General features: G+C 37.5%; 1 protein-coding gene across 5 annotated transcripts; it reads left to right on the forward strand.

Annotated features, from left to right (window-relative positions):
* Positions 1-18064: 18064 nt before the first annotated feature.
* On the forward strand, positions 18065-54307 carry SH3GLB1 (SH3 domain containing GRB2 like, endophilin B1; the record flags this gene model as incomplete). 5 transcript variants are annotated; one of them, XM_080691090.1, is made up of 11 exons in its annotated part: positions 18065-18136; positions 29837-29978; positions 33318-33446; positions 34363-34496; positions 36281-36373; positions 42031-42117; positions 43541-43564; positions 47848-47937; positions 48302-48402; positions 53010-53238; positions 54200-54307. In XM_080691090.1, 11 exons carry the CDS (start codon positions 18065-18067, stop codon positions 54305-54307), a joined length of 1209 nt encoding a protein of 402 aa, XP_080547216.1. The 5 variants fall into 5 exon arrangements, with proteins under 5 accessions (XP_080547216.1, XP_080547218.1, XP_080547217.1 ...); XM_080691092.1 differs by having other exon boundaries at positions 42031-42069; XM_080691091.1 differs by lacking the exon at positions 43541-43564.
* Positions 54308-72089: the final 17782 nt, after the last annotated feature.

Consider the following 72089-nt stretch of genomic DNA (forward strand, 5'->3'; position numbering starts at 1 on the left):
AGGTCGAGACAAGAAGATTGTAGGTTTCTAGGCCAGGGCATGGTAATTTAGTGAGACTCTGTTTCAAAATAAGAACGGTTGAGGATGTAACTTAGTGGTAAAATTCCCCTGACTTAAATCCCCAGCACCACATACAAAAAAAATTTAATAAAAATAAAAGTTTCCGCCGGGCGTGGTGGCACACGCTTGTAATTCCCGCTCTTGGAAGGTGGAGACAGGATTGTGCAGGTTCAAAGTCAGACACGCTGGCTTAAGAGACCCTGTTTCCAAATAAAAAAATATAAAATAGCTCTGGGAGTGTAGCCCGGAGGTAGAAGTGCTTCCAGGAACCCCAGTACCACAAAATAAAAATAAAAATAAATAAACATTTCCACATGACTTGTTTCATTCATTTATGTGTTCAGATTACGTATTTAGTATCTGCTGTGTGCTAAGCATGTATTATATAAAATTTCTTTAAAAGCAAATACAATGTATGACCTGTTGAAGTTTATAGATTAGCAGGAATTGATTTACTAAATTATATGTAAATGAATACAATTGTAAATTGTGTTTAGAGCAATGAAGGTCTTACAAGAGAACCCTTAACTTAGGTCGTTTAGCAGGGAGTTTAGGAAGGGCATCTCTGAGGAAGTGATGAGCCACATCTAAAGAATGAACCGGAAGGGCTTTAAGTCAGAAGGAAGAGCCTTCTTGAAGGTCCTGAGGTGGGAAAGGCTTGTTGCCTGGAGGAAGTGAGCGAAAAACAGTGTGGCTACAGTTATGAGCAAGGAAAAATGTAGCGCGTGATGACTTTAAGCAGGTAGATGGAAACCGATAAAGCAGGGCCTTGTGCAATACTTAGCCATGTTGTGTTCAGATTGTGTTACTTTATCATAGGTAGAGCGGAAATCACTTCAAGTGTTTAAACAGGAAGAGAGAGAGATGATGAGATATAGTGTCTGAAAAGAACACTCCGGCTCCTAAAATAAAATCAAATGGAAAATGAAAGTGAATATAGGAAGATCAGGAGCAAACAATAGATGGTTCAGGGTCATACTATTGTGATTGCTATCAAGATATATTTTTAAAATGAACTCAGATCTTGCGGATAAACTGGATGTTGGAAGAGAGCTTGAAATAAAGGACAAAAAGGCATTGAAAATATTCCCAGGTTTTCTATCTAGGAATCTGAGTAGATGGAAGTATGGAGATGAGAAAGCGTAGAGAAATAATAGATTTGAGGGGAAGATCAAACTTTTAATATCAAAGAGTGACTCGGAGAACTATGGTTATTTACCTGCAAACAAATGTTTTCACATATAGGAAGACAAGGAACAATGGAAAACTACAGAAAATCTGGGAAGACTATCTTGTTTGCACATTTTCCAAGATAAATTGCTTAGCTGGCAACCCTGAGGTAAGTCTAAGAAGTCTGTTCTTGTAAAGGTTGTCCAGCCATAACAAAAAAGACAAACTCAACTGTACTAGATTTTCCCCAACCACAGTTTTCTGTGGCCTATACTGGGGCAGGCTGTCTAAGGGTAATGTCTGCCCAAACCCTTTGATTAGCATCTCCATTTAGGTGGGCCAGGCCCACATCATCTTCCACATCAGTATTTCTCAATCCTCTCCTTTCGGTCAAAACAAATTCCAAGAGATGCAAAGTTCACCATGAGGATTTCAGAGGCTCTTTGACATAGTACTTACCAATTATATATCAACTCAGGATAATGGATGTAAAGTAACATTTAGCTATTCTAATTCCATCATCTTCATCGGGATGACTCGATAAGCCATTACAAATCATGCAGGGCTTATAGGCCAAGTACCATTTCTTGTTCTCCATACGAAGGCTAATAAACTACTAGAAAGGTACGATTAAGAGAGTAACTTAATAAAACTTTAATTTTAAAAATTTGGGAAAACTTTATGATATTAATTGGAAAATTGCCTTCTGACTATGTGGAGATTTTTCTCTGGGACTTGGGAGGGAGAGACCTGAGAGGGGAAATCGAACAGCTACCTGATTGGCAGCTGCCCTGAACACCGGACAGTTGACTGATACCAACTGTCCTGAAACAAAAGCAACAGCTACCTGATGAGTAGCCGTACTGAAATGTAATTGCCTGATGAGCAACTACCCTGAAATGAACGCACAATTGCCTGATGAGCAACTGACAAAGTTTATTCTCTAAAACTAAGATCGTATACCCTTCTCCAGTGAAATTCCTAGTAGAAAAGTGTAAACACCAAAGAACAATAGTGAAGCATTAAGTGAAAGACAAGTAAATCACCAATCATAAAGAAGACAAAAAGAAGGCCTGTGACATCACAGGTCTTGTGATTAGCCCCAAGATTACAGGGTTGTTTTTTTTTTTTTTTTTAAGATCAGCCCCCTGGCTTTGTAGGTGGGCCTTAGAGGGCAAATGCCGGAAAGACAGTGGTCACACCCAGCATTTTGGAGAATTCAACCTTTCGTGGAATCTGCTTTAACTCTTTCAGAATCTCTTGTTCCTCAGGCTTTGTCCATGTCCTCCGTCATGACTATTTGGAAATATCAATACTATTATTTTTATTTTAGGTATAATAATAGTATTGTGGTTATAGTTAATAAAAAGAGTTTATTTTATTTTATTTTATTGGTGGTACTGGAGTTTCTGGAAACCCTTCTACCACTCCCAGACCTATTTTTATATATTTTTTTTTAATTTGGAAACAGGGTCTCCTTAGCCAGCGAGGCTGGCTTCAAGCCTGCGAGATCGTCCTGTCTCTACCTCCCAAGCATGGGGATTACAGCATGTACTACCATGCCCGGCCAAAAAACGAGTTTATCTTTTAAAGATTTATGTGCTAAAATAGTAATGGGTGAAATAAAATAAAATTAGATGTCCTCTGTATATAAATAGATATTGATAAGTTGGGTCCTGCACTCGTGTGACTGTGTCACATGACCTCTGCAGGGCAAGGGAGGGGCCGAAACCCCCGCGAAAATTGGGCGTTCCTGCGAGTAAACCCCCATCTCACGAGATGCATACCTTGAAAAGGAGAGCCTGCATCCTCTAGCTTCGGACAGGCGCGCCACAGTGCCTCGCCCTGACCCGTGGGAGAGCCGTGCAATTAAAACTTTACATGCCACGCGTACCGGACCTCTCTCGTGTTTTTTACACTCCACTGTACTCACGTTATTTTTTATTTTACTCGCAAATTTTTTTATTTTACTTAACAGATATATGATAGATATATGAGTGGAGGTAACTATGTTACAGAATAAGAAGAGTAGAGAAACACAGATCATACCTTTAGAACTTTCCATCAAAGGCCACAAAGATAGCAAAAAAAAAAAAAAAAAAAAACAGTATCTACTTGAGAGGTAGAAAGCAAATCAGAAAAGTGTTATGTGAGCCAAGCATGGTGGCACACAGTAATCCCAGCCTTTGGGAGACTAAGACAGGAGGATCACAGTTCAAGGACAGCCTCAGCTAATACTTAGTAATGCCCTTTGCAACTCAGTGAAACCCTGTTTCAAAATAAAGAATAAAAAATGTGTAGCTCAGAGGTGGAATGCCCCTGGGTTCCATCCCCAGTACCGGAAAAAAAAAAAAAAGTGTTAATGTGACCAATGCCAAAAAAGAGAGGATTCAAAAATAAGATAAAGCGAACACATTGACATAGTGCCTGGAATATGGTAAATTCTCATCAAATACTACCTTTATTAGGATAATGACTGAGAAGAAAATAGTGCAGAATATCAATTAATAGTAACAGGTCAAGACAGAAATTACTGGTGACCTTAAGAAGAAAGTTCTTTGAGGTATCAAAAAAAAGAAGCTACATTAGAGTATTTTGGGAGTAAATGTTTCCAATATTACCTCAATTGTAGACACTGAGGTAGTGATGAAGATCATTCTTTCAAGATTTTTGACCAAAATGGGAAGGAGATAAGGTAGTGAAATTATGTTGTGATGGTCACAAAAGGTATTTAAAATAGAAGAAACTTAAGCATGTCTAAATGCTGGTACAGGTTCTGTAGAAAGGGAGAAAATAAAAATGTAGAAAAGAAAGGGAAAATCATATAGGTTCTAAGAAAGTGGGAGAAATCAGCACACAAAGGAAAAAGACTGATCTTCAACAGGCAGAAGAAATCTCTTTTAACAGAAGAGAAGAAAAATTATATGAGCAAATGTAGGCCAGCTGGAAAAAATCTGTTTCTACTATTCCTTCTCTGGGAAAACAGTTCTCTAGTACATTTTCGGTGGCATTTCCGTATCCAAATCAGTGAAATTTCTTGTTTTTGTTTTCTTGTGCAATATCTGACATTGTGATTATACTTTTCCAAAAAAAAAAGCTGCTCCTTTTTAAAATATATTTAAAAAATAACAAAATAAAATTACTAGCTGAAAAATATAGCTGAATCTTCACTACATTCTTCATTTCCCCCAGAATAATCACTATTTTGAACTAGGTGTTAATCACTTCCATGACAGAAAAATTTGATGATATAATGGCCAATTATTTCCCAGAACCCATGAGGCTAAGCCAAGAATCAGAGGTATCAAGCAAAATAAGAGAAGTATACCTTAGGCACATTGTAGTGAAACTATACTAAAAAGATGAATATAAAATCTAGAAAGAAATTAGACATAAAAAATGGATCAACTACAAGGAAATAACTATAAAATCAGAAACAGAATAACCTACAAGGAAATAAACTATTAGTTCAGCAACATAGCAGTAACAGATCTCTGAAAACAAAGTAGAAGCCAGAAATTAATGAAAGAGTACCTTCATGGAGCTGAGAGAAAAACAATTTACTTGTATCTTAGTTTGTTTTCTATTGCTATAACTGAATGCCTAAGACTAGCTAATTTATAAAGAAGAGAAATTGATTTCTTACAGTTCTAAAATCCAAGAGGATGACTCCAGCTTATGGTGACAGCTTTCACACTATGTTATAACATTGCAGAGGGTGTCACACGGCAGGACAGAGCAAGAGCATGCTCTCAGGTCTCTCCTCATCTCCCTATGAAGCCTTCTTTCTTATCTTGCTTTCTGGAAATTTTATTAGATAACATATTTTTCATTATCATTTTATTCTCATTTTTCTTAATCCATATTTTTCAAATTTTTTATTGGTGCTTATATTCATAAATCATATTGGGGTAAAAAAAACTTGTGTGCACAAACATGTACTCATCACTGATTTAACCCCTACCCAATTCCCACCCCATTCCCTCCCCGTCCCTCCTTCTCTTGCTTGGCTTAGTGGTTGACTTCGATATGTTTAAGTACATTGTGTGTTTTAGAGATTTTCCTCTTCCCCCCTCCTTTCTCCTCCTTTAGGTTGCCTTGTTTGCTCCTCTATAGGATTTCCTTTTTCATCTAGTGTTCCTCCTAGGACCCATTCTTAATCCATATTTTTCATTTCTTGTTTCTTCATGTTACCTTCTGTATCATTGCCTCAGAATCATCTTGCATTTTACTAATCTCTATTCATCTGTACCAAATGTTCTACTCCATTAATACTTGAATACATTAATGCAAATCTTATGCTTTAGGTTCTCTTTTCATGTGAAAAAATTATATGTCCTCTGAGCACAGGACTCCTGTTTTGTGCTTCTTAGCAAGCAAGATGTCTAGGTATCCTTAAGTTCTCTACAACCATTTAATGTCTTTCAAGACAGATTTTCTGAGATTCGGCTTTTCATAATATTTAATTTGTGCCTGTCCTTGACATAAGGGATCACATCTTTTTATTTTTGTGGTACTAAGGGTTAAATTCAGGGCCCCACATATGCTAGGAAAGAAGTACTCTACCACTGAGCCAGATCCCCAGCCTTTTTTAAGACGTGTGTCACTAAGTTGCCCACACTGGCCTCAAACGTGTAATCCTCCTGCCTCAGCCTCCGTAATAGCTAGGATTATAAATATGCACCACTGAGCTCTACAGTGACTCTACAGTGACTGTACGTTATACTGATGGGTATACTTCATGTAATTTAGCATCAGAATTGCTCATAATAGGTGTTAGCGCATCTGACAGATAAGCAACTGATAAGTAGATCCTTTTGAAATTTTCCCTGAGAATTTGGGTTTAAACTTATATCTCTTTAGTTGATATATTTTCTCCTTACTCCCATTCCCCAAAGGATCCACAAATGATATGTAGCTTTCAGTACAAGAAGCTTATTGCTAGAGTGAGTCATATTAACCTAAATTACAAGAGTGTGGGCCAATCTGTTATTTTACTGTTCCTTCTAGTCTTCATCACAAGTCACAAGATATTACTACCTATAGTTTAAAATGAAGTTATAGAGAAGCTTTATTTTATAGTGGAATGAGTATTCAACTATCCCAGTGAAAATATGGGCATAAAGAGAGAGCTATTTCTAGAAATGATTTAAAAAAGAAAAGCACTGCCAGCAGACGAACACTTTTATTGAGGATCAAGGGTGTGGCAAATTAAATTATTCCAGGATCCTTGCATAACCAGAAAAAAAAATTATGTAATTTTGAGGTAAGAAAAACTTTGGCCTGTTGGCTAATATCTACAGCAAATCATGTGAATTTTGTTAAAGGGTAGGTTGTTCTGTTTTGTTTTACATTTTAAACGTAAGACAGATTTAAGCATTATTTAAATCATTAACATGAAATACAAAATGAAATTAATTTAGCATCTTACTTTCACACAGTGAACTTTGGGGGGAAGAGACTACAGAGGCCTCATTCTCCTCTTTTTCCTCCTCCCTTTCCTCCTCCTTTTTTTCTTTCTCCTATACAGTATATGTACTCCTAAAAATACTAAAGCAAATTTATAAATATACAGAATTAAATGTAAATGTTTCTTTTTATTTACCCAGTAATTTTCCTCTTACCAGTTTCTCTCTGTGCATCATTCTGTATCAATGTGAATATATGAAAAAATATTTGTATATTTATGCGTGTACTTTTATAATATATGGAATTATACTTTAAGTATGTTAGATGACTTTTTTCTCTTAACAATATACTTTTAAATTTCAGCACATATGTGTGTCCATAGTTCTTTTAACAATTGCATAGTATTTCACATTAGGATGTACCATACCTCATAAAATCATTTTTATTAATATTTGTTTCTAACTTTTTAAAATTAAAAGCAATGTTGCAAAAATGTATATTTATTTTGTACAAACTTGTCTCTGTACAGATTCCTACAACTAGAACTGCTGGATCAAGGAGCTTAAGTTTTTGGAGTTTTCTTTTTGGGGGGTTGTGGTACCAGGGATAGAACCCAGGAGCATTCTACCTCCAATCTACATCCCTAGCCCTAATTTTTATTCTTTATTTTGAAACAGAGTCTCACTAAGTTGCAGAGGGCCTAAGGAGCTGAGGTTGGCTTTGAACATTCCCAATTCTCCTGTTTCAGCCTCCCAAGTACTGGGATTACAAGCGTGTGCACGACGCCCAGCAGAGCTTAAGTTTTAATTTTTGATAAGTATGCCAAATCACCCTTCCAAATGTCTTTATCAGTGTATACTTCCTCCAGCTATGTTTGAGAGTGCTTGTTTTCCTATATACTCAATAGCCCTGGACATTACTGCCAAATCCCTGGTTTACTCTCTATCAAAAGTAAAACGAGAAAATATGGGTTGTTGGAAGATGGCGACCGAGAAAAGCGGGGCTTAAGAGTCCCGCTAACAACCAATCTCCATTACCACAAAAAGAGCGCCTTTCATAGCCAGAAAACACCAACACCAGAAAAACAAAAAAACCACCAGTCTCCAGAGAGAAAGCGGACTGAGAACAGAGCTCAGGGCCACAGAGGAGACACACGCGCCCGAGGACGCAGCAGCAGCGCCATACTGCCGGCGGCAGCGGTGAACTCAGCGGAAGGCTACAGCAAGCCGAGGTGAGCCGACGCGGAACAGCCAGGCGGGATCTTTCGGCGCAGACAGCATTTAAAGCTCCCAGTGGCTGAGCTCAGCACACGCTGCAGGGATTCAGAGTGGAAATCAAAACCAGAGAAGAAAAAATACGCCAGCCTCATGGCCGAGGGCGTGGCAGAGGCGCCATATTGCCACCGGCGGCGGCAGCAGCAGTGAATTCACCGAGTCCAGTACAGCTACATCTACGTACTCAAGAACACTGAGTCAAATTGCGGGCCACAGAGGAGAAATCCCAGTATTGTGCCTCCTGGGACTTGACCCAGTGAGGGAGTAGTGGTGGCAGAGATATCACACCATAGGAGAGCGTGCAACCTGGCACCCCCCATAGTTTAAAGCAGCCTCTATCGAATCCCTGGGTCGGAGACTCTGTGATACAACCCAGTAAAGGAGTAGTAGGTTCTGAGATAATACAGACTCGAGATCCAGAGCACCTTAAGTGAAGCCATAGTGACCCAAGGGAAGAACCCAGAGAAGGCACAAACCTCCGAAATCATGGGAAAGAGGAATAACACTGGAGCAATGAATGTGCACAACCCCACAACATCAGAACCTGATAAAACAGAAAATCAGAGATTTATAGAAGATCAAATCAGGAAAATAACTGTAGAAATAATAGAGGTGCTTCGAAAAGAACTCAGAGAGAGCCAAAAAGAGATAAAGGATGCAATTAATGAAGTAAAGGCCTCAATTCAAAGCACAAACAACCGATTAGACCACATGGAGAAAAGAATCTCGCTCTTAGAAGATGAGCAATCCAAAAATGAATGCATAGTTTCTAATCTAGAAAAAGATATCCAACAGCAGGAATCTGACATTGAAGAAATATGGGCCCATTTTAAGAGAGCTAACCTAAGAATAATTGGAATAGAGGAGGGAAAAGAAAGTGATACCAAAGGGATCAACAATCTCTTCAAGGAAGTAATAGCAGAAAATTTTCCAAATATAGAGCAAGAGGTTGATACACAGATCCAGGAAACTTATAGAACTCCCTTTAGACAGGATCGGAGAAGAGGATCCCCACGCCATATAATTGTCAAAATGACCAATGTGGAAGCCAAGGAGAGAATCTTAAAGGCAACAAAAACAAAGGGCCAAGTGACATTCAGAGGCAAACCAATTAGAATCACTCCAGACTTCCCAAACCAAGTTATGAGAGCCAGAAGGGCTTGGAGTAACATATTCCAAACTCTGAAAGAAAACAACTTCCAGCCAAAAATTTCCTATCCAGCAAAACTTTCTATCAAACTAGATGGAGAAATAAGAAGCTTCCATGACAAACAGAAACTGAAGGAATTTATGTCTTCAAAACCAGCGCTAGAGAAAATACTCAAAGAGATTAACTACAAAGAAGAAATAGGTAACACTCACCAGAACCAGAGAAACAAGAGTTTCCATCCAACAGACAACTAAGATTGGTTATCTGTGGAGATCCATTATTTATGTTAGTCTTTTACCTATCTCTAAATTGTATTGTTTGCCTTTATTGTTGTTAATTTTTAGGATTTCTAGTTGGAATATTAATATACCTTCAGATATAGCATTTGGAAATATTTTATCCCATTCTATTAGTAACTTTTAACTCTGTTTACATTGTCTTTGGATATACAATATTTTCTTTTATTTTTTAGGGAGCTTGTATATTCTTCTGTTGCCTGTGCCATTGAAATCATATCCAAGAAATCACTGCCAATTTCAATGTTGTGAGGTTTTATGACCCAGATTTTCTCCTAAAAGCTTATAGTCTTAAGATTTATATTTAGGTCTTTTATCTAGTTTGAGTTAATACTTGTATGTGGGATTAGGTAAGGGTCCAATTTTATTCTTTTCCATGTAATTATTATTTTTCAACAATATTTAGTTAAAAGATTATTATTTCCACCACCAAATGTTCATGGAAACCTTGTCAAAAATAACTTGACAATATAGGGAAGAATTTAGCTCTAGGCTTGTATTTAACTCCAATGGTTTATATATCTGCCTTTAGAACAGTACTACACTGTTTCAATTATTGTAGCTTTATATGGTTTGAAATCAGAAAATATACATCTTCTAGCTTTGTTTTTGCTTCAAGATTGTTTTGGGTATCTAGAGTCCATATTCCATATCAGGATAGATTTTTTTCTGAAAAATAAATATATAAATATATGATAGTTTCACCTAAAAAAATAGAAAAAATATTCTCTGGTAAGAAAGGAAGCAAAAAGAAATATTGAAATGTTATCTTTAAGTCATCAAAAGCTTGGTATCAGACAAATGAAACTGTTATGTGAGATTATCATTTTTAATTTTAGATAAATTGCCATAATACTAGATGTCAACCACTAAGCCAAGCATGGGAGGGAGGGATGGGGAGGGAACGGGGTGGGGATCGGGTGGGGGCTGACTGGGCGATGTGTGCATGTATGTCTACAAAAGTATGTATCCCACTATGATGTATGAATACAGTGCGCCAATAAAAATAAAATTAAAAAAAAAAAAGTAAAACGAAAAAAAGCAAAGTGAGTAGTTATAGAGATGACAAAGAAAAGATGAAGAAATATATGAGTTCCCATTATCTTTCCTTTACCTAGACATCCAGAATCCTGGGTATCATCTATTAATTTACTATGGAAAAGGACTGACCTTTGACAGACAGAGGACATCTCTTTTATTATAACCAAAAGAAGAAGAAATTATATGAACAAATGTAGGCCAGCTGGAAAGAACCTGTTTCCATTATCCCTTCCCCAGAAAAACAGTTCTCTAGTGGCCTTTCAGTATCCAATCAGTGAAATTCCTTGTTGACTCAGGATCCTGGGTGTCCAGGATTGAAACAGGTAGTTTATAAAAGAACGGAGAAAAGAATAAAAAGAAGACATTATACAAAATGACTCTAAGAAGGGTCTTTTAAAATCTTTAAATACCTCTTATGAGGAAGAATAATATAAAGTTTAGCTATTCATTTTCCACTCTAGTTTTTTGTTTGTTTCTGCTGCATTCAAGTAAACTTAATATCTTTTATAACCTTCTGTTTTTGTTTTCTGTGTGTGTGGGTGTCTCTTTCACTTATTCTTTATTTGTATTTGTGTATAGAAGTATAGTCACCACATGTTAACCCTGGATATTTCCCTGTGGTGGTATTTGGTATGCTGATAGCTTTCTTTATTGTTCACTTTTTGTGCTATTTTAGTATTTTTTTAATGACAATGCAGCATGTTTATTAAATCAGCAACATTCTCATTCTTAAAGTATAAAACAAATGTTATTTTGTGTTAAATACATACATAGGTTGAAAATCCAAACAGCATAAAAAATACAAAATGGAAAGTGAAACTTCCCACTCCTTAACCACCCCTCCATATCTTCTCACCAAAGGCAACCACTGTAAATAGTTTTTTTTTTTAATTCTTTTTATTTAAAAATTTATGCTTAGGCCGGGCATGGTGGTGCATGCTTGTAATCCCCGTGCTTGGGAGGCAGAGACAGGAGGATCTTGCAGGTTCGAAGCCAGCCGCGCTGGCTTAAGAGACCCTGTTTCCAAATAAAAAGATATAAAATGGGTCTGGGAGTGTAGCCCAGGAGGTAGAAGGGCTTCCAGAAACCCCAGTACCACCAATAAATAAATAAATAAGTAAATAAAAAATAAAAATTTATGCTTATATTGTATACATATATATTTGTGTTCATGCATACACACACATATATATGAGTTCCCATTATCTTATCTGTAACATAGTAAGTTAATAGATGATATCTAAGATTGAAACAGGTATTAGGAAAGGGAGGGGAAAAAAAGAAAACCTCAAACAAAACGATTCCAATAGGATTCTATATATACATCACATATTTTTAAAAATTTATACAAAAGGACACACACTGTTCTGCACCTTGTTTTTTTTATAAATATGACATCTTGAATATCTTCCTACATCATTGCCTTTACTTGAGGCCCCATTGACAATATTTTCAGTATACCCATGAGTAAAGGATTCCAGCAGACCAATAATAATGTAAGGTAAGTAAGTGTTACATTGAAGCTATCAGTCACTTGCACTGAAATGATGATAGAAGGTAACCCATAGTTCTTCCTTCAATCCTTCCTTATTCATCAGTAAATCAAAGATAGGGAGTATTAGTAGAATATGCACATATCAGAAAATAACAATTTTTAAAACTGAGTTAATTTTGTGCATTTCCACTATCTTGCAAAGAAAAAATACACATGCATATATGCACTATGAAATATAAATTGTATACTTTCAGTGATTATACTTATATAATACATGTATGTATAATCATTTTATAAATATGCATATATACATAATTATTCTATTTTTTTCATTTTGTAAGTACTGTTGGATAACATAAAGATGTATGGAAAATTCATGTTAATAATTTAAATTTTCAGCTTTTCTTTGTTTAGAATGGCACTAATTAGGAAACTTTAAAATATTACAAGTGATGAGAGAGACCACAAAAGAAATGTAAACCTTTTTTAAAATAGCATCTTCTAAACTGTACTTTTCTCCTGTTGCTTGAACAAAAGACTTCATACTTTCATTTTGCACTGATCATTGCAAATTACGTAGCTGGCCCTGGTTATCAGTCTAAATACCAAAAGGAAGTTTGAATAAGCATAGTACACCTTTAATGCTTTCTCCACAGTAGCATGGCAGATGCTGATAATTGCTTACCCTATAACTATTCTCTCCTTCTTCCTTGCTAACAGAAGCATTGTTCAGAATGACAATATGCACTGTTTAAAAAATAGGAGTTATTATACTCTTACAAATACTCATATCTTCTAACAGGGAACAATGCACTTACCAGACTCTATTGCATTTATGGGAAACTAAATGGCCTGGTTCTAGCTAGGGAGTTGTAAGTAAAAGTTTACTAGGCAGAGCTTATGAAAGAGCTATTTTCTTGATTTAAAAGAGAAAGCATGTGCCTTTGCCTTTACTGTTCATCTTCTCTCTGCCTTGAAAATACAAGTGATGCCTACAAGGCATCTTGTGACATTATGATGAAAGTTACATGATGAGAAGAGCAAAGCAAAAGCAGAAAATTGCCTATTTCTGAACTTCTTAGTAGGCAAAATATTAAATCTCTCTTTGGGCAAGTCACTATAGCCAGGTTTCTACTGCTTTATCTGAAAACAATTCATCCTTAACTAATATAGGCAGATAAGATAGATGAAAACCCTTCCACTATAAACAGGATAAACAGGAGTGCTGGGTAAAATGTAGGGGGGAGGGCACTGCGTACTTGAGCTTACAAAAAAGACAGGAAATAGAGGGCCGAAATAAAGGAGAACATCAGAGCCTTGAACACACATTATGACTGTCTTGAGTAGGGAAAAGGTTGGAGGAAGATGCTTGAATGTTTAAACCCATGTGGTAAAAAAAATGAATAAATAAAATGTGCTGTGTGTATTCTCAAAAGAACACCACTCAGCCTTAAAAAAAATTATCATTTGTAATAACATGGATGACCCTAGAGAACATTATGTTAACTGAAACAAGACAGGAGTAACCCAGGCATGATGGTGGAGTACTTGGGAGGCTAAAACAGGAGGATTGCTTTAGTGAGAACCTCTGCAATTTAGTGAGACCCTGTTTCAAACTAAAAAATTAAAAATAGGGCTGGGGGTGTAGCTCAGAGATAGAATGGCCTGGGGTCAATTTCCAGTTACACACACACACACACACACACACACACACACACACACGAAAGATAAAAACCAAATGATCTCACTTATTTATGAAATGTAAATAAGTTGAACTCATAGAAACAGAGTAGAATGGTGGTTACCAGGGATTAGAGAGGGGTATAAGGATTAGGTAATGTTTGTCAAGGGATAAAAATTTCAAACCAGATGTGGCGGTGCACACTTGTAATCCCAGCATGCAGGAGGCTGAGACTGGAGGATCATGGTTCACAGACAGCCTCAGCTACTTAGTGAGACCCTCTGCAACTCAGTGAGACCCTGTTCCAAAATAAAGAATAAAAAACTGGGCAAGGGGTGTAGCTCAGAGGTCAAATGCTCCTGGGTTCCATCCCCAGACCCGGGGAAAAAAAAAAACATCCGATAGGAAGAAATAAGTCCAAGATTGTACAACATGTAACAATAGTTAATAACAATGTATTTTATTCTTAAAAATCACTAAGAAAGTAGATTATAAATGGGCTTTTGTGTGTGTGTGTGTGTGTGTGTGTGTGTGTGTGTGTGTGTGTGGCACTGGGGTTCCTGGAAGCCCTTCTACCTCTGGGCTACACTCCCAGACCTATTTTATACTTTTTTATTTTTGGAAAGAGGGTCTCTTAAACCAGCGTGGCTGGCTTTGAACCAGTGCCATCCTCCTGTCTCCGCCTCCCAAGCGCAGGGATTACAAGCGTGCGCCACCACGCCCAGCTTATAAGTGGGCTTTTTTTGTGGCACTGGGAATGGAACCAAGGGGCATTGTACCTCTGAGCTACACTCCCAGCCCTATTATTTTTTAGTCTTTATTTTTTGAAACAGGGTCTCACAAAGTTGTAAAGGGACTCGCTAAGTAGAGAGGCTGTCCATGAACCTTGATCCTCTGGTCTTGGCCTTCCCAATGCTGGGATTACAAGTGTGCACACCATGCCCGGCTGATTATAAGTGTTTTGACACAAAAATTATACATAAGGTAATGCATATGTTAATTAGTCCAATGTAGCCATTCATTTTATGTACATACATATTTCAAAATATCATATTTCATATTCTAACTATATATAACTTTTACTTGTCAATTTTAAAAAGTTTTTCTTAAAAAAAACCCCATACAGTAACTGGATATACGTCCCTGGGCCTTTGGTACTATTATAAATCAGTAACTATGAGTGTCCCCATCTCCACGTGGTGGCTTCAGACACACAACAATTTTAAATCCTTTAAATTCTGTAACCTCAATGAAAGGTTAGACTAAATAAAACCCATCCCATATCCCAGAGAGATGCCAAGGAAACTTTTTTGTCACAGAAGAAGCTCTGAAAGAGGAGACACTTTCCTTTGAGAATTTATAATCATGAAAACTACTGATTTGGGGTTTCAAATTTATATCTGAATGATCCTGGAATTTCCAAGCCAAGAAAATTTCCTATCAGAATCGCTCACTGGACAGTGATATTCTTAGGGGTCTCTGACAGAAGAAACATTTTTTAAACAAATCAGTAAAAATGAACCCATTAAAATAAAAGCTATGAAACACAAGTCAATCCATAAAAAATAAATTTAGCAGACACAACAAATTAGAGCCCTAACTGTAAATTATACATCTGTATACTATTTATATAGTTTAAAAATATAAAATAGTAATATCAGTTATAAATAAATAAAATTTTAGTGAAAGCAGAAACATAATAGAAATTGATTACACCAACTTAAGTGGCTAACTTTGGAGAAGAAAGGGAAGGGATTGTGTGTCAAAAAGACTGAAGAACTGATCCAAATTAAGGGAGGATTGAGCAACATGTCACTTGAGTCAAACATGTGATCTTGGCTTGGATGTTTCTACTGTAAATATTTCTTTGCAACAACTGGCCTTAGTAGGGATTCTAGGCAAAGGGTCTACAGAACTTTTTGTACTATTCTTGACTTTTTGTTTTAAATTATTTCAAAAAATTTTTAAAAAGAACAAAGACAAAAAATATTTTTGAGAGGAAACTGTCAAGAACAAGGGACTAAGATTTCTGGCTGAGGTGACTTCATACATATAATTCAATTCACCGACATTGGAACCTTAAAAAGAAGAGCAGCTCTCAAGAAATGCAAACTACAGCAGGCTCACAACTGGAAATACTGAATCTGAGAGTGGACAGGTAGGTATTTAGAAATTTAGGTTGAGGATGGTGATATCACAAAAGAGCCTAGAACTATACACATCTTTATTTGCATACATTATTCATTTAAAAAGGTATCTGAGAATCCAGTATGCTGTCAGGCACCTAGAACATAAAAATGAACAGGAAATGGTTACTGTCCTTAAGGAACTCACATCTGGTAAGAGACATAGAATCTATCTGTAGGCAAAGGGTGGAAACTGGAAGCTAGTTCGGGAGGGTGATGGGTTTGTTATCAAACTTGACCACATATTAGAATTACCTTAAGGAACTTCTAATCATCTCAGTGCCTAGTCACACTCTGGGGGTAGTATCCAAGTATCACTGATTACTTACTCTCTCCAGTGTGCAGCCAAGGTTAAGGTAGTTGAGGTGGCTCTACTCAGAACACCTGAGACCTGGTGATGAGGAAGGGATGTGAGAGGAGATAAGGGAATTTGGTTTAAAGAGTTCCTTCCAAATAACTTCATGATTTATATGTTCTCTGTAAAGAAAAAGTATCAAAGGCAAATTAAGAAGAAAGATACATGAAAATACAGTAGAGATCTTAAGAAAAAGTGGCAAAAAAAAAAGATTATAGCCATAGAAGGCTCAAAAGGAAGAAGTGAAGTTTTTTTTTTTAAATATGGGAAAACCTAAATACTTGATAAAAGGATACTAGATTTATTCTTTTTCTTTCTTTTCTTTTTTTTTTTTTTTTTTGCGGTACTGGGGATAGAAAATAGGGGCACCCTACCTCTGAGCTACACCCACAGCCCTATTTTTTATTCTTTATTTTGAAACACTGTCTCGCTGAGTTGCAAAGGGCCTAAGTAGCTAAGGCTGTCTGTGAACCACGATCCTCCTACCTCAGCCTCCCAAATGCTGGGATTACAAGCATGTGCCATCACGTCCAGCTAGGTTCTTTTCTCTTATGGTAGATTCTTTTGTAAAGATGAGCACAGTTATGACAAAACAGAGATCTGTGCTTTTACACGCACATACACACACAAATAAAAACTAATCAAGAGAGAATAAATGGAAAAGTCCTGATTACATAGTTCTTTTTCTGTATTTCTTAAAAAGTTGAAATAGACGATACAGTATATTTCAGAGATGGTATCGGAGTTACTTCAAAAAGAGGTAGCTGTTTCTGTCACCATGACAAAGAATAAAAGAGCACTTGTACGTAATATGTCCTTTTAATGCTTTTACTGCACCCCTCACTGTCTTTCGATCTTTACAAACAGCTAATGCTTCTGTGATTGCTGTTGCAGTAATACTGAGGCCTGATGGGAACTTATTTCATTGCTGGCTGGGTCGGCATTTCCTCAGGCCCATTGTATTAAAGGGCCACAACCACACCCAAAAAAGTGTTTTCTTATTCTAAAGTCTCCTTCCATGTTTGAACCTGTTTTACTTTCATTCAAGCACTGATTCTGCCAAGAACTTGCTTTAAAAGTTACTTGGGATGACAGAGTTTTGCTGTTTTTTAAACAGATTTGACATCATATTCTCATTTATTACTAAAATTATCACGCTGGATTAAGGTCTATGCTACCTCGCCGTCTTGCTTTTCTTTGTGTCCACCACCCAGCCCTGAGTCTCCTGCTCCTGCTTTGCCGACTGGGCGCCCGCCTCCTTAAGCAGCCAAAGTCCTGTGGCTGCAAATAGCTCGCAAGCTCTGCTGGCCCTGAAGACCCAGAGTTGTCAAGTAACAGCACACGAGCCTGATTATCTCCAGCACCTGATCAGCGCCAGGCACGTAGCAGCAGCTCACACGTGCCTAATGGATGAACCGCGGCGTGGGCGGGGACCTCCAAGCCCACGCTCTTCTCCCTGCGTTGGCCGAGTGGCCATCTTCAGGGACCCGCGATGATCGCGGCCACTGGTCGGTTCCAATTTCACAGACACTGTAATTCTACGCTGTAATTCGCATATCACTCTTCAACTCAGAAGAGGAACCCGGGTCGTCAGCGCCCCGGGGTGTCAGGCTAGCCGCGAACGCGCGGCGCCGAGGAGACGCGCACGCTCGGACACGCGCGGCGCGCCCCCGGCGGCGGTCGGGCGCAGCTCCCGGCACGCCCCGCGGCACGGCCGCCGCGCGCCTCCAGGGGTCGCTGTTCCCGCGAGAATCTCGGCCGAGGCTCCGCCCCTCGGCGAAGGCGCGGCCCCGCCCCTCCTGCCCTGCGCGGAAACGACAGCTGCGGCGGCGGGGCTGGCGCCGCCTCCCTCCACCCACCACGTCCGCCCCCGGCGCCCCGGCCCGGCCGCCGCGCCTCCGCCTCCCGGCTCGCTCAGCCGGCCGCCCCGCCCGGCCGCGGCCCAGGATGAACATCATGGACTTCAACGTGAAGAAGCTGGCGGCCGACGCGGGCACCTTCCTCAGCCGCGCCGTGCAGGTACGGCCGCCGCCCGGGAGCGGGGGATGGAGGCGGGAGCTGCCGCCCGAGCCGCCGCCGCCCGGGGCCCGCCCGCCGACCTCCCGCAGGCTGGCGGCGGGAGCGGGCGGCGCCCGGACACCGCGCCCGCCTCGGCCTCCGCCTCGCCCGCCCTCCCGGCCGAGTCCGGGGGGAGTTTCCTTTTCCTGCGCCGTCCGCGGCCCCTCCGCCCGGGAAGGACGGCCCGCCCGGCGGCCCGCGGGGAAATGGAGCTGCCTTTGGTGTCCAGGCTGTGCCAAGGACACGGAGAACGTGGCGTTCGGGGGCGTCTTACTCTTTGTCAAAATGGGAAACCCCGGCAGTAGAGCGAGGAAGAAAGGGGGAAATTGCTGTCGTGTCCAGGGGCGCAGGGGTGTGTGCCTTAAATACACTTGAAAGGTTCACTATCTCTCCGTATTCTGCAATCAAGGAAGTGTCAGTAGTGGGGAACTTGAACAGCTCTCTGCAGACGTCACCCACATTATGCCAACTCAGTTAAATCTGTGAATAGATGTAAATTTCACAACATGGGTTATAAACAATCTGGTGTTTAATGACGTGGGGTAGCAACAGCATTCTCTTTTGTAAGGAGTAAACAAAAATACTTTTTTAAATATGGATACCAAACTGGTACCGACATGTAAATCTTTTCTGTTGCTTTGCTACATTTTCTTGTCTTCTTTACCCCAATTTCATTGGCATAGTTGATCCTCCATTGCACTATCCTTGGTAAAAGAATGGAAGAGCTAGAGCACGGTAATAGCTGCCTGGATTATGAAAAATAGTCTGCCAAAGCACTTTGCTGTGCATTTGACATTCTAGCTCCACTCCTGTCACTTTGCCAGATAGATATTAACCCCCCTTTCTGTATAAGGAAGCGGCCTCAGATTGGTTAAATAACTTGTTTAACCTGCACAGCTAGTAAATAACCAGGTGCCGTCTGACATACTACTGCGAGCTGCTTTCTCTTCCTGGGTAACCACTGTAGGTTTAAGATACATGAGGTAGTAGAATGTTGTGGCCTAGAGACCGTAAACGTCATGTAGTACAATCTTAGCATTTCATTATCAAGACCAAATAAGCGATAAAGAAGTAGGAAATTCTTTCTAGAGAATGGGAATTTTCTTGTTCTAAATTTACATGGTAACAAGCCAATTGCTTTAGCCTTTTGCTTCCTATTTCCTGTACAACATGAGGTGAGTTGATCGAAGGTCTGAAGTGAATTTTGATATTTTGAATTTTTTTAGACTTAATTGATTGGAATAGAGGACTGAATTTCTGGTGTATTCGTTTTAATGATGATTGTCTCTGATTCTAGATGCTTAATGAAGAGTTGACACCATTTAATGCCATTCTTTTAAATAGCTACACCAGGCATGGAGGTTCATGCCTGTAGACCCTAGAACTTGGGAGGCTAAGACTGGGGTAGTGCAAGTTTGGAGCCAGCCTGGGTGACTTAGCGAGACTCTGTCTCTAAATAAAAAGGGCTGGGGGGCGTAGCTCAGTGTAGAGTACTCCTGGTTTAATCCCTAGTACACAAATACATACATACCTACATACAGTTCTGTTTCCAGTACATATCCCACACTGCTTAAGTAGACACATTTACTAGAATTTTGTCTAATTTAAACTGTTGGTGGACTCAATTTTCAAGTAAATTTAACAAAGCTCTCAAAAGAGCTTTGTACATCCCCGAATGAGTTTTAAATACTTGTTTTTAACTCCTTAGGAAAAGTTTTTGAAGTTCTTTTCTTATCTGTTAGCTATCAAATAATCTTCATTCCTAAATATATAAGTGTACCGTTCATGTCTTTCTGTCACTGTTCTGAACACTAAAATCAACAAAGTATCCACCCTTCCAGAACTTACATCTGGCAGATACCTTCTAGCAAAAGACAAGCTGTTAATACATCAGGTGGTGATAAAGCAAAAGAACAGGAGAATATGGTAATGACAGGGACAGTGGTTGTTGTCATGTTGTATATATAGATAGTATGGTCAGAGCAATTCTTTCTAGTAGGATAAAATTCAGAGACTTCAAGGAAGTAATATAGCCCCCAGTGGGATCTATTTATTTATTTAAGAAAGCATTTTAGAGAGGAAACCATTATAAACACTTGGGGGCTTCAGGGAAACCAGTTAGGCATCGGTGGCCATGGGACAGGCAGAAGATGATTGTAACTTAGATGACAGTGGTAGCAGGGAGAGGTTCAAAATCTATCTAGTACTGGCTATCAAGGTTGGCTCTTCTGTATGACAGAAGAAAAGAATGAAGACAATAGCGTCAACCATTGATTAAGGAATCATTTTCAAGAGAAATATGTCCTTTTATATTAAGTTTATAACTGCTAGAAATATTGAAATATTTATGGATAAATTTATATTCTGGGTTTGCTTTAAAATAATTTAGAAGAAAATATAGTTGAAACAAGACTAGCAGAATGCTGACAGCAGATGAAGCTGAATTACAAGTTCTTGGGGTTTCATTATATTATTTTTCATTATGCTGTTTTATTTATATATATTTGATATTCTCCACAATATTTTAAAATAAAGCTTATAAAGAAAAAAGATTCATCCAAATAGGACATTTGAGATTTAGATAGCTGTGTGGTAATTTTAAGAAAAACACTGCTTTCTCATTTCAGTATTTAGTCAATAACTGGGTTCCTACTCTAAATTGAGTTGACATCAGTATAAATGCCAAAATACCAAGATTTCTGCTAAGAATAGTTTAACAGCTATTCCAGTTAACTCTTTATCAGTGGTTAAAATGAAAAACAGTAAAGAGAAAAGGAAGCTTTCTCATTACTAAATAATGTCAATTCAAATCAAATTATACTTTAAAGACTAGGCCATTCTCAGCTGGGCGTGGTGACACATGCTTATAATCCCCACACTTGGGAGGCTGAGACAGGAGGATCGCACGGGTTCGAAGCCAGCCTCAGCTACTTAGTGAGGCTCTCAGCAACTTAGTGAGACCCTGTTTCCAAATAAAGTATAAAATAGGTCTGGGAATATAGCCCAGAGTTAGAAAGCCCCTGGGTTCCACCCCCAGTACCACACACACACAAAAAAAAGTCAATTCTTAAAGTATTTGTAAAATTTTTTATCCACCTTCATACTTTAAAAAGTAGAATTGAATAAGAATTAAAAATATTTATACTTAACTAGCTCATTTGGTGCTCATTGGATTTTTTTAATTACCTTAAAACAATAGAATACAAAAGCATCAGATAATATATGTGTGTATGTGGGCATGTTGGAGATTGAACCTAGGTGCATTCTACCTCTGAGTTATACCTCAGGAGCTATTTTATTTTTCATTTGGAAACAAAGCCTCACTAGGTTGCTGAGACTGGTCTGGAACCTGCAATCCTCCTGACTCAGCTTCCCAAGTACTGGAATTACAGACAAGTACCATCACATGTGGCTTACCTAGTGTTTTAATAGCCATGTAGTCTCAATCTTTAGTCCAGACTTTTTAGTTTAACATCAACCCTGCACTTCAAACCACAAGAGACCATTCAAACCACAAGAGTTTGATGTAAAATCCTGTATCATTTTTGAATTCTATATGATCATATGACTTTTTTGAGGGAGCAGTATTGGGCATTGAACCCAAGGGCATTCTACCTCTGAGCTATACCTTCAGCCCTATTTTTATTTATTTTGAAACAGTGTTGCACTAAGTTATGGAGGGCCTCACCAATTAGCTGAGGCTGGCCTCACACCTGTGATCCTCCTATGTTAGCCTCCCAAGTACTGAGATTACAAGTGTGCACCACCATGACGTTTTTCATGTAAGGTTCATTGGAGCTCTAAAATTCTGTGACTATGACATTCAAATCTCTATTAAGATTGGATGTCCTGAGGAATCAAATCTCTGTCTTATTCTCTTAGTACATCTTAATTTTTTTTTTATCATCTTAGCTAAGCAAGTTAGTACCCAGATGTAGAGTTTTATTCTTTGAAGAGCAACAAGACTCATTTGGCATGCTAAATAATTTTATCTCTTAATATCTTTCCAGCCTTGTACTGACTTTGAAATATACTAAACTGTTCAATACAGCCTACATTTATTGAGTACCTCCTAGGTACCTGGCATTGAAAGATACAAAGATGAATGAGACCAAGTTCTTGCCTTCAAGCACTTCATAGTTTAGTCCCAAATTATCATAGTTAAATATTCTTCATAATAAATATCCATTTTGTGAGTTACTGTTCTCTTCTTTTCATCGATCTTTTAAATGGATAAGGGAAGGAGATGTGCATTTTTTATTTAGACTTGATGTTGAAGGAAAACTTGGCTCACCACTTTTAAAATAAGAGCATATATTTCTTAAAAAATTTTTCCCAAATAAAATTACTTAGAGAGTGTTATAATTTGGTTTAAAATGCCCCCCAGAAGCCCATGTGTTTAAAGCATGTCCCCAACACAGCAAGGTTTAGAGGTGGGTTATGGCTGGAGGAGGTCAGTCCTTGGTTGGTATAGTCTTGGGAACTATACATATCCTCCCTCCCTCTGCAGCTGCCATGGCGGTTTATGCCTTGGAGCCTGTCATGGACTGAAACTTTTGAGCTGTGAGACCAAATACACCTTTTCTCCTGTAAGTTGTTCCTGTTGGGTTTTTTGGTCACAGTGACAGGAAAGTGACTAGAACAGGGAAGTCAAAAGCTGGATGTGGTGGTACATGCCTCTACTCCCAGTACTTGAGAAGCTGAGGCAGGAGGATCACAGGTTTGAGGACAGCCTCAACAAGTAGTGAGACTTTCATCAACCTAGGGAGACTGTATCCAAATAAGAAATAAAATCAGGCCAGTGGTGTAGCTCTAAGGCCAAATGCCTCTGAATTGAATTCCCAGTACCACTAAGAAAAACAAAACAAAGCAGGGAGTTCATTTTAATTTTCTAACATTTCCTCTGAACTAGTTATTAAAATTATATTATGAATTTTATAAACACTAGTTTTTTTCCTAAGGAAAAAAGTCTTTAAAATGTGGTTTTGAAGTTGATGCAGATCTTTTTTTTTTTTTAATTTTCCAGCAAGCATAATGGTATGTCTAAACTGGAGATGTAAAAATGAATATAATGCTGGCACCAACTAGCACCTGTTAGACACTATCTTGAGTTCTAGTTTGGCCACACAACTCTCCTGCCCTTTTAAAAGCCTGTTTCTTCTGTAGAATTTAAACATTAAAACTTTACCATATCTCGCAAATTTTAAGAAAACATTCAACATTCAAAGCCTATACATTTTCCCATTATGTAAAAACTCCATGTTTACTGTTGCTTAAAACTGTGTTTACACCCTTTGCTATTATTGGTATTAATTCTACTAGATAGAAGATAATTTGTTAATTTCATGCTTATTTACTGCTTAAATGAGATAATTAGAAAATCTACAAGATTGTTTTTGATTCACCGTATTTATTAAAAGTATTCTTAAAGTAATAAAGCCACAAATGGTCCTAAACGCCTCCTTAGTAAACCATACCCAGTCAGTATGTTCCTGATTGATGTGCTATTATACTTAGTATTAGAAACACCTAGATCAATTAATGGAAACAAATTTAATGATAGAACTTAAGCACAATTAATATAATTGAAGTAAAACTCTAGCACAGTGAAGTGACAGTAATGGGAACCAAGATTTCTAAGTAGGCCGAGAGTAATGCCAAGTACACTAAGCCAAGTGATACATATTTATCTTATTTTTAATTTTATTATTTTTACACTTTTATGGTATATATTAGTCTCACATCAGAATGTAGTTCTTTGTGATAGTGGCATACATGCAGACAGCACTAGGTGGGTTCCCCTTTTCCCATACAGGAGATCAGCTTTTGTATCCTCACAAATATGCATAATGTCAATAGAAGTAATCATTAATTCTCCCTCTCCACCCCTCTGCTAGACCCCCTCCTTTACTCCATGAACTTAGAACAGTGGCTTTTTGTCTTGGCCACATTTACACTTACCTATGGAATTCTTAAAAATGCCCATGTATGGAGTACACCCTGGTCTGATTAAATTAGAATCTTAGTAGTTGAATCAGGCATCAGTGTTTTCAAAACTCCCCCAAATAATGCTAAAGAGCAGCCAAAATTGAGAACCAATAGGGAAAGGTCCACTTAATAGATTATTAATATATTAAGAACTTGCTATATATTTCCCCCGAAGAAGTTTAGATTACTTTTAGAGCCTTACTCTTACCTACCCAAAAAGTAGGTGGTTAGAATTTGTAATTATATACATGTGTTTTATCACACAGCCTTTTTATCTGCGTGGAATCCAGGCTTCTTATTTCATACTGTATGCTGTGTGTGCTGGCCCTATAAAAGTAAATGAAAAATAACAATGCTAGCCAATATACAGCCAACTCAAAAACTCTCTGTTGCTTAAAGTAATGATTAGAAAAAATATGGAGAGGGGATTGACCTTTCTGTCCCTGTGCCATTTAACTGTTACAATTTAAACCAAAAAAAAAAAAATAAATAATAAAGTTACATGTTAAGAGAGTATTGGGTATGGATTTCTATGTCTTATTTTCATTCTGACTTTCATTATAGGCTATTTTCACAAAAGTTCTTAATTGTTAAACTACTGCTATTCATTCATTAAAATACATGCTTAAAAACAACTGTAGATTCTGATAAACACTTATTATCAAGAGACTACAAAATCAGTGATAATTTTGGACTTAGAGATATTAAAAACTAAAATTTTTATGGTTTAACTTAAAATTTAGTAACATTGGAAAGAGCTTTAAAAAAAAAGAATTGCCCTTTTGTCTTTTTGGATAGGGTGCCATCATTAAAATTTTATGTTTGTATAAGGCAGTAATATTATCTCAGAACATAAAATCCTTGAGAGAACAACATCAAATGCTGGTCATCTTGCAAAAGAGGAATATATATACGTGTGTGTGTGTGTGTGTGTGTGTGTGTGTGTGTGTGTATGTTTTGATTAGGAATTTAAATCTCCCTAATTTTAGATAACAGAATTTTCTATAGTAAATGCATTCTTCAAAATATTTCAAAGGAAAATTTGTGTATTAAATATAATATTTTGTTAACTTAATACTATCATACATTCTTATTAATGATGGGGAAATCCTTTAGCCCCCCCAGTAAGATAAAAGCATGGGAAATATGATTGTACATTTGAGTAATAAGATTTAAGCTTATTATTTCAATTTAAAAATATAACCTTAGCACTGTTCTTCCCCCACACTCACTTTTTAAAGATAGTATTTAGACTGGTGGATAATTATTGAATATTATGTAGGAAACAGGTGGTCTGAAGGACTTAGCTGTTAAGAGCCCAGTAAACAAGTACACAGGAGCAAGAAAGCATAGGCTATGCTTGGATAATGGAAACAAAATTTTAAAAAACACTAATTTCTTGAAATCAGCAAGTATTTAATGGAAGATAGTATTCTGTAAGACTTATAATAAACAGGTATGAGATTGAATCCCAACACTGATACCTGGGACTCAAAAGAATCTTCTAGGTAAGAATCATCATTTTAGTGGTTCTTTTGAGTATCTGATATATGGAATTTTTAACATATACTAACATAACAGTGTCACATTGGTAAGAATTCAGAAGTATAAGTAAGATGTTATATGATCTTATTAAAATTCAAAAACAAAAGACAAAACTATATATTAACATGCTGAAATGTGAAGCACATGTGTGGGTAGAGTAAAAAAATAACTGTTTTCACTCTTAGAAAATGCAAGTAAACATCAAGTAGAATTTACAACTGGTACTTAAATGGATTACTCATGTGGGCCTTTCTACAAAACTATGCCCTTTTTTTCTACATTAGAGTCTCGTTCACATAGAAGGGTTACTTTAATTTTTTTATTTTGTTTCTTCCTGAACTACAAAGTAAAAACATTGCTGTGATTATAGAATCTTTGTAAGTCAATTTATGTATTTTCTTTGTTTCATCTTCAGACTCATACAAATACTTGCTGCAAATACCTATATTGTCCTATTGTATTTTCATATGCTGTCTTTTTTCACTAAAATATGTATTTAATGAAAGGTATCCATAAGATAGTATTGTGAGAGTTACTAAGAAATTTTAAAATAATTAGGCCAAGCTGGGTGTGGTGGTGCACACTTGTAATCCCAGCATTCAGGAAGCTGAGACAGGAAGATCACAGTTTACAGCCAGCCTCAGCTACTACTTAGTGAGGCCCTTTTAACTCAGTGAGACCCTCTTTCAAAAAAAGATTAAAATATAGGGCTGGGGAAAATAAATAGTTACTTATTTTCCAAATAACTAAATTGTCAACCCCCTGAAATACTGTCAGAGAGAAAACTTGCCCTGAATCCTAACTAGTATCAGGTAAAGCCAATAACTATTTAATCACTATTACAAACATTTTTAGTAGTTTCTAGTCTGTGCTAAAAATGAGTGTTTCTAAAACATATAGTGAGTTTAACACTTTAAATAATAGGGAAAAAGGCCTAAAGGCTTATACTGTTTAGATAATACTTTTCATTTCTCCCATATGACAGAGATCATATATTCTAGTTTTTAGATGAGTACTTTATACAAAGACTGATCTGATGAATCCGTTGATATTTCTCTAATGTACTCTTGGTTACTAAATACAAATTAGGAATGTCTACAAAGAAATTAATGTGCATACTATAGTGGTATTAGTTACCTATAGAAATAATGCATCTGGAAGATAAATCATCAAAGGATTTTTTTTTTTTTTTTTTTTTTTTTTTTTTTAGTGGTACTGGAGTTTCTGGAAACCCTCTACCTATGGGCGCTACACCCAGACCTATTTTATACTTTTTCTTTTTTTTTTTTTTTTTTTTTAATTTGGAAACAGGGTCTCTTAAACCAGGCTGCTCTCTTGGAACCTGCGCAATCCTCCTGTCTCTGCCTCCCAAATACGGGGATTACAAGGGTGCCACCATGCCTGGCTCAAAGGATTCTGATATACGTTTCCCTTAGATCTTTATATAACTCTTTTTTTTTTTTTTTTTTTTTTTTTTTTTTTTTTTTTTTTTGCGGGTCTAAGGATAGAACCAAGGGCATTTGGCCTCCGAGCTACATCCCTTGCCCTATTTTTTATTCTTTACTTTGAAACCAGGTCTCACTGAGTTGCAGAAGGCCTCACTAAGTAGCTGAGGCTGTCCGCGAACCGCGATCCTCCGGTCTCAGCCTCTCGAATGCTGGGATTACAAGCGTGCGCCACCAGGCCCGGCTTATTTAACTCATCTTTTATCATCCAGTCTAAGGTTATTATTTATCTTCTCAGAGATGCAGTTTCTCTGAACACCTCTGTCTCAAACTCCTTAAGTTCCTGCTTCCCCTCTCAGGCCTAAGTAGTTCATTCCTACCCCAGTGAAGAATTGGTCCTTCAGGAAGAACTGAAGAATTGATTCTTCCTCTATAGTTATGTTCATAATGTCACTCAGAAAAACTAGAATCACCTATTTTGAACATTTTCCAGTATCTTACATGTTTGTGTTCTTACTGTTTATTTAGTCTTCTTCATTAAAATGTTAAGATTCCTAGGAGCAAAAACCTTGTCTGTTTTGTGGGCTGTTGAAAACCATGTGCCTAGAATAGTATCTAGCACAAATATAGGTCCTTACTTTTTGTTAAGGAATGAATGGAATGAAGAAACAAATGGATATACTTGCTATTAAGGGAGACTTTATGCAGTTGCTTTTAATAGATCATTCTTAAAAATATGATAGTCACCTAAATGTAATCCATTTTTCAACTCTTCCTGTTGGTTGCTTTATCTGGGACATATTCTTTTTAACCATTGGTGATAGACTTTTAACATGGAGAATTCTAAACTATACCTCTGTTAGATCTATTGTATCATATCTAGAGATTTAGGTTTTCTCCTAAGAATGAGGTTGTACAGTGTATCCAGCTGACTTTGGGATCAGAGTTTGCTTTTTTTTCAGTGCCTAATACCCAGTATAGTACATTGCAAGTTTTCTGAGCTTATACAATTGTTTTGCAACTGCTACTCTCAGTTCCACCCATTGGATCAGTCTCTAAAAGACTAACCAGGCCAATCTATTAAAGAAAAGCTGTATTTCCAAGTATAGGTGGAGCATGCCTGTCTTTGGAAGGTTGAAGCAGGAGAATCACAAGTTCAAGGCCAGCCTGAGCAACTTAGTAAAGACCCTGCTCAAAATAAGAATATAAAAGGGACTGCTTGGCTAAAAGGGACTCAAAGTGCTTGCCTAGCATGTGCAATGCCCTGGGTCCAGTCTTCAGCACTACCAGAACACACACACATACATTTCTAGCCTTGAATCAGAACTATAGTGCAAATGGTAACCAGAAGTCTAGGAATACAATTCTAAAGGATTCTTCATATAAAAGTGCTATTAATCAATTGAAAGAAACAGGTACAGAAAATAGAGCAACAGAAAAGATTTTAAGAAATGAGGGCATGGGGACAATGTGGGTATTGTTTCATTAACTAGAAATGAATCATGACTGAGTATAGAATTAATGCTAGTAGTATGCCTGTGTTGAGATTGGGAACCAAACTCAATTCTAGGGAAAAATGATACATGATAAATGGAATAAATCATTGCCTGTAGTGTTTTTAAGTAAAAGTACTAAGAAAGCTTCATAAAAGCTACAAAGACACTTTCCTCATTATTATTATATTAGTATTATAGACAGTACTATCTTAAAGACCAACATGCTCTATATAATGAAAATTTGATATGTTGAGTGTGTTTACATTGTATGATTTTTAAAAATACCTCCACAATGTGAGTAGGATATATACCAGGAGAGAGTCTAAAATTAACTGCTGGAAGATATCCTAAATAAACAAATGATACTTTTGCAGAACATCCTGTAAAAGGCTAACTTGGGTGTGATTAAAATACCAACAATAATAATAAGCCGGGCGTGGTGGCGCACACTCGTAATCCCCACACTTGGGAGGCGGAGACAGGAGGATCACGTAGGTTTGAAGCCAGCCGCACTGGCTAAAGAGACCCAGTTTCTAAATAAAAAAGTATAAAGTAGGTCTGGGAGTGTAGCTCGGAGGTAAAAGGGCTTCCAGGAACCCCAGTACCACCAAAAAAAAAAGTACCAGTAATACATAGACCATAATAAACAGACCTTTTTAAGTTTTAAATGACAATTACTAGGTACTGAACAGAGTGTTTTACATACAGAGTCCGATTCAGTCTTTAAAACAGTCTTAAGATGTATGTTGTCTTCTCTTTTGCAATAGAGGATACTAAAGAAAATATTAAAAAGCTTGCTCAGATAATACAGTTAGCAGTGGTCAGGATGTTAATTTCAATCCAACTGACTCAAAGCTCCTGTTCTTTACCTTTATATGTAAATATATTTATATACTTTAGTATGTCAAACAGTATTCTAGATTTTGTACAGAATTCACACCGTACATTTTAGCAGGATTAATGACATAACTAGAAGGTAAAATTATCATGAATGCTTTGCTTAGAGGTATGGATAAGTTATAAGGGAAAAAAGCATTCATAAGCAGTGGCTTACAAACAAACCTGGAGCAGTTATTTGTATGTTTAAGATTGTTTAGATTTGAGTTTGATTTTTACATACTGATGTAGTTTTCTGACTTATATTTGAGGTATATTTTCTTATTTATTTATTTATTTAATAATTACAGTTCACAGAAGAAAAGCTTGGCCAGGCAGAGAAGACAGAACTGGATGCTCACTTAGAGAATCTACTTAGCAAAGCTGAATGTACCAAAATATGGACAGAAAAAATAATGAAACAAACTGAAGTGTTACTGCAGCCAAATCCAAGTAAGAAGCTTCTTATCTCCTATCTACATGTAGTGGGTTTATCAATATCAAAAAAGAAATTATTTTGATTATGGCTACAGGATATATGATTATTTTTGTTATGTGCTGTAGGCGAAGAAAAGATGATAAACACATCAGTATATCCTCTAACAAATTTATAAATAAGTTTTCAGATCCTTGTAGAGTATTTTTGAAGCCTCAATTTCAGGTACTACACTTTAAGTGTTAAGAGCTGTGAGGAATTGTGAAGATACATATATTTTCCTCTTTAATCCAGGGAAGAATTGTTCCTAAATAATTGAGAAAAAGTTATATTAATTACTAAGAAACTTAAATAATTACCAAGTTTAATGCTTCAGTTTTAACTTTTTTTTTTTTTTTTTTTTTTTTGGTGGTGGTACTGGGGTTCCTGGAAGCCCTTCTACCTCGGGGCTACACTCCCAGACCTATTTTTACATTTTCATTTTGGAAACAGGGTCTCCTAAGCCAGCGCGCGGCTGGCTTCGAACCTGTGCGATCCTCCTGTCTCCGCCTCCCAAGCGCGGGGATTACAAGCGTGCGCCACCACGCCCGGCCAGTTTTAACTTTTAACTTTTCACATAAATTATTCCATTTAATTTTCAGACAACGATGAGATTTTTCAGATCACTCAAGTCAACTTTGCAAATAATATTTTTAACTGTTGATTGAAACTTAAAAGTTAACCTCTTGTTTAATAAAGCAGAGGTAATTAGAACTGGAGCTTGAACCAGAACCAGGTGTATTTATATTAGATCTTTTCATTTTAAGCTTTGCATATCAAAAATGAAGGACAGTGGCAACAGTACATGTTTTCTTTCTCCAACCTCTCCCTATTGTGACCTTGTTGTAAAATGCCAAAAACTTATTTTTAGATCTCAACTTAAGCTTCAAGCACTATAAAAAAATATTAGTACATCTGTGCCATTTTAAATTGTAGTTTTTATCCAGGCATGGTGGCGCACACTTGTAATCCCAGCATTTGGGAGGCTGAGACCGGAGGATCGCGGTTCACGGACAGCCTCAGCTACCTAGTGAGGCCCTCTGCAACTCAGTGAGACCCGGTTTCAAAATAAAGAATAAAAAATAGGGCAGGGGGTGTAGCTCGGAGGTCAAATGCCTCTGGGTTCCATCCCCTGACCCGAAAAAAAAAAAAAAAAATTGTAGTTTTTTTAATAAGCCTTAAGTGAGCCTTGTTGTCTTTGGACACCATGTGATATTTTTACTCAATTTAAGGCCAGGTAATTTATATACCATAGCACTTTTAGAAGTTGTAGACCAAAATATATGTTATATCAGAATTTCTTGCTTATTTTTAAGATTTTATGACCTATTACAATGACCTATGAAAATATGGAAATAAGTTTTTTTTAATCACTTAAAGTATTATAATAAAGTATTTTATTAACTGAATGAAATCAACATAGGATTTGCCTTTAAGCTCTTGACTAGATGAGTAAAAAGTAGTCAAAGCTAAGAGTCACAATCAGAAAATGAAATTTTTAGTTATGTCTTAAATGGTTGTATTTTAAAATGACTTATTTTTATTTTAACTAAATTAAAGATTTTAAAGTTCTGCTTAAAACTGTTCTGATGTTGCAACAAGACCTGCCACAAAAGCCAGTATTATTTTAGCATCCTGTAATAATAACATTTTGTAACTTTTAACCTTTTGCCAACTTCTGGAGTGTTTCTATTACTAGTTTAATTTATTGAAATTTCCAGTGCACTCTGTGAAACTTCAAATTATACAGGGATCTGCATGAGGTGAATAGAAGGAACTTTTTTGATTTAGTATCTCTTAGGATTTTTATTTTAATTTAAACTGAATTATTGTTTCTAGAAACTGCAACTATTTTTTTTTTATCCCTGTAATACCTTGCTGTTGGGCAGCACTGTACATGTGGAATTTTTTTAGCCTAACTAAGGATCTATTTGGCTTACCAGTTTTCTCCTTTCCATTTATACTGTTTGATTATTGCTTTGATCCATTTGTCTATTTAAATTTAATGGTGAAATCTTTCAAGTAAATGCATGCTCTGAGATATCATCTATATACCTATGTATTTTAAGCCTGAATAAAGTAGAGCCAAGGCTTCATAATGATGATCTGTCTATAGACTATTCCAAGCCTGGATTATTATCCTTAAGCTCATCTGTCTATATTTAGTCTCTCTGGCAAGAGAGAGTGAGTACATAGTTCATGCTAAAAGTGTCAGATGTGACTCTCTGGTTCTTTTAGATACCTTATATCCACATTTTCTTAGCTGAAAATCCTTGATATTGAAATTATGAACATATATTCAGAGTTTAAAATGTTAAAAACACAGCAAAGACAACTTCACTAGCTGTGCTGTCCTCTACTGAAACTTTAAAAACCCATACAATACTCTAGTAATGATTTTTTTTGCTTATTTTTTTATTTTTATGTGGAACATATTGAAAATGGCATACATTCAGACTGTGCTTGGTGCCCTCTCCCCCCATTTCTCCCCCCCCCCAACAATGAGTGTCCAGGCCAACCAAGCTATATTTATATTTTTATACAAATTTGGATGTAGCTCCTTCATTAATTAACCTCAGCCTTCTTCCTCTCCCATCCATCCATTCTAGGTTTGGTGAGGTTTTCTAATAATGATTTTAGCTTTATTGCAAAATGTTTTTATGCCAAGATATGCTAATTTCATATTTGAGGCAATAAATAAAAAAGTTGTATTGAAGTATGTAAACTTTTTTTATTTTGGTGGCACTAGGGGTGGAACCCAGAGGCTTTCTACCTCTGGGCTATACTCCCAGACCCATTTTATATTTTATTTGGAAACAGGGTCTCACCAAGTTGCTGAGAGCCTCACTAAGTAGCTGAGGCTGGCTTCAAACCTTCGTGATCCTCCTGTCTCAGCCTCCCAAGCGCGGGGATTACAAGCGTGTGCTACCATGCCCGCTGTAAACATTTTTATAATTAACTTTTTCCATAATGCATTGTGAATATATTTTTGCCTTACTGCTGCAATCCCATATAAAGCTTAACTAAACATTTTGGATTTCTTTTGGGGGTGGGGAAAATGAGGTAGTAAATGGTAGGGGAACAAAACAATTTTTAAAATAGTTTTACTCTAGCCAGGCATGGTGGTACACACTTATAATCCCAGTACTTGGTAAACTGAGAGAAGAGGATCACAGGTTTGCAGCCAACCTCAACTACATAGTGAGACCATGTTTCAAAATAAAGAATGAAAAATGCCCCCTGGGTTCAATCCCCAGTACTGAAAAAAAAAAGTTTTACTCTTTTGAAATCATTGGTAATTTTAACCTTTCTCCCAGATGCCAGGATAGAGGAATTTGTTTATGAGAAACTGGATAGAAAAGCACCAAGTCGTGTAAACAACCCAGAACTTTTGGGACAATATATGATTGATGCAGGGACTGAGTTTGGCCCAGGAACAGCATATGGTAAGTGAAAGGCAAAAAGTTCTGATAAAGATTTTTGCTCTTAGATATTTCTTCTTAGAGATGTTACTAATATATAATAGAATCGGTTTTAATTTCAAATTTATTAAGTTAAAATTTTGATGAACTGACAAATATAGATGACTATTAATACTGTTTAATACTTAAGCATATATTTAGTTATTCAGATAATTCACATAAGCTAAATGAATTCTTCACGCATACTTCCCTTACAACACCTCTACTATAAGACTTCTTGTTTTATATCACAGTTCTTGTTTACATATATCTTCTTGATTTTTTTAAGCTTTCTTTAGGGCTTATTTTCTATCGAAGGTGCCTCACACATAGTAAATGAACAAATCACTACTTTTGTTAAAATTTTGCTATTATGTCAGCAGTCAAAAAATGTTAATAGTGGTTATCTATGAATGTTTTTATTACAGTGCATTTCTATTTTCCTTTTATACATTTTATATTATCTGTAATTGTGTTCTGTACAATATAGAAAGTCTGTGTCATTTAGATATTTATCTTAAATTTACTTTTAGATAAGTCTATCTTAATTACAATTAATTCTGCTTGATTTTATTAACTTCTAAATGAAAACTAATTTCCAAGTGGCAGATAACTTCTAAACAGATAAAATTGGTGATTTACCTTTACATGGGTTTTGGTTTTGGTTTTGTTATTGCAGTACTGAGGATTGAGCCCCTCCCACTCCTATGTTATTTTTTATTTTGAAACAGGTCTCACTGAGTTGTCCAGTCTGGCCTTACACATGCAATCCTCCTGTCTCAGCCTCCCAAACACTGGGATTACAGGTGTGTGTACCATCATACCTAGCTATCTTTATATGATTTTTAACTTTTCTGACATTACCAGACACTGTTTTAAACAAATTATTTTTCTTTTGTAGGTAATGCTCTTATTAAATGTGGAGAAACACAAAAACGAATTGGAACAGCTGACAGAGAACTGATTCAAACATCAGCATTAAATTTTCTCACTCCTTTAAGAAACTTTATAGAAGGAGATTACAAAACAATTGCTGTGAGTTGGAAATTGTTCTTTTTTGTACAACAATTTAGATTGTGCTTACAGTTTTTAATGAATTATTTTCCCTCTTGATGACTATAAATGTGCAGATTAGGAAACATGCATTATGAAGGTAAATATTCACCAGAACACAAAGTAAGCCAAAATAAAAGATTATTAATGACATCAAGTCTATTTCTTCTGAACTACAGTGTTACTGAGATCCTTTATATTCACTCTTGTTCATTAACAATACTAAAATCTATAGAGAAGTTTTGGAATAATTATGAAAATATAGTATATCATAGTAGTGTAGTAATGTAACTATTTAAATTGGAGCTAGAAACCTATTAGAAGATATATATATATATATATATATATTTTTTTTTTTTTTTTTTTTTTGGTGGAACCCAGAGGCTTTCTACCTCCGGGCTGTACTCCCAGACCTATTTTATATTTTATTTGGAAACACGGTCTTACTAAGTTGCTGAGAGCCTAAGTAGCTGAGGCTGGCTTCAAACCTGCACGATCATCCTGTCTCAGCCTCCCAAGCGTGGGGATTACAAAGTGCGCCACCACGCCCGGCTGGATATTTGTTTTTAATGTACTTTTATTGGTGCATTATAGTCTCATAATGTAAATCATGTGGACAGTGACATATATGCACATAGTACTTGATGCTGCCCTCCTTCTCTCAGGCTCCCTTCCCATCTTCTCCTTTCCCCATACAGAATACTGAGATTGACTTTGGTATTTCCACATATTTACACAAAGCCGATGGTAGTAATTCAGTGTACCTCCCAACTCACTAAAGTTTGTCCTTCATTATCTGGAGTCCATCTGGTATCCAACTTACTCCCTAGCTTCCTCTTAGAGAAAACATGACACTACAAAATGCTATTTTTTAATGCTGAAATGTAAAATATTTCTGTATTATTAACTTATTTTTTTTAAGATTTTTGCAAGGCTGCTTTTTAATTTACAGATTTCTTATTACAAAATATTATAGAACTTTCAGTATGATTATAATGGATTTTCTCTGTGTAAAAAACTATTGGGCCTGAGACAGAAACACCAAGCTTAAATATGATTGAAAAGATAATTAGTTTCTTAGTAGAATTAAATTTTGATGTGTAGAATATAAGAATTAATGGAACTGAATTATAATAAACTTAACCATTGAAGTTACTATGAAGAATTCTAATGTTTATTCATTATTCATTCTATAATTTTGAATTCCATTTTGGAGTAGTTGAGTTGCATTTAGTGCTTTAATATATTAAGAACAACCTGGCCAGTCCCTGAGGTAGAAAGTCAAGGAACCCTGCCTTGGGTCCAGGCTTCCTTCACAATGGGCACTTTCTGGATAATCTGTAAGTTTGAAACAGAATTTTTCAGCCTGGCTGCCACTGATTTTGGGGGCCAAATAATTCTTTATTGTAGGAGCTATACTGCATTATAGGGTATATAGTAGCATCCCTGACTTCTATCCATAGATGCCAGTAACACCCTTCCCCCTAATTATGACAACCAAAAAGATATTGCCAAATATTCTCAAGGGAAAGGGAACTCATAAAATATTAGAATGAATATTCCTTTGTTTCTGTGCCATCTTCCTTAGATTCCACAGACATCTGGAATGTCTCAATCATTTTAAATAATTGAAAATAATTTTTTTAAAAAGATAACTATGGTCACTTCATAGAAGATGTATGTATTTAACGAAACGTAATACTTTAAATATCTTTGCTTTTAGTGGATTTTAGCATCTTTAGCCTTTGTTTTTTCTATTTTTATAGAAAGAAAGGAAACTACTACAAAATAAGAGATTGGATTTGGATGCTGCAAAAACCAGACTAAAAAAGGCAAAAGCTGCAGAAACTAGAAGTTCAGTAAGTAGCTTTTTTTTTTAGTAAAAAAATTTAGGTTACTAACTTTAAATTTCATAAAATATTTTACTAATATATCATGTAAGAGATAGACTTTCCTTAAGAATAGCATATGACATTATTGTCTTGTTTTTGTGTTTTTAAATAAATTCATCAGGCCGGGTGTGGTGGCGCACGCTTGTAATCCCCGCATTTGGGAGGCTGAGACAGGAGGATCACACAGGTTCAAAGCCAGCCTCAGCTACTTAGTGAGGCTCTCAGCAACTTAGTGAGACCCTGTTTCCAAATTAAATATAAAAATAGGTCTGGGATTATAGCCCGGAGGTAGAAAGCCTCTGGGTTCCACCCCCAGTACCACAAAAATAAATAAGTAAATTCATCAGAACTTAATACATCCAAGTCAGTGTAAAATAATATTAAGAGACATTATTCAGTAATGCTGCTGTTGCAAAAAAACAAAAATTATGATACTTCCTATGGCTGTGTCATATTCTTTAAGTATCCCAGTGTAATTACAAATATGTCTTTTGGAGATAGCAAAAAAGATAGTAATTAAGATCAGAATGAATCAAGTTTGAAAAAAACTGGTATGTAGCTTAAAAATTAAGTGAATTCCAAATAATATCATGTACATACACGAAAGTATCGCTGAGTCTCACTGGTATATACAATTAAAATGCACCAATAAAAATTTTTTTAAAACAATACAGTATGAGCCAGGTATGGTGATTCACACTCATAATCCCAGTACATAGGAGGCTAAGACAAAAGGATTGCAGGTTAGAAACCAACCTTAGCAATTTAGGGAAACCCTTGGTAACTTAGAAAGACCCTCTTTCAAAATAATAAAAAGGGCAAAGGGGTATCTTTCAGAGGTGGAATGCCCCTGGGTTCAGATTCTTTGTGCTTAGAAAAAATACACATACATATAGCATACAATACAAAAAATAAAACGTTATATGCATGATATGTAAGTATATTCTTACTGTAAAACAATGGAAGTAGAAGTTAAAAGAAAATGGTTTCTACTAAAAAGAAAATTAAATGAATTTCTTTTACTCATTGGGCTCATAAAATTGTCACCAGGAATAGTTCCAAAAAGATTCAGACATTGGTAGCATGGACTTCCAGGTGGCTATTTTGAAGGGGAAGATAACCATTTGGATAAATTAAGTTCTGGTATGTTTTTCAAAAAATAAACTTCAGATTTTTTTTTTTAATTGAGGAGCTGTTCACAGATTTGTTTTGTTTTGTTTTGTTTGTTTGTTTTTTGGTGGTACAGGGGTTCCTGGAAGCCCTTCTACCTCCGGGCTACACTCCCAGACCTATTTTTACATTTTTATTTGGAAACAGGGTCTCCTAAGCCAACGCGCACGGCTGGCTTCGAACCTGTGTGATCCTCTTGTCTCTGCCTCCCAAGTGCGGGGATTACAAGCGTGTGCCACCACGCCCGGCCTTATTCACAGATTTTATATGTAATTTTCTTAAAAGATTTTACTTAAGCCAGGTGTGGTGGCACATTTCTGTAATCCCAGTAATTGGAAGGCTGAGACAGGAAGATAGCAAGTCAAGGCCATCCTGGGAATTTAGCAAGACTATTTCAAAAGTAAAAAAGGGGCCGGGCGTGGTGGCACACGCTTGTAATTCCCTCGCTTGGGAGGCAGAGACAGGAGGATCATGCAGGTTCGAAGCGAGCCGCACTGGCTTAAAAGACCCTGTTTCCAAATAAAAATATAAAAAATAGGTGTCTGGGAGTGTAGCCCGGAGGTAGAAGGGCTTCCAGGAACTCCAGTACCACCAAAAAAGGGGGGGAGGGGGGGTCTAAGAGTATAGTTCAATAGAATGCCATTGAGTTTAATCTCTAGTATTCACACACACACACACACACACACACACGATTATTTTTATGCTTTCTAATATAATACTAGTGTCTATTTTCATTCCAAAGTGCTTTTTTTTTTTGTTTTTGTGGTACTGTAGATGTAATCCAGGGATGTTCTACTTCCGAGCTATTCCCCCAGCCCTATTTTTTATTCTTTCTTTTGAAACAGGGTCTCACCATTGCAAAGGGCCTCACTAAACCAAAGTTTGAAAAGATTTATCAGATTTGAATTGGAACACATTTAAGATAGAACAATGTAAATAAGAGAGTATAATTGCTTCATTTGAATAAAAAGGCTGTGTTTTGTCAAGAGGCCTAATACTCCCTCCCACTACCACCATTAGTAATCATTGCTTAATGAGCATATTACTACATTGCTGATAGAAATCTCTTCTTGGGGGAAGATAGGTTGAGAATTAAATATGAAATTTTAAACTGATAACTTGATTTAGACAGTGATATCTTATGATACTACCCCCATCTGCCTTTATGAACAGAATAAAGTTTTTTTATAAGAATCTTTTGGAGATTTTTTATTGCCTACTGCTAGAGAATAACTAGCTTTGATAAGACATTAATTCCAGATTCACGTTCATTTTCAGAATTTATCATGTCATCACCAAAAACAACATAAGTTTCCCTAAACAGACTGTAGAATTAAATGAACATGATAGCTTGCAGGAGATCCTAATTTATTAGTTTTTAGTTACCAATAATGAATTTATATAGTAAATTGATGTTTAAGATAGTAATTTTATAATCAGGAAAAAAACGTAAAGATCATTTGGAGATAAATATTGAGCTAGAACAAACAGAATCTTTTTTTTTTTTTATTGTTTGAGGCACCAGGGATTAAACCCAGGGGCATTCTACTTCTGAGTTACACCCCAGCCCTATTTTTAACTCTTATTTTGAAACAGGGTCTCACCAAGTTGCAGAGGGCCTAAGTAGCTGAGGCTGCCATGAACCTGCCTGCTGTCCTCCTGTCTAAGCCTCCCAAGTACTAGGATTACAACATGTGCCACACACCCAGTGTAGAATCTTTTTTTTTTTTTTTGGTGGTATTGGGGTTCCTGGAAGCCATTCTACCTCCAGGCTACACTCCCAGACCTATTTTATATTTTTTTTATTTGGAAACAGGGTCTCTTAAGCCAGCGCCACTGGCTTGTGTGATCCTCTTGTCTCCGCCTCCCAAGTGCGGGGATTACAAGCGTGCGCCACCACACCCAACAGGATCTTATTATTTAAAATGCTTGCCTATGTGTGGTGGTGCATACTTGTAATCCCAGCATTCAGGAAGCAGAGTCCGGAGGATCATGGTTCATGGACAGCCTCAGCTACTTAGCGAGGCCCTTCACAACTTAGAAGACTAAAAACTAGGACTGGGAGTGTAACTCAGAGGTACAATGCCTCTGGGTTCTATCCCTGGTACCACAAAAAAATAAAATGTTTGCATGTGCCCAGTGATGATTGTGGAATAAGAAATGTCAGTTTACAGCACAAAACATTGTGTAATAAGCATTATTTATAGAAAAGGATAGTCTGCTTTTTTACCTGAAAAAGTGCCAGAAAGCACATAGATTTAACAGTATAGAAAGTCCTTTGATTATTCTAAACTATTTTACTACTGTTGTTAAGATGTATAGGAACTAATATAATAGTAGACAAATTTAGCCAGGCGTGGTGGCACACGTGTGTAATCCCCACGCTTGGGAGGCAGAGACAAGAGGATTGCAAAGGTTCGAAGCCAGCTGTGCTGGCTTAAGAGACCCTGTTTCCAAATAAAAATGTATAAAATATGTCTGGGAGTGTAGCCCAGAGGTAGAAGGGTTTCCAGGAACCCCAGTACCACCATAAAGAAAAAAAAATAGTAGACAAATTTCAAGAGATGATTCCTTTTGATATATCTAGGAAAGATATTGGCAACTTTTCTGTGCTGTGTATTTTTAAGGACACACTTTTTTCCCCTGGGAATTTATGTTTAAAATAAAAGTTGTGTCAAGTGACATAATCCATCAATTTTATTATATACAACTTTACTAGAATTTTTGTAGTAAAACACAATTTGTCTGTAGTCAAATGTAAAAAAAATTAATCTAAACAAAAGTTCACATTTTCTGGTTTTAGTTTTATTTTTTCATGTAGATAATCAGTTTATTTTTCTTCAGACTTTATAGTCTGAATTTAAGTCTGAATCACTTTCTATAGAAAATGCCCTCATAGCCTTTTATATATATATCATTAAGGTATACCTGTATTTAGTGATACCTTTTCTTCCCACTATTTCTTCCCATTTACTTGTAGAAGACAGAATAAAAATGACTAAGACTTTAGGATTCCTTCCCTCCTCCCATTTTTTGGCACACTTATTGGTTCCTAGTTGGAAACTAAAGAGATTGAATCCAACCCAGGTTTGGTTTTTTGTTTTTTTTTTCCCCACTGCTTTATAAATATACAGGGATTATTTTGTGATTAGTTATTCCTGTGCTAGAAAGGTTTGGGACCTGTGCATATGAGCACATTTTAAAAAATTCATCTACTAGTTTTCCATGACCTCTTTTAAATTCTCTATGTATTGAGTGCTAATTTTATGCAAAGTACTCTACTGAGGAGGCGTTCATAGATAAATAATAAAATTTCTGATACCTTCAGCCTACAATCAAGTATAAACTTTTTGAAGATTTAGTCTTATCTGAAAAAAATCTGCCTTTATCCAATATTGCTTAATGTTTCACAATGAATAAAAATAGTTCATAGAGGCAGGCGTGGTGGCACATGCTTGTAATCCCCGCGCTTGGGAGGCTGAGACAGGAGGATCGCACAGGTTCGAAGCCAGCCTCAGCAACTTAGTGAGACCCTGTTTCCAAATAAAGTATAAAATAGGTCTGGGAGTGTAGCCCGGAGGTAGAAAGCCGCTGGGTTCCACCCCTAGTGCCACACACACACAAAAAAAAAGTTTATAGATAAAATAAAACAAATCATAGAAGCAAGGACAAAATATAATAAATTTACTTAAATTATAAGGTATCTTCATCTATTAACCTAATTCTACTCTCATATAACTTTTTAAAATTATTTTAGAATTTTATTAATATAAAGAAAAAACAGCTGGCTTAAAGTTCTCCAATATTTAGAGATTTAGCCCTCTGTTATTTTAGGGTATACAAATTTGATGGAAAATATTTCTTCAAGTACATTATGAAACACTCTCTTTATGCACAAGCATTTCCATAGCAGTCTAAATCTTTCATTTGTAATCTCAGTAAATTTATAGTGTCGTCATACAACCTTGACTGTATATGTACAAGTGTTTGAATTTTAAAGTTTTTAGGAATACGAGAATTGATGTGTCTTTCATATGTCTTCAGGGTATACCAAGACCTGGCTAAGGGAGACTGAAAGAGAACATAGTTGAAGGAATCATACATACATGAAATACAAATGTTCTTTCAGAAAATTATGTGTAGGCAGAAGGGCTTTCATAGATTAAAATTTAGTTTTAAAATTGACAAGATTTTAAAATAATACATTTTCCCCAGATGATTTCAAGTTTAAAATTAAGCATGAATTCTCTGAAATTTTGAATCTTTTGGAAAAGTTGAATAACAGAAGTAAATGAAATTTTATAGATCAATAAATATAGTTGGATTTTTAAATAGAAAAACATTTTATTAGCTCTTGTCTACTTGTATAGTGTGTGCTTTATTGTGCAGAAGTGACTTGTTTCACTGTGTTCATTGGTATAATGTGTTCTTTGTCTCTTACCTATTCACTTAAGCAACTAAACTCAGCTCGCCTTGAAGGAGATAACATTATGGTAAATTTTTCTTACATGCTCAACTTCCTGCATGTAAAATGGCTGAAGGTTTGTTGGCCTACTGTGTTTTCTACATCTTGAATAAAGTGCCTCCTCTTGCTATTAGCTGCATATAAAAGTTTAAAATGTTGATGTATTCTGTCTAGGAAAAAGTATTAGCTGAAATGATAGCTAGACTTCAAGAAAAGACATTTATATTCTTATTGCCCAGAAATATTGATTATGCCAAATACAGATAGTTCCTTTTTATATATAGTAAAAGATGCTAATTTAAGCTGGCACTTTGGGCAAAGAAAAGTAACAAAATGTACCTTAAAAAAGGTAAAGGTATACAAATTGACTTTGCTTCTCAATAGCTTCAATGTGTACCTTAATGTTACCCAAATTCAACATAGACTTATTTTCTTCTCACATTCCAGGCTAAGACAAACTTCAATAGGTTAGTTATTTTATACTGGCCAGGCCTATTCCATATCCAGTACTGACTCACATGGGAAACTTTCAGAGTGGTAATAGCCTGGGGCAAGAATAGAAAATGAAATTGTTTTGAGATATTAGACGTTTTTAACTTGAATGAAATGGGAAGTTGTGAAATATGAACAAAGCCAATTTGTACATTAGCCATTTAAAAATTGTAGTGTTTAGTATTATACACTTGAGCTATAGTACTTCCATTAGAAATGGGAAGCAACTACAATATAGTTATAAGTTGGCAATTAATTGACTACATTTATTCTATTACACTGAACTAAAAAGCAGGGGAAAAAATCTGGCTTTTTTTTTTTTAACTATAATTAGGAAGCCCTGGCTAAATGAGGGCTTTCTCAGATAGCAAGAGAATGCATTGATGTATAGGTAAATGAAAAGTGGAAGAATATTTAAGTCATTGCTACTTTAATATATGATTCATAGGGTTTTTTTTGTCCAAAGAAAAATATTCTCCTAAAGTATCAGCCATTCATGTCTCATTTATTAAGCATTTGTTTTACTGCTAATATCTACTTAAAATAAGATATACTTAACTTATAATTTATTATATTTCAAGCTTATTGTTTCCCCCAAAAAAGGCCGTATCATTGGCATTCAGTGTTTCTTTATCCTTGTTTTGTTATTTCTGAAAATTCTAGAATTTACACCTGAAAGATAAATAGAAATCATTTAGTCCAGACCTCTCATTTTACAGATAAGTAAACTAGAGCTAAGACAAGTTAGATACTCCCAATTGGGTAAATCTATTATTCTTATTAATTTCTATAATTTGCAAAAGATTTAAAAATTGTTAGTATTGATGCATATAAAAAGCATACTTTCACAGTATGTTAAGCTATACTGATTTAGTTACTAATTCTAGAAAAAGGAGAGTCTGCCATTTGAATTAAAATACTATTTTTCTATACAAAGTTGTAGAAAATGTTAAATTCCAACTTTCTTTCATGCTCTATATTTTTCTTTAATTTTTAATGCTGGCTAGATTTGGGCAGAGGAAGTGACAAAAGTAAGTAAATTATTAAACTACAGAATTATGAAACAAGAATTTAATTGCTATTCATTCAGTATACATTCATTGAGCAACAACCTTACCAGTCGTAGTCTACCATATCTTTTAAAATCTGGCAGTTATGGGAATGTTCCTGTATCTTTTATTTTAACCTAATAGCTCCACAAAGCAGTAGAACAATGCTTCAGAACATGGTTTTTTTTGCACAGACTGTGATAAATCCTAGATACCAGTCAAGTGGTAATCTTACAATGCCTTAGACAGTTGAAGTACTTGATTTATTAATTAGCAATTTTTAAATGTCAAATTTAAAGTGTACGGTATAGCTGACACCTTGTTCTATATCATGTCTCACGAATGAATTTTAGGAACAGGTTTGTTCTCTCCACCATATCTAGGCCTTTTGTTGTTGTTTTGTATTGTTTTTTTGGTCACTTTAGTAGAAAGTATCTTCTGAAAAATTTATTGCTGTATCAAACACAGGATAGCAAATCTTTCATTTTACTTAAAATTAAGGCCATTACTTTGAATATCCATTATTGTTTGGTGTAATAATTGGATCAATTGTTTTTGTGTTCTTTATTGTCAGTGTTAAGACTACTACTTCTAGAATCTTTTTGCTGCTAGCAGTCTTTCTGCCTGTGTTAACATTTCTAATCTTTGTGCTGGGAAATCAAGTAATAAGGCAATAATTTATGGCATAAAATTATGGCTTTAGTGAAGATTTATTTTAAATGCTATTTTAGGTCTTTAGAAGTATTTTTTCCTTCCTTCCTTCCTTTCCTTTCTTCCTGTACTGGGGACTGAATCCAGGGAAGCTCTACCACTGAGCTACATCCCCAGCCCTTTTTATTTTTTGAGACAAGATCTTAATAAATCTCAAGATTGGCCTAAACTTACTCCTGCCTCAGCCTCCCAAGTCACTGGAATTATAGGTGTGCACCACCATGACTGGCTAAGAATTATTTTTCATTTATTCCTCATGCTCAAGCCTACCAAAATCTAACTTCCAAAAGGCAGGTAATAATTATGGCCTCTGACTTTTAAAAACTTAATGTTAACTTTTTTATTTTTCAACTTTGTAGGATTGCTTATTATGCAGTCTATCTGTCTCATGCATAGGTTATTGAGCTATTGATTCTATGACTTGAAAATCTAGTGTGGAAATCTTGACTCCTGCTCTCATCCCCTTTATAAAATCTTTTCATCAATTTATTATTGTTCTACCCTGGCTTCCAATTTCTTCCTGAACCTCTAGCATGAAAAGGGGGCAAAGCAACCAGAAGAGAATTAGGTTGAATAAAAAAACTAGAGTGTCTCCCCTTTGGTTTACAGGTATGTTTCTTGTGTAGATACACCAGAAAAATAAATTAATAAAAAAAATCTGACTTGATTTTTTCATCCTCTACAACTTTGGGAAATAATTGATAAAATAAATGGGAAGTGGTTCATGAAACATGTTTATATTGTATTAGATACATATGGAAAATACTAAGGAAATATGTCAGATGAATTTAAAGAGATTTTTTTCTTCTCTAGTCATTTTTATAGCTTAAAAATGTATAAATTTTAAAACTTCATATTCCTGGATTTAAAATTTAAGCCCATAAAAGTAAATTATACCAACTAAGACTGTTACAGACTAGTTCAGTTAGTCTAGTAACAGTAATTCTTATAAGATCTTTTCCCAAGAACTCTAGAACTTAATTGTAAAGTCAAGCCAAGGGATCAAGATATACTGGAGGATGGAATACAGTTGTCTAAATTCATTGCCTTTAAACTATTCTCCTCTACCTCTAAAATAGCTCATTTTCTTCCTGAGTAAACTGATATGCTGAACCTAATTAAAATTTTCTTAGCCTCTCAGGTTAATTATGCTTGATTATATATGTCAGAGTATGGATAGTTTGGGATATTTCAACTGTGTTTACATTTCCCCAATACACAATGAAACTTGTTCAAGTAATGGAATTCATTCCTCTCCTGTCAGTCTGGATTGAACAGACTAATGACTTTAACTTTGTAACTTGGTACTTTTCTTCATAATTAAGTTTTAAATCTTATTTAAGCCTAGAAATGACCCTTTGTCATTAATGAGATAATTTTAATACTTTTATTCAGTGTTCTTAGAATTAAAGTATTTCTACTTGAATCTCTTAACTTCGTGTTCACTTTAATCTGCTACCTTACTTTTTACACCCTGTGCAGAAATATTACCATTCAGGAGGTTTTTCTGCCATTTCTGTTAAAGGCCATTAAATCAAGTTGTATTTTCACAAAACCTTATATGGAATTAGCCTAGTTTACTTCTGAAGTTTATTTTGGTATGCTACGGTTTCCTCTCTTAATCAAAGCTCTTTTGTAGTCAGCCAAGAACAGTAAATAGTACAAATGTAACGCTAAAGAGATGGTTTTCCTGATTTTTTTTTTTTTTTTTTTTACCTTGAGAAGACCATTGATTCTTCTCCTGGGACTTTTCTGCTTCATACTGACTTCCATATAAAGCTGACTTTGGCCTTCTTAAAGTATTCTGGTATTACTCAAATATAATTTTGATTCTCTTCTTACTGAGTACTTCAAGCTTGTTTTCATAAATCCAATCTAATATCAATTCTTAGTCTCCTCTGCAAGTTCGGTTGCCAGTGGGATATTATAGCACCTGATTTTCTACTTAATGCTATGTCTTTGGTTAGTAGATTGACTATTGACACCAGAGGATGAGGGAGATAGAGAATGGAGGATGAAAGGAAAACATTCAGACATTGTTTTTTACTTAGTCTATCCTGGAAGTATTATAAGTTATTTGCATGGGGGCAGGGATTTTACACTAAAGAATTAGTAAAAAATATAATGGCAGTGTCACCAATGACAGTCCCAATCATGGGGGTAGGACAAGCTAAATATTTTAAATGAGCTGTAAGATTTTCTCTTCCCCACTTTATTACCAACCAAATTACTAAAGTTTTCAGATGTTTTCCTGCCAGTATTTGCTATTTTGAGATCTTACTAATTTTTCAGTGAACTGTTTTATCCCTGCACTAAACATCAGATTGTTGAAGCCAATAGTAATATGCTATTATATAATTAATCTCTTTCAAAGTCTGTGACTTGACCTTGGAAATTTGAAATCTGCCCTGGTAGGAATATTTATATCATGAAAATCAGAGTGTTAGATTTTAATTTTTTTTTCCTTGAGAACCAGTTTACCATCACAACACTTACTACAGGGCAACCATAACTTGTAGGAAAAAAAACTTTAAAACCCTCATCTTAACTGATAATATCTCTGTTTAAGACCTATTTTATATATAGTTTAGAAAGAAAATCTTAAAGACTTCTTTTAAATATTAGGACAGAAAATTATTTGAAGATATCTAAGAACTATTCCTAGTCTCAGGTGTTTGGTAACTAAACACAAGAGGTAGAAATCCTGTGGCATTTGCAAATGAAAAAGAAATCATCTTGCATCTGAAATCAAAGAGTAAAAAACTATAAGAATTTTTAACAGTAATATTCTTACTTGTAAAACTATGGCACTCTTTAAGATTTAAAACATTAGATGTAGCAAAATTGATACTATTAATGAATTTATACATATGAATGAAAATATCCTGTTTATAGTAGGTTTTCTAGGCTCTTATGAGTATGGCAGTAAGCTTTGACATTAATAGATTCTTTTGAATCAAGTACTGGTAAGAAATCAGTTCTTTTGACACTGACTAATAAAGAAAAATTATGATCTGGGTATGGTGGCTCACACTAGTAATTCCAGTTATTTAGGAAGCTGGGCCAAGAGGATCACAGGTTCTAGGCCAGCCTCGACAACTTAGATCTTCTTTCAAAATAAAATAGCTGGGCATGGTGGTGCACACTTGTAATCCCGGCATTTGGAAAGCTGAGACAGGAGGATCATGATTTGTGAACAGCCTCAGCTACTTAGTAATGCCCTCTACAACTTAGACCCTGTTTCCAAATAAAGAATAAAACATAGGGCTGGGGGTGTAGCTCGAAGAATGCCCCTGGGTTCCATTCCCAGTACCATAAAAAAATATAAAAAGGGCTGGGTGTGACTCAGAGGTAGAATATCCCTGGTTTCCATTCTCAGTACCAAATACATAAAAGAAAAAATAAGGCCTAGAAACCAGGGACCAGTTTAGATACAAAGCAAAATTGCCAGATTATAAATTAGGATTTATGTGATTTTTTAAACTGTGTAAGTGAATATATATAAAATGAACTAAGTCTTCTAATGAGATTCTAAAACTATGTCCTAATTTAAGTCTGAACAGGAATTAAGAATAACTCAAAGTGAATTTGATCGTCAAGCAGAGATTACCAGACTTCTGCTAGAGGGAATAAGCAGCACACATGTGAGTATTCATTTAGAACAAAAACTTTGCTAACCCTAAGGCTTTTTGGTGAGTAAAATTTAACCTTCCTTTTTATTCATACTGAGGAAATTTGTGGTGCTTTCCAAAATATGTGAAGAAGTTTTACATATTTGCTTATACTACTTCACCTAGTTTTCCCACCTTCATCAATCAGATCCTCATGTAGGCCTTTTTTTGGCTAAGCAATGTTTGTTACTATATTCTTTACCAAGGTCAGTCTTAATTAATAATACTTGTAGTAAGATACTAGTTACTTGGTTCCCTTCATTACAGTGTTGTGCTTTTTTTTCCTTTCACTTTTATGACTTAAGAGACAAGAACTAACCATAGCTTTCCTTTATAGGCTCATCACCTCCGCTGTCTGAATGACTTTGTAGAAGCCCAGATGACTTACTATGCACAATGTTACCAGTACATGTTAGACCTCCAGAAACAACTGGGAAGGTGATCATTTCTTTTTCACCTATTAAAGTCCTGATAAAAGAAAAATTAGATTTTTATGTATGAACTAATAGCGAGGATGAAGATTGGAAGAATTGAATTCCTAGTCAGGTGTGGTGGCACACACTTGTATCCCAGCATTTGAGAAACTAACACAGGAGGATTGTAGTTCATGGACAGCCTCAGTTACTTAGTGAAACCCTTTGCAACTTAGTGAGACCCTGTTTCATAATAAAGAATAATAGGGCTTGGGGTGGGGTGTAACTTAGAGGTAGAATGCCCCCTGGGTTCCATCCCCAGTACTGCAGGGGGAAAAAAGGATTGAAGTCCTTAATTAGTTCTAGTAGAACTGGATTTTTTCTTTATTTTATTTGTTTGCTTATTTTTTCAGTTTTTTTTTATTTTTAAGGAAAGTACCAAACTTCTGATGTAACAAAAGATTTTGAGATTTTGTAGCACAGAAGGATGTTACTAGGATTGAGAAGATTAAGTGAATACTTTATTGCCACATAAAGAGTTTTAAAGCATTTGAGGTTTCACTTTCTCTTGCTACTAAATACTTTTTGCTATTGATTGAGGAAGTTAAAGCTATATATATATTATTTTTTATTTTATTTTTTGGTGGTACTAGGGATTTAACTCAGGGGTGTTCTACCTCCTAGCTACACCCCCAGCCCTATTTTTTATTCTTTATTTTGAAACAGGTTCTCACTAAGTTGTGGAGGGCTCACTAAGTAGCAGAGGCTGTCCACGAACCCCTGCAGTCCTTCCTGTCTCAGTCTCCCAAGTACTGGGATTACAATCCTGTGCCACCAGCTGGGCGTGGTGGCACACGCTTGTAATCCCTGCGCTAGGGAGGTGGAGACAGGAGGATCGTGCAGGTTCGGAGCCATCCTCGCTGGCTTAAGAGACCCTGTTTCCAAATAAAAATGTAAAAATAGGTCTGGGAGTGTAGCCCGGAGGTAGAAGGGCTTCCAGGAACCCCAGTACCACCAAAAAAAAAAAAAAAAGAAAAGAAAAGAAAAAAAAGAAAAACAATCCTGTGCCACTATGCCCAGCTTAGGTATAGCTATATTGACAGTCACACTTAAAGATATATTTGTTAATTACTCACTTATTCATTCTCTAAAAAGAAAACCAGTTTTGAAGTATTCTGTAAGACCCTCAAGCCCACTAACATGATTAATCTGAGTATCATAATATACTTTTTTTGTATGTGTGTGTGGTACTCAAGGTGGAATCCAGAGGCTTTTCTACCTCCTAGCTATACTCCCAGACCTATTTTATATTTTATTTAGAAACAGGGTCTCACTAAGTTGCCAAAAGCCTCACTAAGTAGCTGAAGTTGGCTTCGAACCTGTGCCATCCTCCTGTCTCTGCCTCCCAAACGCTGGGATTACAAGTGTGCACCACCATAATATACTTTAAAATGTTAGTACAAAAAGCATGTAGTTTAATTATTCATTCCTTAGATATTTATAGAATACATGGCATGTGCCAAGCACTGTTTTATATTTGAAGTTACAGCAGCAAACAGAACAGGCAAAAATGCTTGCCTTTATGGAGCTTATGTTGTAAGATGATGCCAGAAATAAATACAAAGCAAATATTGTCTCTGCTTTCACAAGACTTAAAAGTCTAGGTACAAATACAAGCCATAGCTGGACAGGACATGTGGTAAGTGAAAAAGGTAGACATGCAGGGTGTTGTGAGGACATCTTACTGTGACTCAGATGTGTCTAGCAAAGTTCCCCAGGTGAAGTTATTTTAGTAAAGGTACTCTCGATGAAGAGGGCAGGATGAATATTCCAGGCAAACTAACAATGTGTATGTAAGAAGGCTGGAGGAAAGAGAAAGGAAATTGACCATAGTACATTTTTAATTAGATCATAGTGTTGGAGTTAAGGGTGAAGTAGTAGACGCATTAAGCAGGGTCATACTATGAATGGCTTGAAAGTAAATTATGCTGAGGAGTTTGGATTTACACAGAGATCAAAACAGAAGAGTGAAGCCGAGCATGGTGGTGCACACTTGCAATTTCAGCAATCAGGAGGCTGAGATCAGAGGATCACAGTTCACAGACAGCCTCAGCTACTTAGCAAGGCCCTTCACAACTCAGTGAAACCGTAGTTCAAAAAATAAAAAGATTAAAAAGTAGGGCTGGGGGTGTAGTTCAGAGGTAGAATGCCCCTGCGTTCCATCCCCAGTACTGCAAAAAAATAAAAACTCCCCCCCAAAAAACCAGAAGAGTAATATGTGACATTTGAAGCAAGAATATCAAAATAAGTTGTGTCTAAGAATAAGGTTTAAAAAATCACCTCAGTGTTCCTTTATATTCTTCAGGTCTAGAACTAAACTAGGCACATCCACAAAGCCAATTTTCCGTCTTAAAAAACTAATTGTGCATATAGCTCAATGGTAGAATGCTCGAAGCCCTAGGTTCATCCCCAGTATATATCACACATGCATACAAAGATTAGTTGTAGCCCATTAGCATTAGTTACTCCGGTAGGGTTTACAGAGGACTTTATGTCTCTATATTAGTTGATGTTTTATTAGTGGTGTTCATATCTGAAGGTAGAACACCACTTTATCTCCCGCATAATTACAACTAAGAAGCCTTAGTGCTTCCTTTCCACTTTGACCTGAAACTCTGGGAGTGAAACAAATGGATTGCCCTTGCTACCATTCATATTTGCATCTGCTTAAAGCCAAACAGTACTTAGCATTCAGTCATTCAAACAAAACCTTAGTTATTACTGCACTTGAGGAGGAAAGCTCCAACATTACAAAGTAAAACCACTGCTATTATTCTACAGAAGAAGATGTAGCTTGTCTGTGCCCTCAAAGAATTATATCATTGCTAAGGACCATAGTGACAGGGAGTGAAGGAAAGTTTACTCCTTTAATTTATTTGCAAGATAAGCTTTTTAAGACAGAATAATTCAAGTGCAATACTTCACAGATATCCAGATCCACACTAACAGATCCAAAAGTGGTTTCTGAATGGTAGAACTAGGTTGTATTAGTAGCTGTAATACCGGTGGTGGTGGTGGTGGTGGTGGTGGTGGTGGTGGTTGTTGTTGTTGTATTAACTGAATAACAGTAGTCACTTCTATAGCACTTAAGTTGTGCCCAGGTACTTTTCCAGATACCTCATAGGTATTACTTTTTAATCTTATCACTAAGTGAGATAGATACTATTATTATCCACATTATACAGATAAGGAAACAGAAAGAACCAGGCACAAGATTAGTAAATGTTTTTTTGATGACGTTTGTTTGCAGTCCTGGGAATCAGACCCAGGGCCTTGTGCATACTAGGCAAGTGCCCCAAACCTGATATATATATATATATAACATACCTGCTATGGTGGTTTAATTGGCATTATAACAATGAGTATTTTTTATATTTTTTAAATGTATCAATAAAAGTTCTTAGAAGGTGAAATGGCCCTAATACTTTTTAAAACCATTGATCACCAAAGTTGATATAGGTAGACCTCAGTGGCTAAACAAAGGCTAAACACTAGTAAAATTACATGATTAGAAGCCAAATGCAATGGTGAATGCCTGCAATACCAGTGCTTGGAAGGCTGAAACAGGAGAATCATGGGATCAAAGCCAGCCTCAGTAGCCAGCATCCTGATAAGACTCTTTCAAAATAAAATAGGGCTGGGAGTATAACTCAGAGGTAGAATACCCTTGGGTTAAGTCCTCTCAGTAACACACACACACACACAAATTCCACGATAAGAGATCTAAAGAAGCTGTGTATGATATCATTTTTAGCAGTGTTTGTAACCATATATTTGTGTGTGTAGATTTTTTTAATCCTCAGAAATGTGTAGTTATTGGAATTGATATGGTCTACATATGAAAATGGGTGACTGAACTAAGATCAGATATAGAACCACTAGAAAAATTTATAGATCCAAGAGTCTTATATTTTAATTTTTCATAACATACTATTTTAATATCTGTCTTCTCACTTAATCTGTATATTTTTTAAGGGAATGGTATCATTTCATATTCCAGTCTTTAACTTGTATTAATGTTGTACATGTGGATAACAGATATTTTTCACTTGAATAGCAAAATGTGATGGATTGGTTTTATGAAAAAAAAGGTTCATGTACTTCAATATTTCTCAAAAGAGAAAGCTAAACTTCATTCTTATGGTAATAACTAATATTTAAGTAATTTTTCACTGGTTTTTATTTAAAAGTTCATAAAAAGGAAAAGATTAATAAGACATAATAAGAAAAGGTTTAGGGCAGTGTTTAAGGGTAAACCTTTTTTTTTTTTTTTTTTTCAGGAGAGCCACAGGATAGCCATTATGTTTTTAAATTTAAGTCAGTATTATAAAGACGGCTTTGAAACAGACTTTTAAGAATTTATGTTTGAATACCACCTGAATTGTCTCTAGTATAATTGGCCCATGAAGGAAGTAGCTAGACAGCACATTTTGTCTTTAAGCTATTATTAAATTATTAGTATCCATAAAGTATTCTAGTGTGGAGGTTGGTAAAAGATAAACAGTGCCACCACGTGGTGGTATTGAGGAACTTTCATCACTTGGAAGTAATTGGCTGTTTTCTTTTCAACAGTTTTCCGTCCAATTATCTTTGTAACAACAATCAGACTTCTGGGACCCCTGTGCCATCTGCTTTATCAAATGTGATTGGTTCTTCTGCTGTGGCTTCAACAAGTGGCCTAGTGATCACCTCTCCTTCCAACTTCAGTGACCTAAAAGAGTCAAGTGGCAACAGGAAGGCCAGAGTTCTCTATGATTATGATGCTGCAAATAGCACTGAACTATCACTTCTGGCAGATGAGGTAAGTAATGTGGGTACGAGAAGAAAATATATCAAGGATTGACATACCTTTACCTTCTAATATTACAACAAAATAAAAATTCCTCTTATTTAAAAATAGTTTACCATGAATTTTTCATGGATTTCAGATGGTTATATCGACATTTTATAAAATTTTAATATTTTTTATAAAAAACTGCCTCTAATAAAATTTTAGCAGCAAAATTGATAAAAATGGCCAGGCGTGGTGGGGCACGCTTGTAATCCCCGTGCTTGGGAGGCAGAGACAGGAGTACCGCACTGGCTTAAGAGGCCCTGTTTCAAAAAAAAAACAAGTATAAAATAGGTCTGGGAGTGTAGCCCGGAGGTAGAAGGGCTTCCAGGAACCCCAGTACCACCAAAAAAACCCAACAACAACAACATTGATAAAATGTTTAAAGTCCATTGATAGTAAGTAGTTTTAATAAATACAAATCTGAGCTGAGTGTGGTGGCCCATGCCTGTAATCCTAATACTTGGGAGGCTGAGACAGGAAGATCACAGGTTCAAGAACAGCCTCAGCAAATAGTGAGACTCTCCTCAACCTACCAAGACCCTGTCTCAAAATAAAAATAGCCAGGCGTGGTGGCCCACGCTTATAATCCCAGTACTTGGGAAGCTGAGAGGAGGATTGCAGGTTCATGGCCAGTCTCAGCTACTTAGTAAAGCACTCTGCTACTTAGACCCTGTTTCAAAATAAAGAATAAAAAAAAATAGGGCAGAGGGTGTAGGTCAGAGGTATAATGCCCCTGGACTCAATCCTCCAGTACCACAAAAAGAATAAAATAAAAAATAAGGCTAGGGGTGTAGCTTGGAGGAAGAATGCCCCTGGGTTTAATCCTCAGTAGCACAAAAAGAAAAAAGAAAAACAAATCTGGTTTGTTTGCGTATGTATTTATTTTTTAATATAGTAATAATGTGGGTTTTTTTTTTTCATTTTTTAGGTGATCACTGTGTTCAGTGTGGTTGGAATGGATTCAGACTGGCTAATGGGGGAAAGGGGAAATCAGAAGGGCAAGGTGCCAATTACATACTTAGAACTGCTCAATTAAATAGGTGGACTATGGAAGATCACACATCATGATACCCTATTTATATATTATTAACTCTAAACAGAACAGTTTTAAGTATCTCTCAATGTTAATGTCTTAAAAGACTGGGAAAAAATGCCAGCCAACAGAAACTGATCTTTCTGCCAGTAAAGTTGCATGGTAAATATTTCATGACAGAATTTATGTTAGAGCTTTCATGCCAAGAATGTTTTCTTATAAAATTCTCTTTCTACTGAGGTTTCACTACTAAACAGCTTCTACTTTTGAGCCCCTACTTAAAGCAGAAGAACTGTTTTCTACTGAATTTTTCATTAACAGCAAGCTTTTTCTTTTATGTAAAATAAATTTATTGTGAATTGATATCAGTGACTCATTTATTAGGTATAATTAATAGCCAAAGAATAGAGTTAGAATTTGTTTTCTACTTTTGGGTTAAAAAAGAACTGTAATATAAATCTCTTTTGTGAAGAATATAATGTTTTTGAATATTTCCATAAACAGAAATGCAGTTATTATCATTTTCACCTTTGCCCCAGAAATCAAATGACTTCAGTAACTATGTTTTGATGGGTTACTTGGTGGGGAGTGAGTAAGTTGTTTTGGTTTCTTAAACACTACTGAATGTTTTAAATTTAAGAGCAATTGAACTAGTCCTTGAAAAGCATTGCCATATTTTCTCCATGTAATTGTAGTTAAAGTTCTAAAATATCTGGGACAAATTGAGTTCACTAAAAATAATGATTTTAGGATTATCCCATTGCCACAGTTTAATGCATACTCAGAATCAATTTTTGTGTGTGTGTGTGTATGTGTGTGTGTGTGTGTGTGGTACTGGGGGTGGAGCCCAGAGGCTTTTTACTTCTGGTCTATACTCCCAGACCCATTTTATATTTAATTTGGAAACAGGTTCTCACTAAGTTGCTGAGAGCCTCACTAAGTAACTGAGGCTGGCTTTGAACCTGCACGATCCTCCTGTCTCATCCTCCCAAGCAAAGGGATTACAAGCATGCGCCACCATGCCTGGCTTCAAATCTATTAAGAACATGCCACAGTAACAGATTATTAAATAACAGAGCTGCAAAAATATGGACTAGTACAACTGCGTTCGTTATTGGATAAATTATATACAGGCAAAATATAAACTTTTAATTAGGCTTACCAATAAAACTTTGAAAATTAATGATGGTAGGTTATCTTAGTTTCTGGTTTTGAAGCATACACTATTGAAATTATTAGTGACATATTTGGAGCAGGAGGATTGCTATTTGATTCATCAGTATGAATCAACAATTGTTATAAATCAGTACAATGTCAGGGTTTTTTTCTGCATTAAGACTTCTATTCTCTTTCATTCATTCATTCAGCAAACATTGATTGAGGGCCAGGTACTGTGTTGATCAACTGGGAATACTGCACAGCCCTTGCCCCCCCCACACACACACACAGAGCTTAAAACCTAGTAGAGGATACAAAAAAATGAAGCAGTTGTTCTATAACAGGTTTAGTGTTAATGATGGTGAAAATAGAGGGTACTGTATTTAGGCATCACTAAACTCAGATCTGAAGAGAAGTGGCTTGCAGGGGACGTGTTACAAGTAGAAGGAAAAAGATGTGTGTGGCCTAGAACCTAGGTATTTAAAAATGAATACCATTTCAAAATATCCTTTTATGTTAAGTACTTGTAATAAGAGCTTGGTAACATGTTGCTAATTTAGTTCAGTCCAAATTTTAACTATAGTTATTGCCCTTTTATTTCTGTGCTACAGGACAAATTCCTTTGTCATTTTATAGTTGTAAAAGACACTTTGACTCACGTGGAGTTCCCTTACTTGAAGAGCACCAAAAGCTGTTCAAGCTGGTTATTGCTTTATAGAACCAGATGAGTGAAGCTTTTTTTCTCTCTCTCAAAGGTTTTACAGCCTGGAGTATTCTATTATGTAAGCCCAGATTTAGGCTTTGAAACATCATAACAAGGTCAACTTTTAAAACAGAGCCTTAAATTAGGTTTATGGGAAGTAGAGTAATAAAGGGGAATGGAAATGGGCAATGGAGTGGAATGGTTGTGGGTTCATATCCAGCCTTCTTCACTTACTTTTGAGCTTCAATGCAAACATAACTCCCTCTTCTTACCAGTAAAATATGGGTCAAAATTATGTCACTTAGGGTTGTTGTACGATTGTACAGCAAATGTTAATTAGGTCCTTTTTAAGGAAAGGCTTGGCACATAGTAAATACCTTGAGTAAATATCAGTTTCCCCTCAGCCCCTGTAACTTCCTGACCAGCCCAGATCGTAGGCCTTATTTATAACAGTGTACAAACAAGAAGGAACCTCTTTTACATCCCATGCACTGCTTGCTCTCTTAATTCATTCTTCACCCTCTAAATCAGACTTAGATCCAGGTTTAACCCCACCTTCTGGTTTTCATCAGGTGAATTATGATTATCAGATTACTATAAGGTTAGTAGGCTCAAAATCTCCTTTTACCAATCCACCACAATATGCAGACGTGTTCTTATGGTTTTTTATTTTAATGTAGTTTTATTTAGTTGGTTGGGGTTTTTTGTTTGGGGCTTATTTAAAGTTGTAGGTTTAGTTTTTACTCGGGTTCTTAAACATAAAAGGAAGCTTGGGAAGCCTATTAATTCATGGTGCAATTCAGAATTGTTTAAATAAGTCCTGTGCACCTGAGCTCAGTCCAAAAGTACAGTGTCATGTAAAGAATGTACATATGAATGAATAAACTTGGAAGTATTTTTAGGCCCTTTTACAAACATAAAAAGTGATTGGAATGAATCTGCTTTTATCCTCAAAGTAATTTACCAGGTTATAGTGTTAAAATATTTTGATGGTGCTAATCAAAAAAATTAATATTGCAGGATATGAGGTCCCAGAAATGGTGTTGTCCCTCACTATATGCAGCATAGGAAATAAGAAACCTAGGGCGAGATTCCCAGTGGGCCAGAGCCCATCTCCTAGTTTGCCACCTTCGGGATGCATTCCCAGAGGTTCCCACTGTAGAGTGGAGAAGATGATGGAGGTCAGGACAAGAAATAACAGGCTTGCTTACCCAGAGAGGCCCAGCTTACCTCCACACTTTATTGACAGGATTCCTGAAATTTTCTTCTCTTTTTTCCAACGGCTAAAATTTTGAAATATGTTGCCCTAATCTTTAAGTCTGAGTGAGGAGGTATATTGGAGAGATGGCCTGGCAGCCAGCTTTGCCTTAACCCCTTCTCTGATGACTTAAGTGGCTCCTGCCATATGGTGAGACTAAAAGTAGGGAGGGACTGCCATGACCACCCCTGCTCCTAATTAGAAAGTTTATTCAATAGAGCAGTGATTGTCAAAGCATGAGATCGCAGATCAGCAACACCATCATTGCCTGGAAACTGTTTAAAATGCTAATTATCATTTTCAAATATTCTGCTCTCAGTTGAACTTATCTTTTTGTCTCCAAGGGCCTCTGAAATGTCATTCTTCCATGTGGTATTGTTTTAAGTAGTTAAAACAGAAATGAAATCTCTTTTCTTGTGTTTTAATTTAATAATAGTTATTTCCATAATTTATTTGTTTAGTTATATATCTGCCACTCTAGAATGTAGGCTTTCTGAGATAGAGACTATAATTCAGATCACAAATCCTAACACTAGTACCAGACCTATTTTATAGTATGTAGTCAGTATTTATTTGTTGAATAAAAGGAAAAGCAAGTTTGTAATCCTTCCCGAAAACCTACTGAATTAGATTCTGGGGGTGGGGCCAAGCAATCTGTTATCAAGTCATTTGAGTGACCCTAGTGTAGTCTGAAGTTTGAGAACCACTGCAATAGAACAGAACCTGCCTTTCACCTTCAGGACTGCTACCTGACACCACTTGGAAAGTTCTCCCTGCCTTCTGTAATCTTTACCAAACATTACTCTCCAGGCTAACCTTATGGGTCTGTATTACAAGTGGGTATGACAGCATACGGGGATGTCTAGTGTCTGCAAGAGAAACCATGCTAGAATGTCAGTACCTGGATGCTCCGGAAGGTTCCTTGGAATATGAATCCCTCAGTCTAACGGAAGATACGCACTATCACCACACACGTTCCATTCAGCACAGTGCCTTTTCATTGGTGTCTAATATCAAAATGCCCTGAAACTGTGAAAGTAGTATTAAACTAACTACATCCCTGTGTCTCAGGTTTCTAAGCTCATTCTCATTCCTACTTCAAAGGAGACTTTTTAAGAATTGTTAATGCTTTTTTAATAATACAAGTCATAGCCATGTTGGTAAAAAGAAAACAAAATCAACCTCAATTCCACCATCCAGGGAGAACCACTATTTTTTTTCTTTTTTTCTTTTTTTGTATATGGCCTTCCAGACTCTTCTGTGCATTTTTAGATTTTTTTAAAAATGGGATCAAATTGTACATGCTGTTTGTAACTTTCACTCAGTACCATGACTATCTTGCTGTGTCATATGTATTTCTACATTGTTTTTAATGGCTGCATGAGATTTCATATGTGCCACATTTTATTAAACCGTTGAATTTTTAGGTTTCCAATTTTTCACTAATAAACTGCTTTTAAAAATATTGTGTTGCTAAATCTTTTGTGTGTTTCTTTTTTTTCTTTTATGTGTTTCTAATCGTATGATATGAATACTTTGAAGTGAAATAGCCAATAGCCAATGGAGATATTATGCCAGTTTTTAAAAGCTTTTGTTACTTATTGTCACTTGCCCCTAGAAAAGTTTTAGCAAATTAAATTTTTATCTGTGACATAAGAAATACAATGGGTAGTGGGGTAGCTTGGTTTTTTGTTTTTGGAGGACTTTCAACTGAATATTCTTAGTCTTTGGTTTAAAAATAAAAGGTAAAAAATACATCAAAAATATTCTGCAAAATTAAAACAAAGGCCAGTCTTAATTTTTCTGACATTTTTTTCTCCCTTCTGCTCTATATTTTGTGATAGCTTGCTTTTTTTTTTTTTTTTTGGCGGTGGTGGTGGTATTGGGGTTCCTGGAAGCCCTTCTACCTCCAGCCTACACTCCCAGACCTATTTTATGCTTTTTATTTAGAAACAGGGTCTCTTAAGCCAGCACGGCTAGCTTCGAACCTGCGTGATCCTCCTATTTCCACCTCCCAAGCACAGGGATTCCAAGCATGCACCACCACACCCGGCTGTGATAGCTTTTATACAGCTTCCTGTTGATGGTTTTAGGGTGCGTGGTCATGGGGAAAGCTGGACTCTGGAAAGTAGAAAGCATACTGGCACTTTCACTTGGTTGCCTGACTATATCAGTCAGTAAACATCTTTGCCTACTTCTCATCTCTAGAATGAGAAAAATTCAAACCCACCTGGTAGGATTGAAAGGATTTGCCATGTTAATTTCAAAGCAGCTGGCACCTAGCACATAAGATTTCCAAATGAGTATATTGGAGCAGTTGCTGTTGTCAACCCGTGTGGAGTAAATATTAGTTTTGCCAAATTTTCATTGAAGCTATCACAATAAGTTGACATTACCTTTTACATCCCACTGCACTTATAAAACCTAGTTCCTACAGATTCTGCCTCATGTTACCAGGCAGTTACCAATCTAACCAGATTCAAGATACCTCATGGAAGATTTCAATATTATTATGCCTTTGTAGTGATGTATAAAAGTAATTCCTATAATTTTTAAGTGAGGAGGGAAGCCATGCCAAACTTCCCCTCTAAATAATACTCCCTAGCCTTGGCCTACACCTGATCTTTGTTCTTTTGAAGACTGAACTACCTGTGAGGGCCTGACACCGAAGATTTGGCTCAATAAAGGTAAATTTAGTTAGCGAAGTCTCAATTGCATCCCCAGGAACAAAGAACACAGAGTTGATTTGTGTACACTGTGGGATATGTAAATCCTAAAGGTTGATTAACAATATTTCCAAAAAAAAAAAGCAAAGTTTCCCAGGATTAACAGCTATTGTAATCAAGGCAAAGCCCCAGAGACCAACCCATTTTAACATTGGATGAACCACAATACATTTAATACTGGTTTGCTGGTTATGACTCAGATAACTCAGCCAATAAGGAGTCAGTCATCAGAGAATTTAAGGGGCTTTAAGTAAGGAAAGTTATACAGGAGGCTTCAGGTCTATAGGAACAAGATTTGAAGAAATTTAAGGGTAGCTGGGCATGGTGGCACAAGCCTATAATCCCAGTACTGGGGAAACGAGGATTGCAGGTTCCAGACCAGCCTCGGCAACCTAGCAAGACCTTGTTTCAAAATAAAAAATGAAAAGTCTGGATGTGGAGCTCAGACGTAGAATGCCCCTGGGTTCAATCTCCAGTACCGAAAAGAAAGGAAATGAGCTGTTATAAACAATTCCTTTGAAAGCCTGCTGCATAAGAGTTTAGAGCATGTGCTTCTGCCTATTCTCATTTTCTAGTGTTCTGAAATTTGAACTATACTAGGTAGTTCCCAGCAACCATGCGCTTTGGTACCTGCTTGCCTTTCGTATATAGTCTCTTAACCAGCTCCACCTTGTCAAGCTAAGTTCAAGCATTCCCTCCTCTATAAAGGTACCCTGGATTTCCTCAGGAAGAATTGTATATACACACACAACTATATTTATTGCCTGAATTGCAATTACTTGCTAACTTAGCTCCAGGACAGGGACTTTGTGTCCCCTGCTGCGTAGCACACCTAAAGCTGGTTTTCAGCAATCCTCATAGCTGCTTGCAATGTTCTAATCTGTACAAGAGATAGGAATTAGCTTTGGTCTTGGCCTTAAGAAACATTGGCCCTTTGGGACATCGTTATCATAGAGACTACACAATCTACTTTCTTGGGGAGTAAGCCCCATAACCTATCACTACTATTACTTCCCATTGACTCTGGTTAATTTTACAGTGCTTATCACATACTTGTGCTTTACAATAACCATTTATTACAGAATGGACTTTAGCTGGTTTCATCTATACTTCAAATTTCCGATGTCACCTCAAGGTTGAGGTATTTCCATGCTTTTCTATGTAGTTGTGCCGTGTAAAGAGCTCAGTTTCCTTCCTTTCTCCTCTCCTGCACCTCTTTTCTACCCTGCCTTTTTTTTTTCTCTCTCCTCTTTTCCTAACAAGATAAAGGCAAATGCACAAAGGATAAAATAGTTGAAGAATAGACAGTAGAATACTCTGTTTAATTGTTGCTTGTGAGTGACAAATCTGACTCATGTTTCCAGGAAATAAAGAAGGCTGCGTGATCAAACTGCAGATTGACCACATCGAATTACACTGTTGGCTCAGGACAGGGCCACTCAGGGCATCGTCACCACCAGAGGAGGAGTTAACTTACAGAGACCGGAGGTCTTCCCTCATTCAGGGACTAAATTTACATGACTGCTACCTTGACATTTTTGTCAAACTGGGAATATAAATGAGCAAAAAAAAGATTTACTAACACCCGAAATGCAGTGACTGAGCCTTCACCTGTCAGGTCATCAGGAAGTGGAGAATTCCCTTCCTTTGCATATTCTGACACTCTCCAGGGACATTTACTTATATCCACAAATAAATTCTTCCTCCCATGTGCTGATGGAGAGGGGGCTCTTCACCCCATCTCATATTCCCAGGTACTCTCAGGGTAACAGGGACCTTACCCAGACACTGCTGCTAACTAACCTTTTTTTTGGGGGGGGGCATTGGGGTTCCTGGAAACCCTTCTGCCTCCGGGCTACACTCCCAGACCTATTTTTATATTTTTATTTGGAAACAGGGTCTCTTAAGCCAGCAAGTCTAGCTTTGAACCTACGTGATCCTCCTGTCTCCTACTCCCAAGCACGGGATTACAAACTTGCGCCACCAGGCCCCGCCTCCCCGCCCCGCCCCCGGCGCTTACTAACCTTTGACCCACCCCTCCACTGCTATATATAACCCCCAGTGCCTGCTTACCACTGCCTCAGAAATAGAAGCCAGAGTGCCAAGAATACGGAGAGCCTCCTTAGTATGCTTCCCTCCCCAGTATGCTCAACCAAGTTCTCTCAGAAGACATAATTCTAAGCACAAGAGTTCTTGTGTGTGTGTGGGGGGGGGGTTACTGGGGTTCCTATTTTTACATTTTTATTTGGAAACAGGGTCTCCTAAGCCAGTGCGCGCGGCTGGCTTCGAACCTGCGATCCTCCTGTCTCCGCCTCCCGAGCGCGGGGATTACATGCATGCGCCACCACGCCCAGGCAGCACAAGAGTTCTTAAAATTTACACACACAAAGTCAATTCTCCCAGGAGAAAGTCCTCATCATAATGGCTTGGAAAGATAAATTTTACTATTGGACACTTCAGACCTAGCAGCAAGGATCCTTTTTGTCCCATAGCTTTTGGTGGCAGGGGTTGCTCACTAGCCTTGTCCAGTTCTACCTTCATAAAAAATAAAAAAATAAATAAATAATCAGATTACTCTATCCAATATTCTGGCTTTGATTAGGACCATCTCCCAACAACCATATGTTTTAATATATTTGGACCTCAGTGTTGGAAGTCATGGGGCCCTATCCAGCCGTTAGGGTGCTCCTCATTGCTATTGCTATAAAATATTACTATTATGTCCATATAGAATGTCTTATCACAAAACCTAGCACAGAAATTAAGATTACAGACTTTGGAACAAAAGAATCAAATTTTATCCCAACTTTACCACTTACTAGCTATGTGTTGAACATGATAGCTAACCTCAAATCCTGCTCCTCCATCTATTAAATAGAGATTAGAATGCATACCTCCTAAGTTTGCAATAAACAGTAGTTCTCAAGACATGGTTCCCAGACCAGCAGCCTCAGTGTCTCACAGGAATTTACTAGAAATGCAAATTCTAGGGCTCCTGCTGAATCAGAAACCCTAAGGACAGGGCACGGCAATTTGTGTTTTAACAAGTGTCTGGGTGCTTTGATGCATGCAGAAATGGGCAGGCCACCAGTCATAAGGACTAAAAGAATCAATGCATGGAAGGACTCAGTAACTGGCATAAATACTTAATTTCTAGCTACTATCATTATCCTTATTAGAATTTCTAAAGTAATGAATGGACTACACGGTTTTCAAGCAGTGTTACATATATGTAATATATATATATATATATATATACACACATATATATCACTTTTTCTTATAACTAAGCTTTCCTTGAGATTTTTAATGAATAAAGTACAAACCCCTATACTTTAATCAATCATCAGAAAATGAGCAAAGGAAGTACAAATCCCTATATTTTAACCAACCATTAGAAAATGAGTTGAAATTCTTTTTATGAGGAATTAACTGAAATCTGTATAGAAAGTCACTCCTTCTCTATGAAAAGGAGTATTGGAGAAAGGGTCAAGATTTTTCTCAGAAAATAGTCAAAGGCCTGCTTCCACACATAGAAAAATGGGACAACTGAAGTTCTGATATTCTGTATCATCAATTGCAACTATGATTGTTTGACCTGAAATTTTTCAAAGTATATGTTGCCAGTTGCCTGGTGTAGTTATAAAACAATTTCTATCATGCACTCATAAAATGGCTAACTTTATTCCATGTGCCTTCCTGATGAATGCCTCATGATAAATGTGTTTCATAATGGAACCCTAGGAAACTAAATAAATTTACCTTCTACACAGGGTGTTTGAATATAAACCAATTATGTTGTAGAAGACTAAAATAATTGTGCTTTTAGAATAGTCCCGCATACGCCATTCTTTCTAAGAGTATTTAGACAGCAAGTCCAGTAAAAATTAAATTTGTGGTTACATACCTTCTAGCAAATTGTTCACTTAACCACTTAGGCCCACAGATTTCTCATCTGTAAGATGAAAATATAAAAACATAAAACCAGGTGATCTCTAAGGTCCTTCGGGATCTTTCATCCTAACATGCTTTAAAAAAAAGAAAAGAAAAAAGGCAAAGTTGTTCAAGTTTTAGTAATAAAATAACAAGCTAAACTCCAAGCTATTAAGTAACTTGAAGAGCATGCACAATTCTACTGACAGGTTTTTGGATATGTACCCCCAAATATGGTTAATGACTTATTTCATATACTTTTGCTGGGTTTGTAATTTTTCATTTCTTTTTCTTTTTTTTTTTTTTTTTTTGGTGGTACTGGGGTTCCTGGAAGCCCTTCTACCTCCGGGCTACACTCCCAGACCTATTTTATATTTTTGAAACAGGGTCTCCTAAGCCAGAGCTCGCAGCTGGCTTCGAACCCGCAGGATCCTCCTGTCTCCGCCTCCCAAGCGCAGGGATTACAAGCGTGCGCCACCACGCCCGGCTTGTAATTTTTCTTAAGGGCAGAAAAAAATGTTAATATGAATATGAAGTAGCTATAAACTACTGCTTAATCGGCTAAAAAATACCTACAAAGGTCAACCAGCCAAGCAGTGATCTGCCAGTGCCATCACCACCCCAGCAGACAGTACAGGGAAATCGGCACTGGCCCGAGTAGGGGCTCTTAAATGCCTGCCCCAGAATCTCAGGGTAGAACTTGAGCTTCTTGTGGTTCAACAAACTCCCCAGGTATTGTCAGGTACCCATCTGAGAACCACTTGTTTATATAAAGCAGAAAAACTAAAACTTCTTTTCTGCCTCTCACTTTAAGTCTGACTTACCTGAAGAAAAAATAAAAGAGAATAATGACAGGCCCCAGGCTATTAAATTACACTGAAATGCAATACCATTTTACTGACTATCAATTAAATAGGCCATTCACTAATAATTTGATAAGAAAAATTGTTCAGAATGTAATTTGCCAGGAACAGGGGAAAGAACTCATGCATTGAAAGAGCTTATTCCACAATTCAGCTATAAGAGAATATGCTTCATACATTTGTCAGTTATCAAAGTAAGAAATCTGTATAATTTTATTGTTTCTTTCCAGCCAGTCTTAGTTTCCAGTAAAGAGTGAATATGCCCCTCTTGGTAGGACGAGAGCACATCATTTAAAAATAAGTGCAGTTCCTTGGCCTTTACCAGGTGTCAGTAACTGTGTGGAATAATTTACACATATCACCTCATTTCATTCTTGTAACACTATGTGAGAGAAGTTGTTGTCCTTGCACTACAGATGAGAAAGCCGGAGCTTAGCTGGAACATTAAGTGGGAACTTGCTGTGCCCGTTTCAAGGCTCCTGAGTCTACAGGGACAGTAGGTTTTCTTCCTTCCCTCCTTCCTTCTTCTTCTTCTTCTTTTTTTTTTTTTTTTTTTTTTGTGTGTGTGTGGTGTGGGGCACTGACTGAACCCACGGGTATTCTACTTCCAAGTTATACCCTCAGCCCTATTTCTTTTATTATTTTGAAACAGGGTCTCACTAAGTTGCACAGGGCCTCACAAATTGCTGAGGCTGTGTTGAGCCTACAATCCTCTTGTCTTAGCCTCTCAAGTACTGGGGATTACGGGTGTGTGCCACCACACCTGGTTTATTTCACGTGTGTGTGTGTGTGTGTGTGTGTGTGTGTGTGTGTGTGTGTGTGCGTGCGCGCGCGCGCAGTACTGAGGATTGAACCCAGGAGCATTCTACTTCCAAGCTACAACCCAGCCCCTTTTTTTTTTATTGTTTTGTTTTTGTTCTGTGGTACTGTGGATAGAACCCAGGTGCATTCTACCTCCAAACGACACCCCCAGCCCTATTTTTAATTCTTTATTTTTGAAACCAGGCCTCACTGAGTTGCAAAGGGCCCCACTAAGTAGCTGAGGCTGGCTGCGAACTGTGATGGTCTGGTCTCAGCCTCCCGAATGCTGGGATGACAAGCGTGCGCCGCCACGCTGGCTCCTTCACCCTCCCTTCATGCCTCTCTTCCTTCCCCCAAGACTGTCTGACATGGGAAGCTAGTGCTCTCATTGTCCTTCACAGCCCATTCCTGTTTCTCCTTTGACTCCCAGCATGGTGTCCACGTGGGCTAATTTTAGGTCCAAATTCTGCAGACTTGAGTTCTCTAACACAACTGCCCTAGGTGGGAACAAAGAATACCCCTGGAAGGGGGGGAAGAAAGAAAGAAAGAAAGAAAGAAAGAAAGAAAGAAAGAAAGAGAGAGAATAAAACGAGTAATGGCTTAACAAGATGTCACAGATGTCTCAATAGTGACACTGAACACAGAGATACAGAACAAATAGCAAAGAAAACAACTGAAAATCTGATTGGCCAAGGGAGAAATTAAGGAGAATATGGCCATTTCTGTAACTAGCTTATCCTTTCTGCTTCACTTCCCTACATTGCAACCATCATGTAAATTATTAAACGAGTTGGGTTAACTTTGTGGATTTATTTACTCATTTATTTTTGGTAGTACTGGGGATGGAACCCAGGGGCCCTCTACCTCCGGGCTACATTCCCAGACATATTTTATATTTTATTTAGAAAGAGGGTCACTTAAGCCAGCTGAGGCTGGCTTCAAACCTTCACCATCCTCCTGTCTCAGCCTCCCGAGCGCAGGGATTACAAGCATGCGCCACCACGCCTGGCTAACTCTGTGCATTTAGATTATTTTTGTTGGATTAGTGGTCTCTTTATTACAACAGTGTTCCATTGCAGAGTTTGTTGAACACATGGCAATTTTCTGCTCACTACTTCAGAGCTGGAAGGGCCTTTAGTCATATCCATATTTCCCTAGATTAGAGAGCAAATATCCACCAAATGGTACCTATATTCTAATGCAAAATAAAAACAAAATATCTTAATGTTATAGAGGAAAAATATTAGTGCCTACCCAGAAACTTGTAAAGTCTTAGTAGCCATGGAGCTATGATGGAACCCGACCTGACTGTGGTAGGGAAGTCCCCTTCCATCTCTGGTCACTCGTTTTATCTGTGGTAGCTTCACACCACCAATCACAGGAAATGCAGTAGTGGGCAGGGTGGCTAAGCAGCGATTCCTTTGCCTGTCCTCCCTACCCCTTGCCCTGTCCCCCACCCCCACCCCTTTCCCAGATCCCTCTTGCCTGAAAGTCTCATCAACAGAAACCTTGCAACAACAGCTGCACGGATTCAGGTGCTTGCTGCAGATCAGGCACAGTGCTAAGAGTGATTTACACCCATTATCTCATTTTCACAACCTGTGAGGTAGGTACTACTCTTATCTGTGTTTTACAAAAGGGAAAATGAGAGCTTTTAAATCACATGGCCTGGTGGAGCAGCCGAGCCTGGGCTTCAATCCAGCGCTCCCTGATTCCAAAAGCCTCGCTCTCAATTTCTACAGAGGGCTTCCCCATGAACTATTACACCATTTAGCCCAGTCAATGCTTAGAATGAATGGGAGCAGAGATGGCCATCCTTTCTGTAACCAAGGTACCGTACAACCTCTCAATGCATCCGAACAAATGGCTCAAGCTCAGTTTGACAGATGCAGCCCAGTGAGCGCTGTTCCCGGAAATGAGCTCCCTCTCTTCTTGTTCCTTAGGCCCGCGTGGTGCCCACTATTATGGTGCTTCCAGCTGGTATGCAGGGACCCCTCCTAGCCTCTGCCTGAGCATAGGAAATGAACGCCTCTCCTGTTCTCTCCAGTCTACTCAGCTCATCTCAGCGACTTGTCCACAGGGTCAACTGCTTGAAACACAAAGCACATTTATATACGCTAAATGGTGACGAGGCTCCCAGGAAATCTCTTAAGTCAATATAACATGCCTAAAAATTGATAGAGCCACCGATTCAAGAACAGTGGAGAGTTGCCAAAAACCCTTAAATTTGTCAGAGCCCAGTCTTTTTCATGCCCCTTTAAGTCCCAGGGCAACAACAAGTAGGTGGTAGGAAATATTAATAGCTTGACAGTGATCTGCATGCACTGTGTCATTTAATCTTCGCAAGAGCTCTAAGCAGTCCACAATCATCAGGACTAAGAAACTAAGGCACAGAGAAGTTGATCTCCTGAGGTCACGGAGGTGAGAAGAAACAGAGCCTGGGCCATTTGTATCTAAAACCAGAGTCACTGCCGTATGGCCTCAGTGGCCCCTAGTTGCTGCCTGAGGTTTGGGCGAGGCCCAGAGGCTGGGCAGAGGCTCTGCTGCCTAGCAGTTCCCTTGATGTATACCTGGAAATCCCTCAAGCAAGCAAGTGGGGAGCGCCTGGATGGGAGCCTGGTGGATCCTTCACAAAGCAGCAAAGAGTGTGATGGAGAATCCACTCGAGCCTCTGTGACTCCATCAGAGGAAAGGAAGTGTCAATGGGGCAGCAAAGAGAGACGACAGAGCTGCGTGTCCTGGAAAAAAACAGAGCGCTCCTTCCTCCCCAGAGTTTCAGCAGCAAGTGTGAGGACCTTGGGCAAGTTACTTAACTTCTCCGTGAAATAAGGGTCACAACAAGCCCCTCCTGTGGGACCTCGTGGGGATTAAATGAGGCAGGTCATTGTAGGTACTGGGCTTGGTGCCTGGCACCCCGTCACTGCACACCTCTTCTCACGATTGGGACCATTATCGTTACACTCCATCATTCAACTCTGCAAAGAGCCAAAACCCACTAAAAGCCCTTCTAAACCCAGCTGACATTGCCATGGCAAGCTTGCAGGGAAGGAGCTTTTGCCCTAAATGTTGACACAGCGCTGCACAGTGGTGGCAGGATGGTCCTCCCCGGCTTCCGCTAATGGAAGCCATAATTCTAGCCTCCTTCCCAGCTGTCCTTTCCTCAGCACCACCCCCAAGAGGCATAATGAATGGGCTCGAGTCCCTCCTCTTCATTTCCACCCTTTTACCCTCTGAGGTTGGAGCCAAGAAGCTGCGAAATGGAGGAACGTGGTTGGCAGGAGCAGGCCCTGAGTAATCAGACTGGAGAACAGGCCATAATTTACTCTAAAATGGTCTCTAATGGCAATGGGGGTAGGGCAAGTACAGAGGAGGGAAAACAGATGCCCCTCGAAGTTTCTCATCAAAAATCTAATGAGCCATACTCTATGAATGCAATGGTGTCTTACAATCTAAACTGCAATTCTTTAAAATGTCTAGGGTCCAGAGCCAGCTCTCTTGCTTCCTGAGAAGCATGGCTTTTTTTTTTTTTTTCCCACCACTGATGCTATTTTTTGATAGGCAAAAAAAACAAAAACAAAAAAAAAGCCAGGATGGATGGATGGGTCCTAAACTTAACATTTGATTTTGCTCTCTCCTGCTATATATTAGCTGAAGCGGCTTTTGGAAGACACAACAGAGATATTATAGGTAAATCAATACCATTTATCTTTGGTGTTCAAACCATGAATAGCAACCAGCTAATTTTGATGGCATCCCTGTAAGTTTTATTATCCTGTACCAACTCCGTTCTTCTTCAGTGTTTTAATTAGCCTAGGTAACTTTATCTCCATGAAATAATTTTGCCAGCCAGCACCCTGCACTTTCATCCGATTTTTTCATCCTAGCTGAGTACAGAGAGCACAGGTAGTTGAGTCCACAGAGTGGGGCGGATGAGCAAGCCGGAGATGAGCAACGACGGGCAGGGCTGAGGTGCCAGGTTTAGCAGGCAGGTAAGGGGCCTGACCCTGCTGGAAGTGCAGGGGTAGGGGCAGGCTCATTGGTGTCAGTACAATCAACAGAAACAAATCAGCACAGATAAAACTTGGGAGCCTAGGCAACAATAATAATAATTGAGGCTACAGGACATTCAACAGGTATAGAGGACTGTTCCCAAAATGGACACAGTGCGTAGGTGGCTCAGTGGTAGATTTCTCATCTCCATGGAGGAGAGTCCTCTGCCCTTGATGGTGGACTTATCCGTGTGACTTGTTTTGTCCAGTGCGATGTTAGCAGAGGCCAATCCATTTTATGTTGCTATGACAGAATATCTAAGACTGGGTACTATATTAAAAAAAAGAGATCTATTACTCAGGGCAGGATGCCATATGCCTATAATCCCAGGATTTGGGAGACTAAGACAGGATGATTGCATTGCAGATTCAAGGTCAGCATGTGGTAACTTAGTAAGACCCTTCTTCAGAATAAAAAGGGCTAGGGGTGTAGCTCAGTGGTAGGTAGAAATCCCTGGGGTTCAATCCCCAGTACAGGAAGGAAGGAAGGAAAGAAGGAAGGAAGGAAAGAGGGAAAGAAGGAAGAATGGAGGGAGGAAGGGAGAGAGGAAAGCACCAGCATCCACTTCAGGTAAGGACCTTACTGTAGATAGTATCACATGGTAAAAGCACACACAATAGAATGAAGTCACATGGTGAGAGAGGAAGGCTACAGACCAGCAAGGGGCCAGGCTCACTCTTTTATTTGTGTGTGTGTGTGTGTGTGTGTGTGTGTGTGTGTGTGTGTGTGTGTGTTGCTGCAGACTGAACCAGAGGCATTCTACCTTTGAGCTACACCCCCAGCCCAACTTTTTTTTATTTCTTATTTTGAAACAGGGTCTCACTAAGTTGTGAAGGGCCTCACAAGTTGCTGAGGCTGGCTGCAAACTGTGATCCTCCTGTCCCAGCCTCCCAAATCCTGGGATTACAAACATACACCACCACGCCCAGCAGGCTCACTCTTTTATAACATCCTGCTCTCTGGGAACTAATCCTCTCCTGTGAGACCTAACCCACTCTGCCAGACAAGCAATGATACTGGGAAGCACAGACCATACCCAAAGCAGAGCAGCAGGCATGACAAGAGTAAATGGCTGGCCCTTCCTGGCCCTGCCAGCACCAGTAGAAACACCTGCTCTGTAGTGCTAGTCAAACAGAAAAAGAGACCAGCGGAGCAGACCTGGACCATGCACCTACAGTTTGGATAAAGCCCAGGCTTATGTGCATTATCAAGTATGTTACACCTCACAAGTTCTTTCCGGCTTCATAGCTTTCATAAGTGCCATTTCCTTGACCTCGTCTCTTCAGTGCTTATACATTCCTCTCTAGGAGAAAATAAATGACCAAAAAAAAATAAACAGAGACTTTCTCTTTTTGTTCGCTGCTATACACCAGAGCCAGCATGGTGCCTAACAAATGAAAAGCAATTAAATTGTCTTGAGTGAATGAATTAACTAATTAAAGACAGAGAAATTTTTCATTTGAGTTATGTCTTTTAAAGTCAGAGTTGTCTGATGTTGAGACAAGCCTGCGTATTGATTCTAGTTTCTTCTTTCTACCTATATGAGCTTCAGGGAGCTATTTGAGAAGGGAAGGGAGTGGGTAGCAAGGTGGTAGGTGCAAAAAACTCAAATTTAGTTTAATGGTGATGAACAGAAAGCTGGAGTGAAAGGATAGAATATCGACTAAGGAGCTCCTCAGGAAGTGTGTGGTCCACCTCCCGCACCCAGCGGTGGAGAACACCGAGCGGCTGGGAAGTGAAGGGTCCTGCCCGAGGCCACACAGAGCCAAGACGAAAACTCTTTGATGAGTTCCCTGACTCATCAAACTCTTGGGTTAAAGTAATAGAAACAGGTATTCGTCACTAGCCTAAAAACAAAAAGGAGTCTCAGTCCCACCTGTCTCCTCTGGGTGTAGCTCATGTCTCTGTAGCTTTGATCTCATCCCCTGAATCACAGCAGTCACTGTGATGGAGTCTCCCCTCCCAGCTGCCCGGCTTGTTCTTCCATCTCAGGACTTTCTCCAAAACTCCAGGAGCCGACACAGGGCACACACAGGTTTGGCCAGGAAGAGGAAATAAAGGCCCTAAGGAAAACCCTCAACCAAAGGAGAACATGGACCACTGGACAGATGCCCCAACCCTCCATCCTGTGGATGGACAGTTCTGGAAGCCATTCCATAGGTTTCAAAAGTTCCTATAGAGTCGAGCCCCTGAATCCTACAGTGGTGACCCTCATAACACCCACTGGCTCTGCTTTCTCCCTGTGTGTTCCCCTATTCCTTCACACCTGCTTTCTGGGGTCCCCTCACAAATA

The sequence above is a fragment of the Muscardinus avellanarius genome (genome assembly GCF_963383645.1).
Source record: "Muscardinus avellanarius genome assembly, chromosome: 3".
NCBI classification, from domain to species: Eukaryota; Metazoa; Chordata; class Mammalia; order Rodentia; family Gliridae; genus Muscardinus; species Muscardinus avellanarius.